The 72,089-nt window shown below is 37.5% G+C and overlaps 1 long non-coding RNA gene across 1 annotated transcript; it reads left to right on the top strand.

Moving 5' to 3' along the window:
* The first annotated feature begins 24,463 nt into the window (after positions 1-24,463).
* On the top strand, positions 24,464-64,726 carry LOC119042640 (uncharacterized). Its single transcript, XR_005081264.2, has 3 exons — positions 24,464-24,549; positions 58,773-58,895; positions 64,642-64,726. It is a non-coding gene; the product is annotated as an uncharacterized LOC119042640 (long non-coding RNA).
* Positions 64,727-72,089: the final 7,363 nt, after the last annotated feature.

Here is a 72,089-nt window from a genome sequence, read left to right as displayed (position 1 = left end):
TGAAATGGCTAAAAGATTGACGATGCCAAAAAAATTGGCAAGAATGTGGAGTGACTTAAATGCACATTGTTGGTAGTGGAAAATACTGCAACTATTTTGAAGAATAATTTATTGATTTCTTAAAAGTTAAATATTTTATTAGTTACCAGGATTCTCACTGCTTGATATTTATTCAAGTGATGTGAAAAATCACTGTACAAAAAGACTGTGTAAGAATAATGAAAGAAAATCTAGAAACAACTTAAGTATCTATATTCAGGAAAATGAGTAAGCAAATTGCAATATATCCATAAAAAAAATATTACTGAGCAATGAGGAGGAAAGAGCCAGTAATACATACAACAACATGAACTAATCTCAAAAATATAGTACTGAGCAAAAGAAGCCAGATATAAAAGAAAACATATAGCACATTACTTCCAGGACAAGCAACAATAATCTGTGGCAGTGGAAGTCACTATAATGGGATTGAACTGGCAATGGCTATGAAGAAAATTTCGGGTGTGATTAACATGTGTTGTATATTGTTTTATTTATACCTTGTTAGGTATTCACAAGTAAGCTTAAAATGTATGTGTTTCATTTTAATTTTAAAAGTACATAATTTTAAATATAAAAGAAGCAGCAATGATTTTAGGCATCAAAACTCCTTAAGAACTGTCCCTTTAGAACCCCTGTTTTCCATCTAATAAGTGTGTTTCAAAGCAGTACTATGATGGCAAGTGTAGGGTTTTCTGGGAATCCGCGGCGGAAGGAAAGGTTAGGTCGGCCCCATCCGTTTTTGGCACTCTCCTGACTAGACGCCAGATTGCCTACTGGCTTATTCCAGCTTTTCTAGACGCAGCGAGAGTGGCTGTAATATCAGGGAGCCTTATGCTTACAGGATGGACACCATATGTTTTCATTCCCATTTCATAGCTGCTCTCATCTGTTTCTTCTACCCTTCTAGCATCTGAGGTCTGGTGACTCTGAGGAATTTTATATAAGACGATATCATGAATGAAATGTTAGTATTTTTTAATCAGACACAAAAAGATTTATATGTGACTGTTTATTCTCCTCGGCTGTCCAATAGCTATTATTTATCTAATTATCACAGAAACTTTCAAACTGCGTCTTAAAATGAATATCTGTGCTTTATATGGATAGTCGTGAAAATGTATTAAAAGCTTCTGCACATATTATTTAAAGATATCATTTACACATGATGGGAATTCTAAATAAAGTATATTAAAAGTCAAAGAAATAGCAGCATGTGGCAAAAAATTTACAGAAAAGAAAAAATTAGTAGTTAAAGAAGACATCAAAATAAGAAAATTAGGTTTTTAGGGTGGGATTACAATGGGTTATTGGGCTGGCTCTTTGAATCTTTAAAATAAATGAATTAAGACTTAATCACAAAATAACTTATGCATTACCTGAGATTTCAAAGACTGTGGCTGCTAAATGTAAAATATTCATTTCTGCCTTCTTGGGTTCCATGTTGTGATTTCAAAAAAAAATTTATTAGCAAAGCTTTGTGCTTCTGGCTAATCTGTTTACAATTTCCTAACCTGGAGGTAGTTCAGCGCCTGGGAAGGAATGGCACTTCCAGAAAAGGCTCCTGAGTGACCGGTGACGTCATCGGTAGTCGGAGGGACCGCGCAGCGTCTGCAGACTGGTTCTGCAGGATTGACTGGGCGTGGCTTAGAGTTTAATTCTCAATGCGAGCCCAGAGCAACAGGACCCTGTTGGGTACATTATTATTATTATTATTATTATTATCGAAACTGCCCCTTATTTATTGAGATAATTTCTTCTTGGCCACTAAAAATAATCACTTGCCTCTCGAGCCACTCATAGGAACAAAATAATGTAATTTGCTTAGTAGGAAAAGAACCTGTTTGAAGCTTCAACCCTGTGTTTAAGGCACACAGTGTCAGAATGTTTGAAGGGGTGAAGAGCAGACTATGTGGGTCTTTCAATCTACTTCTTTCTATCTTAGTGTGGGCAATCCGCCTCCCCCAAAGCCTTAGGAAATAGCTTCTCTCTCCTCCTTGCTACATAGAAATTGTTTCTTTTCTTCAGTCTTTTATCATTTTGTCCAATCTCCTTCTCTCTTTTTCTCTCCCCCTCTCTCTACAACTCCTACTTTCTTTCCAGCCCACTCTTACTTTCAGCCTTTTGATGTGTGTGATTATAATTACTTATCATGTTCAGCTTTGAATCAATGTGTTCTTAGGTGGTGACACAATGTGCTGCCATAATTAGCGAGCATTGAGAATAATTTCTAAAATGAGTAATGCTACACGAAAATGCGGGTTACTTGGAAAAGAAGTTTGAGGCCATTGGGAAGAGGTTTCCACGCCTCACCGGCAAAGATGTGCTCGTGATTCAGCAGTATGGGGTGAACAACTTAAGTAACTGGGCCTGTGGAAATCGAAACCTCTTAGCTTGTGCTGTGCTTCTCCAGGGCAGTGTGATCAACTAGCCAGCTTGGCAGGCAGCTGGAGTGTGAAAGTCAACGTGAATCTCATAGCTTGTGTTCACACGCCCTGCATTCCCATGTTCTTAACCTTCACTAAAGCAGCGTTCTCCTCTGGCCATTTTCTCAGGAGCTTGGAGTTGGTTGGGGGGTCACGAATGTAGATGATTCTGGAGATACTCAGCCGGTTTGCCCCTTCCCGGGCACTGCAAACTTTCACATAGTTCACTGTGGCCTTTATTTTATGGGGAAAGTTGTGCTCAACAAAATGTGAAGAGTAGAATAACTGGTTTTATACTTGCAAAGCCAGAGTTAGTATGTCCTGTACTTTGTCACTCAGTACGATTAACATCTTTATTATTCAGGTATTTCGTGATCGTCAAGTGTGTGTGAGAGAGAGTTTTGAAAACTCACTGATGCTTTCTGCTTGCTTGCTTGCTTATCTTGTTGCTAAGGAAATTGGAAGGTGAGTCTGGGATGCTTCATTTGCTTTCTATGAGTTTGTTTGCTCTTCAAGATTTGCTTTGCTCCTGGGTTAGTTTTATGTTCCATAAAGCCTGATACTTCTTGGAGTGAAATTTGAAGTTCATCTTTTTTGTTTCTGACTAAGAATAGGGCTGAGACTTCTGTTCACAAAACATTCAGATTCAGGCTTGTTCTCAGAGTGTTTGAACTCATACTGCATGCTTACTTGGTTAAGTCAGACGGTTTCTCGAAAATGCTTTCTGACTGCGCATACTTTAGTCACCTCGAAGGAACGCCTCTCAAATCTAATGAGCTCCACTGGAGTTGGCTTGGCCCAGTGGTATTTCAGGTGTTACTTCACCACTGGTAGTTCTGACCCACTCACTCGACAGGAATTTTGTTGCTGTAAAATGTTGCAAATATCTTAGGATGTGCTAATCAGGGTCATATTAAATTTTGTATTGTCTATAACCAGTATTTTTTCTTCTTACTTATGAACATTTTAGCTGTAAGAACATAGGTGCACAGTTTAAAAATAATATAAGATTATAGGAAATAGTTGATAAGAATTTATACTACATGAATTAGGATATATTGCCTTGACCCTAAACTACTTGTAGTAAAACAAAACTAACATGAATAATAAATGGCATGATATAAATGCTCTTCTGTAACTTGCTGTCAGAACATTATTCTAAATATCTAAATGGTTACTCTTAAACAATGGTTCTCAGTTCAGGAGAAGGAAGAGCAGTGGGAGGGAGGATTCTGTCCAGGGTGGCGGGTGGGATTCAATAGGAATCATTGGTGTTGGTCTCAACCGTGGGGTAGGAATGTTAATGGCGTCTAGTGGGCAAGGGCCAAGGACATTGCTAAACATCTTACAATGCCCAGCACAGCCTATACTCCACCCCACAAAAGAGTCAATAATGCTGAAGTAAAGTAATCCTGCTCTAGAGACTACAGCTCAGAGAAGTGATATTATTTTATGCCCTTTGGCAACATTACTACATTAAATAAAATTATGAAAGAAAGAAAACTTAGGCCCTAAGTCTACCACCTTACTGCAGCCACATCTGTTTCTATGCTAGTCTTTGACCCCTTTACTGCATTGCATATTTTCACTGTTCTCCTGCCCCTTTTGACTTTGGTATGGTTTGGCTTTCAAAACATATACTAGTATCTATATTTTAGAAAACAAATGAAATCATTAAGAGAGACATGAGACACAAGCTTCAGCATGGTAAAGTTGAAAGACAGTAGAGTGTTGCTCCGAGGGCTGCTCTAGGCTTCAGAGATTTGTAACCCACATTCTACAACCTAATGTTATATTGAATAATAATTCTAGAAGCTACAAAACACCCAAGTCAGCAGTCTTTGCCCATGAGCACAGTGGTGGAGAGAAGCATTTTGCATAAATAAGTTTGGGTGAGTTTATATAATAGAAATGCTAGTAGAATAATTTTGCATCAAATTTCAGTTCTAAAATTTAAAATTATTTTATTGCATTTGCTATCAAATATTTTCCACACAGATCACAGAAAAAATGTACAGATATTAATAGCTACAACTAAGCAGTATAGGAGAGATTATAAAAATATTTTTAAAAGGAGAAAAAGCCTTCACAAAGTAATATGATACCATAAACATTATGAAAATTTTTGTTAAAGCATCTTGCAGAGTGGACCTTTACATAGAAGATGAAAAAATTAGTTAAAAAAATTTTATATTTTGATGTATCTTTTTAAAGTATGTTTTTAAGTTGCAAATATTTTGCTCAGTGATCAATGGTAGATTAAGCAATACTTGGATCAACGTGTTTTTCCTAATAATTATAAATGATTGAATTCTGTAGCTTCTTTGCTTTTATTATGGAATGAAACACAAATACACATACTTAACCTATTCTCTTTGTCAGGAGCAGAATTTAATGTTACTAATTTTGAAAATAAAGGCAATGAAATAGTCTCTAAAAAGACTTGAAACTATGAGTATAACAAAGTTAATAGTTTGCAAAATGTAAATACACTCATAAGCATATGTCCAGACAAAGCTTTTCTAGTTCACCTTATAACTTTATGATATCACTCAATTTAATTGCCCTTCTTTTTCCTAGGATTTACTTCTCACTTTTGGTTACTTCTAAATCAAATTTACACTCAAAAGATACAGTACCATATGACATTAAAAAAATGTGGCACCAGATATGAAAGCCATCTTCAAAAAGTAACTAAAAAAATGTTTGGAGCAATGGCAACCTTATTAGCATAAGTGTGCAGCTTCACAAAGGATATTTTAAAAGCTAAAACATACAGTTGGATGTGTAAATTCTGATTTTTTAAAAGTCCTGCTAGTTCATGCCTTATAATTTTGCTAGTAGTACGTTTCCTTCTTGGGCATGTTTACAGACCAAAGGCTGCCTATTAACCCACCAGCAAGCATACTTGTGCGCACACACACACAGAGTTTAGAAAGGAACTTTCTTTTTGTAACTAGGCCAACATAATATTGTGATGCCTGGGAAACATCCTCATGTATTGACTCAGAGAAAGGGGAAGCACTGATTCAGACTCTGTGAAAGCGGTACAGCCTGATGATCCAGTTCGTGTTTGGGAGTCAACCATATCTCAATTCAAATGAGTAGAACTTTGCATCTGAAAATGGGTCTTACATCTCTGTTATGATGAAAAGCAGAATGAAATCAGAGGATTCTGCATTTAGAGATTGGTCTCTGTTTTTGAAAGTAATACTCTAACTTTAAATACCTTGTTTTAGAACAACTTTCCTCTTTGCTGTAATAATTGAGGGTTTATAGAGCATAAATACTAAGTTCTTAACCAAGTTTTTATTTCTGGCAAGGGAGTCTTCATTGTTTTTCAACACGTATTCTTCCTTTTAAATTTTTTTCTTTTAGGCTTTTGTGATCCTCCTTCATTCAAACATCTGTTTCCCTTTCTTCTCTGTTTTAGCTCCCATTTTGCAAATGTCCAATTGGGTCATTCCTTGTCCTGGGTCACTCTTGAGTCATCTCACTACTGGCGGCACACTTATAATCAGTGGACCAATTCAATTAATTTGTTGAAAACTAATTTTTTCTACTTTTGAGTTATTTGTACTCCATATACCATGAATAATACCAGGGGACATAAAATTACACTGGTAAAATAGATATATCTCATTACTGTTATAAACCACTTCAGCCTGTCTCTTGAACCTATATTACCTGTTAATTCTCTTGGTGAAGATCACAACTGATGTTTACCAGTTTTCTGTCTTCTCTCTATTCATGCCTATTTTATTTATTTGACAAGATGGAAAGATCTTTCTGTTTGCCATCACTTCCTGTGAACAGTATCTCGTCATTTCACCTAGCCAGCACAGTCTGTCCCTAGTTCAGCGTATTTTCATTAAGATTTTTTGGCAACCTAGGGAGAACCATGATGTTCATCTTAGTGCAAACACAAAAGTCTATGGGTATGGGTGACTCTGACTCTCATTTTTATTAACTATCGTCGTCTGGTGTTCAAAGGGAGCAAATGTAGATGTAGATTGTGGTCTTTTCTTGGCTTCTTCCGAGCTGAGAGCAGCTTTTTGGATTCAGTAATCCTCCCGGGTGTATATTTGCATGCCTAATTTGCATTTGGAGAAGGGAGGAGAGAGGAAAGAGGAGGAATCTTTGTGTTTGAAAACCTGGAAGGGGTTTGAGAGATGAGAACAAAGGAAATATGGAAGGGAACTTGGCATCTCATTCCAGGATATGGTGGAGGCAATGGATATTGCCGAGCCCCTTGAATCCAGGAATTAGAACTATTTTCCCCATTTCCACCTAGAAGTGAGGACTAAAGGAAAGACAGTGTTGGACAGCATTGGGGATCCAGGAACTGGGCCAGATAAATTCATATTCCCTTTCAGGATCAGTGACCTAAGACAGGCAGACACCCGGATGCCCCATGGACCACAGCAGAAAGCCAGGAAGGGCTGAATCAGCACAACCAGCTGGCTTCTCAACACTATTAAGTGACAGAGTTTCTTGGGTGGTAGAAGAAACTCTTCAGGGCATTAAGAGTCTTATAAGCAGGTGGCAGAGAAAAGCCTGTAAATGTGTGAGCAGATATTAGTGTTCCTTTATTCTGGCTGCTGACTGAGGCCCGAGAGGACATTGGGGTTTTATGAAAAAAAAGAAGAAGAGAATGTTGGCCCCACTACATGGTGGGAGAGAGAACAAACTGGAAATCTGTCAATATACAAACATTTAAGGTAGGAGAACATGCTTTTTTCAAACTCTCGTTTCTTTGTTTCCATCGATATGTGATCTGAAGCCCAGAATACGTGGTACATCCACTAGTCTCAGTTTAGAATGAGACTTGAATTTCCAGGTCCAATATTTTTAATAGTTTTGAAATGTTTCATTGTTTCTTTTGTAACTTTTATAAATTGACTTCTTTTTTTCTGGGCCAAATCTTATGTGCTCTATGGAAAACATTAGATATGATTTGGGCTGTGTTGAGGTGTAGATATCTTTCTGGCTGGAGCATAAACACTCCAACCGACCTTACCTTTGGTGGGGGGTCAGTGCTTGCAGTCTGATGGCTTGAGTGCCATCAAACTTGAGAACCTACTTGTCAAGCTGTTTTGTTAAAGCTTAATATACCAAGTATTCCAAGAACAAGACTTCCAGCCTTCTGACTCCCATACATAGAGGGTCCTGTCACCATAAGATCACTTATAGTCCCACATGCTCTTAGCACTTTCCTCTCTTAAACATGACGGGTCATAGGTCACACACACTCTCAGAGGTCCTTGGTTTTTACCCAGACACTCTGGGTATGAGTGAAGACTGTAGGGTCTATTTCCTCATGGAACACACACCCTGGCACATTTCCTTAATTAGGCCTTCTAGGAGCAAAGTAAATTAACAATCTACAGCAGAATTAGGGTGGCTTCTTGCACAAGTGCCTCATTCTGCTTGGGGTAGTTCCAAGTTCTTTGGGGATGAAGGTTGGGTGTTCTAGAGCAAACAGTTTCAGGTCATCTAGATCGCCCAGATGTCTGAGATGTGCATATTAAACACTGTACCTAGGGTGAAGCAAAAGAAACACCCAAAAGCCAAACTCATACCAGGGTCCACTTTCAAGCGATGAAGCCCTTAAGCTCTTTTAACGAAGTACTTTAAAAAAATCACTGAGAAGTTTGATCAGCTATGTGGAGAAAAATTCTGTTCAGCCTTGTCCTTGTATTGTGGACATGAGCAGCTGGATAACCTATTCTTTTTAGAACTTTTTCAATAGTGCTCGAGCCTTATATACATGTTAAGTAGGTTAAATTCATACTCTGTAAATACTGATGAAATACATTTCATTTCAATAAATGTTTCCAGTGCTAGCCCAAAACATTCTCTCCGAAGGTATAGATAGTACTTATATGCTTAACAATTTAAAATTTTTTAATTTTACAACTTGAATGAAGTAGAAACACACACAAACCATAAATTAGTCTTTTCTCTTGGAACTGCTGTGAAATCTTATGAAAGTACAATATGTGAACTCTCTTAGCATAACCAAATAGTTAATTTAATATGGCTTTAAAAAGTAAATTCTAAGCTGATGTTTGTATTATCTAAAGCTAGAAAAACACAATATTAACAAATTTTAATAGAAAAAATGACTCACAGGTAAGTGTTTGAGCTGAGCTCTTTCAGTGATAAGGAATAGAAAATGGCCTGACGTAGTTTCAATGAGGAATAGAGGTCTCCAGATAAAACTGAAGGCTGAAACTACAGGACTAAATCAGCCCTTCTCTCAGAACAGATCACTCCTCTGAAGCCGGCTCTCTTCCAAGGACCATGTCTTTCTGGATTCTGTTTCTTAATCTGCTTTTATTCTAGTAATCCCTGAATAATAAAGATGATAATTGTACTAAGTGACCCAACTGTCTTCTGCCTATTTTTCACAGCACCTCCAATGGCTATCCCGGGCCATGAACTTGCACAGATCCAGGCTCTAATGCAAACTGTCCCTTGTTCACAACCCTCTGAGTATCTTAGAATTAATTCCCAAGAGGGATAATTTGATTGGCCAGGCCTCATGAGTCATTGACATTTTAGCCTCTAAGACCACCAATAGCATTAAGAGGAAAATTGGGTTTTCTATTTTCCCCTCTTTTCTATATAATGTTAATGCAGTTTCTATCATGGGCATTAAGATGGAGAGACAGAAAAAAGTGAAATGTCATTTACGGAAGATACCAACCTAGTGCTGGGCATGACCCTCCAGGATTCTAAACGGGATTCACTTCTTCTAAAGGACTTTTTCATTCATTCATAAAGCTCTCAGTTACCTATCAATTGTTTACTGTACATCTAATATGTGTGAGATCCTGGGCTGGGTGCTGTGTCCCTCTAGGGCTTTGTCTCTGGGCCTCTTAGATTTTGTAATATACACATTGAGACTTAAGAGAATACAATGCTATACATAATTTTGTTTCCTGATGTCTTGTACCTATAATCAAATTTTTTGTTTCTCATGGACATGGGCTATCATAATTTGTATTCTAGCATAAGCTGGATGTACAGCTAATAACTAGGAAACCTGGTACTGCTTCTTGACCCATATTCTTCTCTGCCGTCCTGTACTATATGCTCCTTTAAGAAATGCAGTATGATCCAACAAATAGTCATACCCAGTTTTGTTGTTAGAATTGTTTTCAAGTCTCTTTGCGTTGTTTTTTTACTTCTACTCACATATTAGGCTAAAATTTGGGAGATGGGGTAGGGGAGTAGGGGGAAGGATACTAAGTTTCTTTAAAATGACATGCCTTCTTCCTTTTATATATACATATTTTTTGATCTTGGGTTTCAGCTTATTTTCATTCTCAAATGAATGGAGTGTTGCTACACAATGTTTTTCATTATCTGGACTTTTAAAACTTAACCTTTTGACACTGAGTTTTCTGTTTGACACACTTTATCTAGTGACCTTCCGTGGGGTCCGTTCTTCCAAAGCTTCGGGGATCCGGTCACACAGCAAACTGCGCTCCGTGTCCGTCCGTCCATCACTACTGTCTTTGACTTGACTTGTGTTCTCATGTCAATGTGTCCCAGATTAATGAGGCATTTGTCCTTAATCAAGAAATTGTTTAAGAACACATTTTAATTTTAATGACTTGTTTATGATTAATTGTTTGTATATGCCCTTTTTATACTTAAGGACACTTCAACTGTTGTTTTTTCCCTGAAGCACTCCCAGAACTCCAAATACAGGTGGTTGTTATGACTCAGTGGTCTCAAGGGACGGAACAAATAAGGTTATTGATTTCCTTGAGAAAAACATTTATGCGGTCCCCTTGAACTAAAAATCACTCCAAATAATAATAATGTGAATATGTGGCTGTGAAGCAAACTGCATAGTTACACATTATATATTTTTAATGTTCTCTTTAAACATATATATCTAATGAGAAGCCCTACTGTTTTATGAGGAACAATGTTAGAAATAATTTGTGAAGTAAAATAATTTTCCCAACTGATCTATCCTATGCCATTACCTAATTTAATTAAAATGGGCTCTGTTAATTTATGTTTTCTTATTTTATTTAAATAACCAATAGGTTTGCAAGTGCTTCATTTGCAGCTACAAAACTAAGTGGTACATTACCTCTTAATAAGAAGAGGTAACATCTATTGAGTGCTTAATATCTGCCAGATTTTTCAAAGTGTGTTAAATCTATTAACTCATTTGCTACTTTCAGCTACCATTTGGGAGGGACCTTTTTAAATTTCTCTTTTAAAGCATAAAAAACTGAAATGTGGAGATGATAAGTGCTTTGCTCAAGGTTGCATAGGAGAGAAACCTGGCAGACCGGCTTTAGAACTCCATTTCTTAAACATGAGCCTACACCAGCCCACACATGAAGGAGCTCCTGCTATCGGAACCCCCTTCCTTGTCTTTTTAGAGTGGAGTCGTGTAATTTTATATTTTGGATATTAAACCCTCATTTGAGGTATCATTGGCAAATACGTTTTCCTATACAGTTGGTTCTCTTTTTATTTTAATACTGTTTTCTTTAGCCATGCAGAAGGTTTTTATTTTGATGAGATCCCATTTGTTTATTTTTTCCTTTATGTCCCTTGTTCTAGGGGACATATCGGTAAAAAAGTTTCTGCGTGAAATATCTGAGATTTTCCTGCCTACGTTCTTCTCTAGGACTTTAATAGTGTTATGGCTTATAATTAAGTCTTTTAGCCAACTTGAATTTATTTTTGTGTTTGGTGTAAGTTGATGCTCAAGTTTCACTTTTTTGCATGTAGCTGTTCAGTTCTCCCAACACCATTTGTTGAAGAGGCTATTATTAGTCCCTTTTATGTTACTGCCCCCTTTGTCGAATATTAATTGACCATAGAGGCTTGGGTTTATTTCTGGGCTCTCTGTTCTGTTCCACTGGTCCATGTGTCTATTTTTATGCCAGTACCAGGCTGTTTTGATTACAGTGGCCTTATAATACAGTTTGATATCAGGTATTGTGATCCCACCTACTTTGCTCTTCTTTCTCAAAATTGTAGCAGCTATTCAGGGTTGTTTATGGTTCCATATAAATTTTTGAAGTGTGTTTTCTGTCTGTTAAGTATGTCATTGGTACTTTAATAGGTATCACATTGAATCTGTAAATTGCTTTGGGTAGTATGCACATTTTGATGATGTTAATTCTTCCAATCCATTCTTCCAAATGGTATGTGCTTCCATTTGTTTGTGTCTTCCTTGATTTCCTTCTTCACAGTTGTGTAGTTTTCTGCATACAGGTCTTTTACCTCCTTGGTTAGGTTTATTCCTAGGTGTCTTATTTTTCTTTTTGTTATATCAAATGAGATTTTTTTCTTGATTTTGGCTTCCGAGCAACTGAATTAAAAAATGGGAAAAGGACTTGAACAGATACTTCTCCACGGAGGACATACAGAAGATCCAGAAACACATGAAAAGATGCTCAATATTGCTAGCTATCAGAGAGATGCATTTAAAACCACAATGAGATACCACTTCACACTGGTCAGAATGGCCAGCATAAACAAAGCAACAAACCACAAGTGTTGGAGAGGGTGTGGGGAAAGGGGAACCCTAGTGCACTGTTGGTGGGAATGCAGACTAGTACAACCACTATGGAAAACAATATGGAATTTTCTAAGAAAACTAAAAAAGGATTTGCCTTTTGATCTGGCAATTCCACTGCTAGGATTATACCCTAAGAACCCTGAAACACCAATTCAAAAGAACCTATGCACCTCAATGTTCACAGCAGCACAATTTACAATAGCCAAGATGTTGAAGCAACCTAGGTGCCCATTAGTAAATGAATGAATGGATCAAAAAACTATGGTACATTTATACAATGGAATTTTATGCAGCAGAAATAAAGAAGGAGCTTCTACCCTTTGTGACAGCATAGCTAAAACTGAAAAACATCATGCTAAGTGAAATAAGCTGGGTGGTGAAAGACAAATACCACATGATCTCACCTTTAACAGGAACCTAAATAACAAAACAAGCAAACAAGCAAACAAGCAAAATATAACCAAAGACATGGAAATAGAGAACAGGGGGACAGCGACTGGAGGGGAGAGGGGAGGGAATTTCAGGGGAAAAGGGGAAGGATTTACAGGAACAAGTATAAAGGACACATGGACAAAAACAAGGGGGGTGGAAATGGGAGGGCGGTGGGGGGCACAGGGGGTGGGTTGGGATGGGAATAAAAGACAGAAAACTGTACTTGAACAACAATTAAAACAAAAAAAGTAAAAAAAAAGAAATTAAAAAAGAAAGAAACTCCGTCCTGGGAATCTAGTTTATATGTGTTGGTAACTCTTACTGATCTATGGCTTTTGTGCTAGGTAATTTGTCCTTTGGTCTTTTCTTAGTAAGTGCTAAAAATAAGATATGATTTGGACCTTTTCTGAATTCATATATTTGCTTATTTACCAGATTAATGGTCCCTTAAAAAGAGTAGATACTGAAATTTTATAGATTGTCGAAAATTTGTATAGAAATGGAAAGTAGGATAGAAATCCTCTGTTACTACGAAGGCTGTGAACATCTGAAACAATATTAGTCATTTTGTGATAATGCAAACCATGTTGTGTTTGCTTAAATGACTGAGTTTTTATAAAAATTCATATTGTATTTACTTTATTTCAAAAGGTTTTAGTTAACATATGGCTCACTTAGCTTCTCTAATGAGGATTCGATAAAGCTGTGTTCTTGGTCCACTCAGGACTCCATGCTTTTAGAATCATTTAAGGTTTGTTGCTGTTCCTAATATGATGCCTAATGGCAATGATGGGTTTAAACTGTTCTGCCCTTGAAGACACCATCATAGAAGTAGAAAATTATTCTGTCATATTCATTGGCAGAAAATGAATAAGCATGGTTGTTCTTTCATAAGTTACATCCTACAAGTTTATTGGTCTCTTCGATGCTTAGCCTTCCAGGCGATAAGTTTAGCTGGTAGAAATTTTATTCATTAGGAGTTAATTGGCTTATGTGTAACAGAATCCAACTAAAACTAACTGAAACAAAGGGGGGGATTTAGAAGATCCATGATTAGAAGTGTGCCTACACTTGAGGCAGAACTGGAAATAGAGATCTGAGTAGCGTCAGGACTCTGGGTGACTCTCACCTCTTTGATTTTATTGGGTGTAGCTTTAATTTTCTTTTTCTCTCTCTCTTACCCCCCCATTCTTTGCCCTACAAGACTGAAGATGTGGTTACTGATAGCTGGCCTTCTGGTCTTCCACTTCCTAGTTCGGGTACCCAGAGAATGATCGTCAGTCTTGATGAAAGGTTCTCAAGGAAAGATTCGAATTTTCCATCTGTATTAGGTGCCAGGCTGGGACGTATAAGGTTTTGCTAGACAGAGGAGGTCTAGGGTTTGGATTATGATGAAATTTTGAGTCCAGTGTCCACTACTGGGTCAATCAGCTGTTACCGTAGAACAGCAATATGATAACCTCATAAGTGGGGTAAAGAAAGCAGGCAATTCCCAGACAAGGGGACTGGACAGATAACCCCACATTACGCCAGCTATAGTTATCCCCTTGTTTACGCGTAATAGTAGGCCTTTTCTCTCCTTGAGAATAATAAATGAGACATAAAAATTCTACTCTTTTGTATGTTAAGAAGATGAACACTTACAAGGGAAAGAAAATTATTCAATTAAACACATCTTTTAGAATACATACTTCATGTGGTCTGAATTGTGGTAGGTACAATTATGTGTATAAAATATTCAGCCCCAGGGTTGGAGTTGGTGGAATCAAATAAAAGAGGGAAAAAAATTAGCCCTGGGCCTATAGCACATACACAGATTCTTTTATAAAACATCATTGGCTATACTTTTCCTTTAAATGGATGTGTTTTTATTAATTGATTAAATTTAGTTTTGGAGTCCAGGGAGGTTTGATAAGAGTGATAAAAATTGTAGGGATAGCAGTTAAAATCTGGGTTATTACATATATAACTAGATAATAAGTAAGATTTGGGACCATGGAAAATAATAGATAAGAAAAAAACATAGGGACTAATTGGATATGGCAGATTACCAGGTAAGAAGTGAAATTGGAGTCTTGTATGAAATCTGGAAACCAACATGAACTTGTACGTTGAGTCACAGAAGAACCAAGCTATGACGGATATTTTTTGTTTGGTCCCCTTCCCACCCAAACAACTCACTCTTCAGTCTCCGCTGGCTCTGGACCCTAAGGAGGCTGATTTCTGCTAACATCATCTCCGGGCTCCCTTCCTGGCTGGCTTCAACCTGCTGGACACTGGCTTGCCTGACAGGAGATTAAGGAGCAGGAGGAGAGAGAGAGGTCAAAGGCTCTCTTCCCTGCTCCCTCCCAGCTTTAGTGCTGCGTCTTCCCAACTACAGGTCCCTGAGGAGGCCGCACTCAGGGCCCCAGCTTTCACCCGGCTATGACAATGCCCCTCCTCTCCTTGCTCCTTCAGCCCTGGGGTTGTGTTGGGTGGGAGGAGAGGTGACTGCTACTTTGTTGCTAGTCTCTGGTGCCTAAGCCTCCCTATGTTTCTTTAACCCTGCCTACACTTCTGTTTCATGGTTCCTTTTACTCATTTGAAATATTAGGGGTAAGTTATTTTTTTTTTGCTTTAGGAACTCTGATAATTTATAAGTGAGAGAACTTTACATATAATGTATAATACAATGCCTATATAGAAATTTTCTATATATGTAAAATACAGATGAAGAAGGATTGAGCCAAAAAGGGAAAAGGACCCATGGTGATTGCTTGGGGGAGGGAGTATAAGGGGCAAAATGGTAATGGCAAAAACACAGTAAAGATTAAAAAATACTAAATAAAATATATATGAAGAGTTTTATTTTGGTACTTGGTTTTTGTGATTTTTGAGAGCTGGCAAAGTTGAAATCTGTAGGGCAGAGCAGGAGGGCAGACTGGCAGCTCTCAGGCAGGAGATGATGTCAGAGTCTTGAGGCAGGTCTGCTACCTCAGGTAAACCTTAGTTTTGCCCTGAAGACTTTCAACTGATTGAATGAGGCCCACGCACATTGTTGAGAATAATCTCTTTACTTAAAGTCAACTGATCATAGACCTTAACCTCCTCTATAAAATATCTCCCCATCAATACTTAGATTAGTATTTGATTGATTAACTAGGTACTAAAGTCTGAAAGAGTTGACATATAATACTAACCATCACCCCAGGCATAGCTGTTGCTCAGAGAAAAGTAAGGGAGGAAAGTGAGCTCTTTGAGGAGCCAGAGATAGACAGACTGGGAAGGAACCAGACTTGCGAGTAAAAAAGGTAGACCCTGTATAGAAAATTCATCCATAAAGGCAAAATGCAGAGAGATTCTTTTCCAAATAGCTCTCTGCCCAGAGTAAAGTAGATATGACAAAGCTTTATACCTGCCTCAGTGTGGCTTTGTGTTACTGAAGGCTATTGTCAGTGCTTTACCGAAGGGGGGAGCTACCATACAAGTTCAATTTCTGCACGTTCCCTGGTGGCATGAGGACCGAAGGGGCAGGTGGGCACCCTGCACTTGATGCTTCATTGTACCTTGCTTTCGATAGGCTTATAATTAGGAAAAGGAGACCAATCGTAGCTCATGATCAGTGGGCATGACTGTGGTCTGCGCACTATTATTTCTGTTCAGAGCAGTTTTCTCTCCCCAGAGTTTTTCATGGGTGCAGCATCGCCTGGCACGTATCCAACGCTGTTTTAATTTTTTACTCTTTCTTGTCATAGAGGTCATATGTTGTAATTTGGACTTTGGTGTGCAGTTCATGTTACAGCACACACTGTACAGTCAGTCAACAAGTCTCTTTTGAACAGAAAGTACTTTGAGCATCGTGTGAAGATCCCTAAACTACTTTAATTGGGAAAGGTCACTGACTAATAGAATAGCTCTGATCTTTATGGGCTTCAGGCCATGCTGTCTGCCAGCGATGGGCTGGGTGGCAGGAGGTTGTGAACCACCGAGGCCTTCGAGAATTTCAGACAATGCTTGATAGGAGGCCTTAGACTCACACGGGTCTAAAATCCCAGGTGGGCGACAGAGATAAAGGCCATTGAAAAAGAGACCGAGGAATCTGGAAACAAGTACAAAACAGTTATAATTAGGTAGGGACAGAAGTTAAGTAAGAGTGTGGGTGTAAGGGCCAGGAAATTAAAGCAAATTAAAAAAAAGAAAAGAAAAGTAAGAACTCTCCAGTGTCAAGGCTGGTAATTTTGCATGGAGTCTGGAGTCAACGTCAGCCCATCTCTCTGAGGTCTAAAAGATAAGTGTTCCTGGTTTCCCAGGGATTGAGGGGCACAGGACAAATTCCATTTGGCTTCCTTTGTAACCCTCTTGGCCTCATTCAGTTCTAAACGGAGACATGTTTTACTCAGAGTATTTTAGATAAGTTTTGTTTGGAACTTATGGCCGTGGCTGATATCTTGTCATATTTCTTTATTTTTGTTTCTGAAATATAAGGTGTTTCTGAAGTAGGTTATGGCACCACTCACAGACCGAGAGTAACTAAGATAGTGGAAGTCAACCACTGAGCAGTGTGCCTGCCATGCAGTAAACAGTCGGTAAATGTTAGCAATGGTGACCACACAGTCTTGTGATTACATGTCTTCTTTGTTCCATACATGCTGCGAAACCTGATGTCAGTCATATGAGACTCAGTTACTTACAGTACACACACACCTCCACATTTCAAAGATGCCCGTGTAATCCCATTTTCATTCCAACCCCAGCTTTCAGACTCTCTGTAGCTGATCTCTTTTCTTTGACCTCAGCATCCACTATAAGTGATTCTGACTTCTTTGGCTAGTTTTGATCCAAGCAAGCATCTGTTTCTTCATTCTCAAACCTTTTGAAAAGGCAAGGACTCTAACTAGTCATTGTCAATTTTAAGGTGGGAGAAGTACTCAGTACTTTAGAGTTGATGGGAGACCATTAAATTTTAATTCCCAGATTTTGTTGGGCACTGTCCTCAGATTTTTATTTGTTTGTTTGTTTCCCATCCAGTATCCTAGCACCAGGACAAAGTTCACTTGTCTGAATTCCTGGGATCTCTCCTGCTTTTCATTTCTTTCTTTCTTTCTTTCTTTCTTTCTTTCTTTCTTTCTTTCTTTCTTTCTTTCTTTCTTTCTTTTTAAAAGACACTGTTAGAAACTGGACAATCAAGAATAGCTTCTACTTTTACAAATATTGTATATGTCCTCATCAGTCTCTGCTGTTTCACGCCTTATTTTCTTCCAAACACCCAGATAAATGCCATCTGGGTTGAGTGCCTTATTGCACTTTGCTTCCTTCAATTGCAGCATGTCTTCTTCGTTGGAAGCTGTACTCTCTCTTGTGAAAAGCGTTCTCAGAAATTGGAATTTCCTCATCATTTCCTAGAGTCAAGTACTGCCAAAGACCGAACAAAAATCCTCTTTGGGCTTGTGTTCCTCTAGCCTCCCCCTTCCCTCTTGACCGTCTATAAAACACTGACCGGCACTTTATACGCTAGTGAGTCTGTTGTCTGGCCAACCTGGAGTGCAACTTTAGAAGTCTGCCTTTTATTCACAAGTGTATTAACCTTCTTTTTTTTAGAGTGGTTCTGTTCAGGCTCCTGTTTGCCCTTTGGGCTATTTTCTTTGAGGTATCTAGGTCTTCTTTCTCCTGATTGTCTGCTTTAGATGAACAACTAGTTAATTTCTGGGACTGATTATTTGGGCAAGGAGAGCTAAAGGATGTTTAAGTTCCGTTGATCCTGTTTCTATGACTCTGTGACTTTTTAATTCATGCACTTTTATTCCTTGTTTCCAAATACTCTTGATTAAATGGGAATAGCACCACCAGGTTTTGTATCACCATGTTAGGCCATCTGGTTTTGGATTTTGACCCTGCTCCTTCTTAGGGGTATACTGCTGGCTGAATTGTTTAACTTCGGTTTTCTTATTTATAGAGTGGGAATGATACATTTATCTATTCCTCAAGGTTGTTATGATAATTAATACACATTGTACATTATGAGTTAATAAACAATATGCCTAGAAGGTACTTGACACATTATAAGTGTCTAACAACTGTTGGTACTGTGTTATTATTACCCTTGAGTCAGTGGATGTTAGATTAGTCACAATGTCAAATACCTCCTGTCACAAAGCTGATGTCTTAAATGAAGGATAGAAAAATGTCATGGGGCAAAAAGTCACTGTATACAAATGTGAATAATAAATCAGATACATCTCACGACATTATTAAACACAGGCCATGTTTGGTAAAGATGTTTGTTTCTCCAACTACTTTGTGGGCATATAATCAGTATTAATTGTTTCATTCAGCTTTGTATTCTGTGCTTGCTTTGATGTTTGAGCATTGTGGCATAGACTTTATTTTTGTGATATTTAGAAACTACTACTTGGTGTCAGGCTATAAGGAAAGCAGAGATAAATATGGTGGCTCAAACAGCCCAAATATATCACACTTACTGGGTGGACAAATACAAAGTTATTCAGGGCCTCACATTCCCTCCAGCTTCTTACTCTGCTCGATTCCAGGGTATTATTTTCATCTGTACGTTGGAAGGTAGGAAATACTCTCTTCAGGCAAACGTGTCTAGCTAGAACTCCATCACTGTAGAGGGGAAGAGTTGCTTTGGGGGAAATCTAGTACCAAAATATGTATTTTTATTTTCTGTAGTGAAAACTGGCAATTAATCACAACTATTATTTTGGAAGTATAGGTTCACTTTGCCAGAACACAACTGAGATGTTCTAGCTGATGCTCTAATGGGATTAAAATTTAATTACGTGAGGAACTTTCTGTACTGATTAATAACCAAACTGTCTTGGGTGGGAAAAAGGAGGAACATGAGTTTTGTGTACAACTGCCTGGAAAGGAGGTGAGAGGGGAAGGAAAAGGTTGGGGAGACATTGCTCCCCCTTGACTGGCCTGAGGGACTACCATTACGCCTCAGTTGAAAGAGGGGTTAGAATTAGAAGCCAAAGGAGCTATTTCCATGAATAACTAAAGCAACAATGATAAGAATGATAAATATAAATACAATATCTGTACCATTTGTTGAGTGTTTACCAACTTCTGCCACTAAGCTAAACACCTGATATATTAAAACAGTATTTCATTTAACCCTCACAATAATCTTATAAAGAAGCAATGATCATTTCCATGATCATCTTTGATAGGCAACATATTAAAGAAAGAAAAACATAGAAACTCAGGTTCAGAAAAATTTTGTATTTTGATGAAGGCCAAAGAGCTACTAAGTAGCAGAGACAAATCTGGGATCCAGATGTGATTTTAGAGCCAAATTCTAGAGCACCAGGTTAAGTGTTCTGGTCCACCAATAATGAAGCGTGGCTCCAAATCTGGGGCAGAGTTTGTCTTATGCTTTTCAACACCCTTACTTCTCCCACTTCCATCCTTGTCTGTCATTTCTTCAAGCACTTCTACACCAAGGAAAAAAAAGACTTATGTGCCTGGGAGCTCGTTCACAGAATATGGTCATACACAGGGAAGAGGGGCCCAGAGCAGGGACCTGGTGTGCAAGGGACCTTGGGGGAGGGGCCAGGGGCAAAGAAGACCAACTGCCTTGTTTCTGAGCACACATGAGCTATCTCCCCAAAATTCCTGGAAATAGAGCCGATTTTAAGAGAGGGGACCCAAGTCACTAGAGGATTTGGGTGTCAAGGTTAACGTGACCTCAGTGGTCCTCCTTCGCTGATAAGGTTCGGGACATACAGTTAACTGGTAACTGCCACAGACTGTGTGTTTCTCAAACTTTACCTAAGGGCTTCTAGGTCTGCAAAATGGAGGGATTAGGTGAGATGATCCCTACAACCTTTTTTAGCTCTTACACACAACGAACTCATAATTTATTTTCAGCTGGAACCTGCACTGGGAAAGGAGGAGCAGATGCTTTTATATTGACTATGAGTCTGTAAAAATGAAGCCAAGGCCAGTATGAAGTAAGGGAAGAACAAATGAAAAGTGCTGTGACTAAGAGCTAAACAGCTATCTAGAAAGTTCACATTAAAAAAAAACAACATGACTAGAAAACCTTGACATAATCAAGGAAATCATGATTATAATTCTTTTTCCTGGAACCACCTGCTGTGGCTTCAAGTCTCTAGTGACTATAATAGGTTCAGGTTCTTGGGTCTCTAACCTCTGAAAGATGAATGTGAAATAAATCCATCAGGAAGTTATTATCTTTTCTCAGTGATGAATATCATGAGAGTCCCCCTAAATGTTAAATAGATCAATGAGTTAATTTATGTAATCATCTTTCTATTTGTACCTCTATCTATCCTTCCACCCACTTATTTTTTATTTTATTTTATTTTATTTTTTAGACTGAGGGGAAGGGAGTGAGAAAGAGAGGGAGAGAAACATCAATGTGTGGTTGCCTGTTATATGCCCCCGACTGAGGACCTGGCCTGCAACCCAGGCATGTGCCCTGACTGGGAATGGAACTGGTGACCCTTTGGCTTGCAGGCTGGCACTCAATTCATTGAGCCACACCAGCCAGGGCTTCATCCATTTACTTAATAACCATTTACTTAGCACCTACCATATGCCAAACACTGTGCTGGATACTGAGAAAAGTGAAAAGAAAAATGACACACTTTCTACCCCAGGGAATTTTAAATAACTCGATATAAGTGGCAGATAGAGAGCTAGCTTTAGCCAATGTGTTAACTGCTACGATTGAGCAGTTAACTGGCCACAGAACAGGAGCACTTTATAACATCACTGGCACTCGGAAAGGCATTTAGAAAAGGACAAGCCTGAGTTGGGTCTGGCAGTATGAATATGAATGACTTGGAGGAATAAGAAAAAAGACATTCCTAGAAGCAGACACATACGAAGATATGGGAAGGGTTTTCATGGCACACTCAGGCAAGCAGTTTTGTTTGACTCAAGCACAGAAGATAAAGAAAAAAAATGGGACCATTCTTTAAAGAGGTTGGTGTTAATATGTTGGCTGGTCGAGATATTGATTTTATCATGGATGGCAGAAAGTTGCTATATCAGTTTAGAAGGAGAGTAACTTATTCAAGAAAATAATAAAAAATAAGGTGTCCTTATGTTGACAGTCCATTTACATCTCCCAATCTCCATACTGACTTCTAGAAGCCATTCCCACCTAGCAGCATCTTCCTGTGCAGTGCACCTTATCCTTAAATTCTCATCATCAATAGGTACTGCCTGTGAGCATTTTTAAACCCTAATGATCCTGATCTACCTCAGTCCAATTAATTAACATTTTCTAGGGCTGAGACCCAGACATCAAGGATATTTTAGAGCTCTTAGGTAACATCAAAGCACAGCCAAAGTTGAGAACTGCTACACTGGTGGTATTCTGAAATGCTGGCAGGACTGTGTGGGTTCCCTCCATTATACTCCCTGTTGAGTCTTGGTTTACTCTCACCATTTGTTAAGGTGTACATTGAATCTCACTTTTGCCAGCTTTCATTCTGTATGTTTAAAGAAGGGCCTCCCACAGAATTTCATGAGAGTTCTCTCAATTTGATCATAACTTGTTGTTGGAGGCAGAAAAATGATCTAAACATTATGCTATGACGAAATTGTTACTGTGGTTTACTTTTTGCCCACATGTCTGTGGAAAGGATACTTACAGGTTAGAGAGGGAAAGAGAGCTGAGGTGTGAAGCAAGAATAGTACTGAGGTAGAGTACTGGGTTCCAGGGGTCAAGGACAAGAGAGTTATCCCAGAAGAGGGATCATGGAAAAACATGGCAAAAACCTAGGGTTCTTATGGCACTTTGTTCGTACCGCTTGCATTACATTCCTCAGATTGTTGGGCATGGTTGATTTTATATGGATCTAATCCTATTTCTATCCTATGAGGACGTTGAGGGTAGTTAATTCCAACAGACAACACGGTCTTACTGAATAATAGCTTCATAAACTGAAGTGGTTTGCAGGGAGAAAAGTGTTTTTGATTGAGAGTTTAGTCAGACAGAAGGTTAAAAACAACTAGCACACATACTTAAAAATAAAAATGAAACACAAATATTCATGGGAATATATTCACAAGATGAACTGAAACCATAAAGATATTCTCGTGAATGTAATATGAGCCTAAATGTATGTCTAAATCCATTTCGCCTCCTAATAATCTGAGTTAATATCTGATTTTCTCTGAATACTCTCCTAAATGCAGTCACTTCCTTTTGGTCAATACCCTAATTGATATGATCAATGTCTTTCAAATTTCAACCTGTACTTTAAAGTCACACATTGACTCATTAGGAATTTCCACACTTCCTTCCAGCTGTTGAGGGGACAGCCCTAGCAAGAGGAAGTAGCCCTGTGTGACCTCCTCATTTCCTTCCTGGCTGTGTCCTTCCTGGGTCTGGGTCATCCAGCTGCATCCAGGAGCCCCAGAGGATGTCATGAAGAATTACTGCAAGTATACATGGGTCTAGGTCAGAAGTTCTTCAGAACTACGTCTTCCAGCTTTCATTTCCTATAAAATTAATCAGAAAGTCCAAAGATTTAACTGGCTTTGTCAAAACTGATATCGGTGATGAGTATTAATTATGAATGTTTATCAGACATTTTTATTTTAAGGTTCTCACTGTTTTCTGTACAAAAATTATTAATAAGGAAAGCAGGTGGCATTGTCCTCATTTGGATAGGTAAATTGTGGAAAGGTGATTTCTTTAAACATTTTTGAAAAAAAGATGTTGATTCAGAGTTAGGATTTCTTTCTTAGCAATAGAAGCATTCTCATCGGTATGCATTGAAAAAAATGGACATCTATGTCACTTAGCTTATCAGGAAAGGACATCTAGGAGCAACATGTAATAACAGCTTCTTATGAAGGTGGTCCAGTGAGTTTTTCTAAGCAAGTTGATTGGATTAAGTTAATGTTCAGTTGACGGCTGTGCCCTACTTCTTAAATTTGGCACTGTCACTTTAAGAGAGCTGTCTTTCCTTATTAAACACAGATTTAGAGCTCTATAGCTGTCCTCCTGGCTTCATATTTGAGTTTTAACATTTGAAGATCCCAAATCCAGTCTATTCCTTACTCCCATGAGATTCATCGGGTCCATTCCTCCATTTTTCCCTCCCCACCCCCCCTTTCAGCATACACCTCTAACTCCACGGTCCTTTAAATCTCTCCAATTTAAACCATGTTTTGTGATTCTTCAGCTCCTATTTGAGCAAATAAAAAAATAGATGTATATAATTAATTATAGAAATTGCTCTACAATAAGACTATAAACACAACTATTTAAAAGCTTCTTAAGTTTATCTTTTCCAGATATGTCAATCTCAGGGCAAAGGGAGGTGAGGAACGAGTTTTTGTAACTGCTCTTTCTCTGAAATTCAAAAATTAAGAGAATAAATTCTGATGTTCAATTCCAAGGCAAGTGATAAAGATCAAAGGCTCATTTTATTGCAGTATTTTCACTTTTATTGAACATATTCACTTTGGATCTTGGCTTGCTTTGGGAATGTTTACCTTTTAATAAGTGATCTGTTTAAATGTGGATCAGAGAACAAGGGTTCCTGTTTTACAGTTCAACTTTTGACCTTGGGGGATGAATGGGTAGAGGCTAAGAGGAAAAGTCCACTGTGTTTCTACTGAACTTTTTACCCTTAAAAAAAATGAGCAAGTTTAAAGTTCACACAGTGCACAAGAGGTCTCCACTGGGGATTTCTGGTATTATTAACTTCCTGACCTCAGATAATTAAAAAGAAAGAGCAGAGCCACCTCAGACTATGACTCAACTTTGAACTTTTAACCTTTCAAGCAAAGTATTTAAATTGTAAATGGTAGATCCTGGAAGCTTTCTTATTGCTATTAACTTTTTTCATCCCTGGTCACAAAATTATAATTTAGGCCAATAGCAGAGCCCAATCTTTTCATTTTATTTACTTAACCTTTTTCAGTGTAAAGGACTGAGAACACTATTTACCTATGAATGACAGGTATTCTGGGAAAAGAAGTTAGGCTTAAAGGGCCATTGAATTTTGGATCTGGAAGTAACCCCAGGTGATCTGTCCAGGCTCTGAAGTTGTGAAAGAGAAGACTGAAAACCCGGAGCTGAGTGACTTCCTTAAGGTCAGGCAATTAGAACAAAAGAGCTTCCCTGATGCAGTACCTGTATTTGTTTTAGCAGGAGAGCGATTCAAACATGATTGGGGCTAAGAAATATTTTCCTGTTTAGCCTAGGGATCTAGAGAATCTGTGGGTTTTTTTTTTACATTAAAATTCATAAAGCACAAAAAAATCACTGGCTAGGGAGTCAAGAGTTTGCCTCCCTTTCACACTGTTGGTTGTATAACCTTAGGAACTCATTAAACTTTTCCAAGTCTTGGTTTGCTTGGCTGTAAAATGGAAAGTAGTTATGAGGAGGTAATAAGCACTTATAACTCCTTTCAGTTACAGCATTTTTTGGTACAGTGTTATTCTTGCCTGAAGGAGTCTTATGATTCACATTTAAACACTGTATAGATATCTAATTTTCGGCAATAGCTGTGTTTTCTTAACATGGACGGTAGAGCTAGATGGCTGTGATTTTAGGATAGCGGGCTTGACACTTATAGGAGGATGTCCTATAACAGTAAGGGGAAGATCACAGAAGGAATTACAGGACCAGGACAGACAAGAACAAAAGAATCAGGACAAAGAAAGAGAGGGTGACAGGGAGAAAAGGCGATGGAAAGGAGCATGACAAAGAAATAAGAGCCCCTAAGTTGCACGGGGAACCAGCCAATACCTGTGATATTGAGAAAGCCAACAAGTACGCTGTTTATCTGCCAGAGCCACATGCTGTTAATGCTGAAGCTTGGATAGGCACCTCTCACTGGCTCTTGTACAGCACGCAGCAAGCAAGTAGGAGAGCTAGTAATCAGCAGGGCCCACTCTTCCCCCCTGCTATTTGCTAACACCTTTATTGCCTCCAGTTAGATACTCACACCACTCTCATTCCCATCTGTCAAGGAGAGTTTCCTTCCAACATTCTGTCCTTTTCTTATACAAAAGAGACCCTACTAGTGTGACTGCAAAGCATGGCACTGCTGCTGAGCTCTGATATAAGGCAAGTCCGGATCAGAGTGAAGAATGATTTTCTTTTTGTGGTCCTGAGAGGTGAGGGATATGGGACTATAGGATCCTGCCTGGGGTTCTCGTGAAGCGACAGCTGGAGGGGAGGGAGAAGGCGAGGGCTAGCTGGCTGGCTGGAGGCCTGTCTGCTTGGCTTGGAAGCAGAGGGTCCAGGGTCACTGCCTGATCAAAGTGCCAAGAACTATATTCAACTCTCATCCCACCCAGATGTTTCCCCACCCATTTCCTCAACAACTCTCAACTGCTTTAAACTAATTTACTTCGACTTTACAATCTCCTCTGTTCCTTGTCTCTTTTCTGAGGGTCAGACAAAGCAGGTGATTGCAGTTTGAGCAAAGGACTGCACTAATGTAAATATGCTTGTTGAGGCTATTAAAGGCCAGTGGGCTACAAGTAACTGTTAAGTGGGAGTTTTGGTGGGCGAAATTTCCCAATTATTTTTTCTGCTCTATAAGCCCTATGCATTCAATAAATTCCTTCCACATGTTCTAGTCTCGAGTGTGTTCCTTCCATTGTAGATATCTGGTATATAGTCATGTTAACTTTAAAATCACCTAAGGAGGGAGGTCACAGGTCACTAGCAGAGTACAACTGTCATCATGAAACTAATCATTGTCTTACTGACATTTACCTTCATCAACACCTAGAAAGGAAATTAAGAAAGGACTAAATTTTGTCTGGAAAGCTTCACAATGCAAATAAGAACTGTTACACTTGAGAAATTTTTTAAAAAGTTGATGCCACTATTCTTAGTGATGGGCTAAAGCAAATTTCATGGGGCCCAATTCAGGACAATGATGATAATTCTATTATTTTAACTTATTTTTTTTAAGTATGTGTACTTTAAGGCGATGGAAGGACAGAGTTAAGCACATCCCAGAGAGCCAGTGCCAACTAATTCAGTATGTGATTAGAACTCTCCTTAAGCTGGACCCAATAAACCCCCTGGAGGTGAGAGAATCTGAGTGCTGCCAGGGGCAGCCTCACCTCTTCATTTCTGAGCTGCCCCAGCCCCACCCAAGGTAAGCAGTGTGCTGACTCTGATTACACCCCCACAGCCTGAACTCACCTGAGAAGCCAGTTCCACGCCTCCAGAAGAGCCAAAGGCTGATGGATTCCCTGAAGCTGTCTATTCTCCCTGGCAATATTACCTCCTTTAAAATTAATATTTAGATTGACAATAAAATTGAAAAACAATCCTGGAAAATCATGCCAGTAAAAAGCCCCTCTTCTCTATTTCTTTCCTTGATATACTTAAATAAAATAGATCCCCATATATTTATCTGATATTACTCCTTTGGTTTGATGCACTCAGCTGGCAAGAAAAAGTCATCTTTGGTGATTAGATTTAGTAGACTATCCAGGCAAGTGCCAGGAGCTCTAGAGCCCTTACTGGAACTCTGGCAGGCAAGATAGCAGTAATTGCAGAGCAGGTACAGTGGGGGCAGGAGGCTGTGGTGCAAGGAGCTGTAGTCTTCTCTCTTTTTTTCCCCTGCAGCTCTGAAAGTGAACTAGTGTCTGAATTGGGTGTTATTTTAGATGACAACTTGTTGAACCTGACAGAAGTGGCACCAGCAAGCAGCCAGATGGCAGGTGGAAATTTGTTGCTAACTAGAATGGACGATTATTGGCTTATTTATTTATTCAGTTGGTGATTTAAATCATATGCATCATGCCCATCAAAAAGATGTGTCAATCACTGGACCCAGTAATCTCTTGGTGATCCCTGAGATATAAAAGAACCAGTGAGGAATCATTACTGCTAAATGCCTGTTTATCCAGGGCTGCTAGACAGAGGGCCTGCGCCCAGAGAAGTTGTGACATTTTTGTGGAGTATTGGAAACCAGATTTGCTCCTCCTTGTGGAGGCCCAGAGAGATGGGTCCACTTTCCTGAGAGGAAAATAAAAAGCAAACCCACAAATTTATAGTTGCTGTATGGATAGGCCTCCCTTTTACCTCCTACCTCCTCAAGTTGAGGGAGATACAGTTGAGACAGAATCTTACTAATTTATGTATAGAATGTCTACCAAATGCAATATATCACATGAGATAAAAGATAAATTAAACATAGGCCATCTTTGACCTAAATGGAGAAAAAAATCTTTTATAGCTCTTTGTAATTTAAGGGTAATTCTGGTAAGGGCTATATGACAAAATGAACAATCAATGATAAGTTATTTATAAAAATTCCACAGATAAAAGTTATTTCTTCAACATAAAAATAGATATAAGCATACATTGAGAACAATAATGATGATAGTATAGATCTTTTTGAAACTCAGGCACTGCCTTATAAACATCGGAAACCAATTGTGATAAGAATGTTAAAAAATTGAGCAAACAAAATGGATTAAGCTAATGTAGTAAATAATAATTCCATATACTATTGAAAATAGTAGTGTATGAAGTTTTTTATTATTATTAAAGATTCCAGGAAGCCAGAGATTTCTGGGTAATGTTTTAATCTTTGGGAATTGATCTGATATTTACAGGGCAAAATGGTGACTCTCTAATGTGGTAACAAGGTCAGTGGGTCAGAGGACCTCCGTTCCCTAACCTTCGCTGGCCTCTTTACATGACATATCAGAGTATTGATCAGAGCTGTTAGGCAGGATTGGGTATAGAGTTGTACACGCTGATTAAAAACCTGGGTCTAGCCAATGTATTATATTCTGCTATGATCTGCATCTTTGTGTGATCCTTCTGAAAGGGTCTTGCTTTGTCTCTTGCTTATCCCCCTACTTCGCTTTGTCTGTATTCCCTAGACAAAGTGAAATCTTCTTTTGAACACTCTTATCCAGGGATCCTTCACTGAGGGTCTTAACATTCTCTAGGCTTTCACACTATACTATGCATTGCAACTTCATTGATCCTTCAAACCTCAGTGATGCTGGTAGTTGTGATATTCATTGAACTGTAACACTAAATGATAGAACAAAATGTGCTGTCTCTATTGGTAAATCTATCTTGTTTTTGTGACCCATTTTCAACCAAGGAGTCTTAGCTTAACCACAACATGTATCCTATCCTCATTCATGTGTGTGCTCTGTGTGGGCTCTGTTTGAGGGTTAACTGCAGTTTCACTCTGCTTGTTAGTCATTACATTTTTATTTAATTATGAAAATGCTGAGCATTGTCTTAATTAGCTCAAACTAATTATTTCTTAGTTTTGAACAATGAAAGAATAATTTCATTTAACTTCTAAAACTGTAGAGCTATGCAATACTTTTAACTTTTCCAAGTGACTTTCATATATTGTATATTCTATCCTCAATACTTCATGAAATAGGAGCATATAATAATTTCATACGAATGCCTTAATATTTCATCAAGCAAATGCATTCATGTTGCAGATGGCTTATGTAAGCTATAGAGATAGTTTATTCTGCAAAGCACCCAGGACAATTGATTCTCTGACCTATATCTTACCACCGTATTCTTTTGAAACCGTGAAAGGGCTTTGAGGGTCTGGTGGAGATTGCAAGTTGTCTTCAAAAACCTGTGCCCCACTGCTTCCACATTACATACAGTCATAATTGGGACATAGCTGCCCAGTTCAGGACTATTTTTTTCTTTTCCTTCTGCAACTAGTTATGGCCACAGGACTAAGCTCTTTCCAACCAAGTGTGAACAAAAGTGATGGATGCCATTCAAGCCTTATCTTGAAACTTTGCATGCTCACTCCTGCAGCTCTTCCTTGTTTTCCATGGGCTGGAATAGTGATGGCAAAGCAGACCTTGGAAGGCACATGTTAAAAAAAGAAGCATTACCCTCATTCTGTGTTGGGTTCCTGGGTGACTGACATTCCCCATTCCTACCACCCAAAGACCTGACCCTCCAGCCTTGACTGTTACTGGAGAGATAAAGCCAATTCTAGTTTATTTCAATCATTACCTTTTCAGATATATTTACTTCAGTAGTTTAGCCTACCTGATTAGTATGGACAGCAACCTGATTTTACTAGAAAAAACTTCTCTTGCATTCAAGCCAGGGTTGATGATGACACTGAAAATGATGATGCCCCATCTCTATTAATTCCTTCTCTCCATCAAATATTTGATGGCGAGGGGAAAGATTTGGAGAAAAAAATAAAAGAGGAATATGTTAAGGGTGAAGGAGGCAGTGTGGAATGGAGGCAAGACTTGTGTTGCCGAGATACTTCTACTTACTCAGAAATGAGAGTGGAATAAAAACATTGAAAATAGAACCCTAGTTTTTATTGCATAAAACCTTTATTGAATGTTCTGAAATCATTGGATATCACCAGCTAATGAATTCTAAATTCTTTATGTTTGATTGACTACTCATTACAGAGAATCAAACAAAGAATTTAGCAAGAATTTCAAAATAAGCACTGGAGAATAGTGACCCTGGACACACAGTGCAGAAAGTAAACGCTACATTTCTTCTTAAGTCTTCTTCATTCACATTGTGTCTTTTCTCTTTTACAGCAGTCACTTAGATCTCTGTCTTACTTGGTCATCTCAAAAGTCTTGAATGCTGGAATCCAGAGAAATAGAGAGATAAGCACCACCAACATTTATTGATGGTACAACTATTAAATATTCTCCAGGGGTGCTCACATATGCACATCCACATAGAAACAGCATCAGATAGAAACTTTCAAGCGATCTCACAGAAGAAACCATGGGGATAGTGTGTGCAGTTACCTAGAGTCACCGCTGCTCTAATAGCATCTGGTCTGAAGTTAGCAGAGCTTTAGGTGAAAACAAGAATGAGAAAAAAGGAGAACATTGCTTTCTTCTAATGTGGTAAATAGGGCATGAAGTCTTTATAATTTGCTAGTAGGACCAGTCTTTCAAGTTCTCTACTTACCCATAGGTCTTAGCCTTAAGGGAGATAAAAAATTTATTCACAAAATATTGTAAAATTTATCATAGAATGTTTGATTTTGGTATACAGAATGAAAAACTGGATTAAATTTGAAACTGGAACTATTAGCATTTTATATGTTTTTCATGCCTGCATACTTCCCACTTCTGTTTTTTGGCATGAGGAAGTGAAATGAGAAATCTTTTTACTTTTGCACCCCCTTTGTGTCCACTTATTAATGAGTTTTGGTAGATTCCTTATACTCATTTTGTTTTCCCGGGTCGTGTTTATTTTATGTGTCAGGAAATGATCATTCATTTAAGGATCCAGGTCTTTGACACTTCTCTTTTGGAGAGAAAATAGGTTTAAGTAAGAAATCCCCACAAGGTATCATATGTAAACCCTTCTGGGTGAGAATGTGTGAGAGAGAGTCAGGCTCATACCTAGTGACAGAGACTGTGACTGTGGAGAGAGGAGACACAGAAACTATGTAGCCTTGCGCAGCGTCAATCTCATTTTCACCAGGGGCCACATCAGCCTCATGGCTGCCTTCAAAGGGCCGAATGTAATTTTAGGATTGTGTGAATGTAACTACTCCCTAAGAGTTAAGGCAGAGCTTGGTGCTGCCCCCTGTTAGAAAGAAGGTGGAGGACCGGATTCGGCCCAAGGTCCTTGTGTGTGCCACTGTGCCTTAGGGCGATACAATGATTTGCAAAGTTATTGAACTATAATATATACTTACACATTTTAAAATTCATTTTCTGTCAAGTTTTAGTATCTGTCAACAGTATTGAGGTGCTTTTGGTGTAGAGGGTGGGGGAGGGATCAGAGCAAGAGATAGATGGGAGGAAAAGGAATGCATGTGTATGTATGTGAAGTTTGTCTCCATTCCACTCTCCTGGTTCAGTTTGTGGGAAGTATTCTCATACTGCTTCTTTCCTTTAATGATTTGTCTGTTGAGAGACAAATCAACTTCAGCTTTCTGTAGCCTAAAGGGAAATATTCTGTATCGAGTGGTGAAAGTGATTGATTTTATGAAAGTGACTATGAAATGTCTGCTTCCCCAGGAAGAAGGTGCAGAGATTACCTTCTTCTAGTTTGTGTATTTTTTATTATTTTTATAAACTCACACATATATTTTACATATTCTTAGTTGAGAATACTAGTAAAATGATAAAAACCTAATAACTGAGTTGTTTTATTCACTCACAAATTAAATCTTTCATTACATTAAAACAACATTTTCTGAACCAGGAGCAAAAGTGCTTTTCTTCCTTCATTTGAGGAACTAAAATAAATTTTTATTCTTAACTTTTATCTTGAAATTTTATCTATGCAGCTGCAGTTGGCTTAACAAACTATCCTCACATCCTCTGCCACCAGGAGTTTGATGATATCAGAAGTCAATACTGTGCAGCAGTTTTGAAGTTCTTAAACAGTCACAAAGTTTTCTTGTCTCTAATGATTCTCCAGGACTGTGAGAACTCAAGTGTGTCAGAAAGGAGCAGGAAGTACCAGGATTGCCTTTGTTCCATTCAAATTATGGTACCTGCATTACAGCTTTCCTTTCTCCCCCCCCCAGTAAAAGTTCTTTCTCTATTTGCCAAACTTCAGCACTCTGGATCTCCAAACGTATGTGGCAATCCTATCAACTAGCAGCCCATATTTTTTGTGACGTAAATGGAGGAAAGTAGAATTGATTTCTTATTACTGAAAAGAGGTTCTTGTCAAAATAAGTGATTGTCTAAGCAAGAAGAGGAAATTTAGCCTGTTGCCACAATCACTCAAGACAAGCCTTCACTGGGCATAGAACAAAAAGGGAGACCATGTGAAAATGAAGATTCTTTACATACTCTTTTGTACTTAACTTTTCTTTCAGCCTCTCCTAGGAAGGAGGACGTGTTTTTCCTTCCAAGCAAGAAGCAGCAGGGGTTATCTTTTCTGGTACAAGCTACAGTCTATCACCTTGTCAAAAGAGACAGATGAGGTCAGAGAGGATGCAGTTGCTGTGATTCTGGTTCATGACAAGAACGGCGGGTTCTTGTTCAGGGAGCAATTGGGATGCCATCTTGGTTACTGGACTACAAAGTACAGCACTATTTAAAAATTTGCAGTGGCCAGTGTGGCTCAGTTGGATGGAGCATCACCCACAGTCTGAAAGGCTGTGAGTTCCGTTCTCAGTCAGGGCGCATGCCTGGGTTGTGGGTTTGGTCCTCGGTCAGGGCACATACAAGAGGCAACTGACTGATGTTTCTTTCTCATGGCAGTGTTTCTCTCTCCCTCTCTCTTTCCCTTCCCCCCTCTCTACAATAATGGGCATGTTCTCTGGTAAGGATTGAAAAATAAATAAAATGAAATAAAATAATATAAAATTATACACTTAAATAAGAAAGGGGTTCTTGGAGTGGTTCAGCAGGATCCGTTCCTGGTGGCCTGAAGGGCAGATACTTGCTGCTTTATGGGAGTTTCCTTATCTTGGTCTCATCTGTAGCTTTTCCATAGGTTACACTGTCAGCCTGGTTTCCTGCCCTTTGCCTGGGGCCACAGAGAGATGGACAAAGGCTTGTTTCCACACTGAGGCACTTTTGGAAACAGTCCTGGGGGTTAGGAGATGTCATACTTCTCTGCCAGGCACTGAGAACAACAAGAGAAGGGAAAAGGAAAACAGGCCAAATTAGTCAGAGTTTTCAAGACTTTTCTAACTTTCTTGTTCTTAAGGATGTTATAAAGCCAGAGGAGTGACAGGCTAATTGCATAACTCCCAGGGGGGCGTGAGCCGTAGGGACATGGCTGAGGGAACCATGAACTTTGAAAGGATGAGCGAGGCTTTAGAATATCATTGAGTTCAGTGTGCTGCAGGGAGAGATAGCCAGGAGGTTGGCTCCTGGAGCTTCAGAGAAGTTCAAACTGTAGACAAGAACCTGAGAGGCCCTATAATATCAATGATAGTTGATACTATAGAATTGTTGAGTCCTCTCCTCAGACATCGGAAACAATTAAAATGAATATAAGAATATGAGGGGTCCTGTGAAATATGCAGCAGTTCTTCTCCCATACTACAGTGTGAGCAAGTCTGTGGCTGAGAATCTTTTCAGAAAATGTGGTAAGGAATAGCTAAAGATTGGGGCAATAGTAGTTTCCTAGAGCTGCTATAACGAAGCACCGCATACTGGCTGGCTTAAAACAACAGAAACTTACTGCCTCACAGTTTCGGAGGCAAGAAGCCCGAAACCAGGGTGTTGGCAAGACCATGCTCCCTCACATCCTCTAAGAAAACCCTCTTTGCCTCTTCCCGGGTCCTGGTGCTTTCCTGACAAGCTTTGGTGTACCTTGGCTCGCAACTGTATGATTCCTATCTCTGCCTTTTTGTCACATGGTGGGCCCCTTATTTATGTGCATACTGTGTTTTTTTGAATCTTAAGACACACCTGTGTTTTGGAGGAAGATAGGACAAAATTTGAGGCAAAAATGTGGTAAAATATTTAATAACATAAATAATATTTCACCAATGTAAATGTACAGCTACATTCGGACTATAAAATGCACCCCCAGTTTCTTCCAAATTGGGGGGAAAGTGTATCTTATAGTCCGAAAAATACGGTATGTATATACACACAGTTACTAAAATCTTACTAAATCAGAATGTATTCACTATTAATGTAAATTCCTAGGCTACTCCTATTATTATTAAAATACTGGTGCTATATATCATTTTATCTATGGGATGAGCAAAAGTAGGTTCATAATAAATAATACAATAATTAGTAAATAAGTAATAATACAATAATAAACTGTATTTCATGTTCTCACAACTGTAAACCTACATTTACTACCCCTGTATATATGCATGTATGTAAATACAAGTTTCCCTATGCTTTGTGCTAGTCCAAGATTATGAATATTACATAGGCAATGTTTTCATAAAAATGAGAGCTGAAATGAGAAAGACATTTACAGTTTATAATGCAATATGTCTCTTTCTCCTTCTGAATTTAGAAACTCATTTTATTTGCTTTTTCTATGATTAAGTAAAAAGATATTTCATGAAAATTTTATGTCCCCCTCCAAACTTTTCATGTAATGAAGACCTCTGAAAAGTTTGTTTTTCTCTGCCAAACATACTGCCTATATTAAAATATTTATGAGTATATACTGTATATGTACACTTTAAAACACAAAATGTTTTATTATTTATTAATGAATATTTTGATTAATTAAGCAGATAGAATTGTGCATCCCTTTAGGGTTGCTTGATTCAGAATAGTATTTGGTTTCAGCTGATAACTTGCAGCATGAAACCTACTTAAAAATGCAGTCTTATTTCCTTCTCATAATCTCTCTTCAGGAAAGTAAACAGGAATTATTAAAGACGTACCTAGCTTTTCTCAGGGACTACTTCAGTGACTCAGTCCAACTCTCAAGTGTGCTGGCGTTTTCCTTTTAAGGACAATGAAGTTCTATCTGTGAAGGCCATCTTGCCTGGCACTGGGAAGTCACAGCCAGAGAGGAAATCCATGCCCTGACCAGGTTTAAGAGTGCCCCACTTAGGAGCATTTCTGCAATGGAAGGTTCTAGTTACCACCCAGCAATTTCAAGGATGCAGTCAGGCTGGACAGAGAACTTCTATTTTTTTTTTCAAATGAAATAACAAAACAATAGTCACAATAGAGAAATCATTGTTCTCTCCCTAACAGGAGGCCCAAACAAACCCTCCCAGATTTAATGTGCAGATTCTGGCGTGACGCCCACATTCTTCCTTGATGTCATTCCCACATGGCCATGAGGCACTTTCTGTGATGCTGTGTGCCAGCTGCAGGGACTTTTCCAACCGTCTTATGACTCCTGGGCAACCTTGTCTTTCCATTTGGCTTTTAGCTGGGCAGGCTGTGGTCTTCTAGGTTTAGCTTTGGGAAGTTGCCCTTACTGTGCTCTTGTTAGTACAACTGGACTTAGGAAGGGGAGCTACTGCAGTTGCCCTGAATGGACCTTGGACTTTGGAACCTCCTGGATAACACAGTTGTTTACTCTCTTATTATCAATCTGAAAACCTTGTCAAGTGATACATTTCTAATCCTCTGACTGTCTCATGATTAACTTGTAGGTATTAGGCAAAGCTTAGTCCAAAAGCACTGTCATAAAGTTGTTGACTAGACTCCGTCTTGGGAAAGTTAGCCTTTCCAGACAGCCTTTATGCTCACTGACTCTGGGAGGTCAAGGGTATTATGTAGAATAGTAATGTTATTAAAATTGACTCATGAACCTGACTCTGAGTAGCTGACTCATCCGAGGTCTAACAGGCACGATGTCAAATGGTCCAAACATGCATTTCCTCAAAGCCAATGACAGCAGGGATAAGGAAGGGGTCATTCATATAAGAGAAAGTCCAGACAAAGGTCAAGTTAATACCAAAGAAGCTGTCAGTATCTCTGCACTTTTCATACATACCCAAATGTTCCACTCAGAAGACACTGGAGCAAAGTAAAGATAAATGTTATATGAAGTTGGTTCTGATATAACTGTCACTATCGCAGGGCACAAGCTCTCCATGGGAACACTTCTGTTTCATTAATCACACTGTCTTTTGAAAATGTAATTAAATGTAGGTGATGTCATTTCTACTGCTGCTTTTACTTTATAAATAGGCTTTGAGTATTTAATCACCTTTTATGTATGTTAATGTCTCTGTGTTGGACATGAAGAATGTTATTGTAGTATGAGATGTAGTAAAATATTTGCTTTATGTAAAGAAAGAAATACTGGATTATTTTTATTTACATTTCTGGGCAACTTGGGTCAGGCTGCCCTAAGGAATTCTATATTTTAAAGACTAAGTCTGTGGAATAACTTCATCGGAGATTCAAGATACAGCAGGAAATGAATGCAGCCTCAGGGTTTTAGCTATGCATAGTACTGTTGATTTTCTGGAAGAAGACAAAAAATGGTATAAATAATTTTGATTTAAATTCTAATTTATTACTTTATTTTTAAAGACCTCCATAATTTTGAGATAACACAAACATTTTTGTTCTATGGTATAAACAGCAAAAAGAAATCTACTAGTGATATAATTTTTTTTAAAGATTTTATTTATTTATCTTTAGAGGGGAAGGGAAGGAGAGAGGGAGAGAAACATCAATGTATGGTTGCCTTTCATGCATCCCCTGCTGGGAACTGGCCTGCAGGGAACCGGCCTGCAACCCGGGTATGTGCCCTGACTGGGAATCGAACCGTGATTGTCTGGTTCGCAGGCCCGCTCTCAATCCACTGAGCTACACCAGCCAGTGCTACTAGTGATATAATTTTAAATGCAACTTTAAAATAAAATATCGGCAGCCCTCTCTACAGAGCATGCCTGGGCCTTTCTCTCCCCCTTTCCCCAGGGTGTGCCCTGTCTCTCCCGCCCCAACATCTCTTCCCTCTTTTTCTCTCTGGTCTCCTCTCTCTCTCTGTCTCTCTCTGTCTCTCTCTCAGACTCCCTGTCTCTCCCCTGAGCTCCAAGAGCCTTTCTTTTGCTGTAACTTATTTCCTGAGCTCATTTCTTCTATGGCTCACTTTTTCTACCTTTGTGACCTTCTAAATAAACTTCCTCTTATAAAAACAAACAAATAATAAAAACAAAAATATATATTTTTACAATACTAATTCTTATGATGATGTAAAGACAAGTTACCAAATTGTCTTTAGAAATTGATACCGGCATATGTGCAATTATTTCAAATGAAGAGAAATATAATGCATTAAAAACAATGGCAGAAGGTAAAATTATGTCCTAAATAGAGGTAAAGAAAGATTTTTCTTTGCTTTTTAATTTTTTTTCAAGAGCAGATAATATAGAAATTGGAGTGGCCAGCAGGGGGCTCCTTCTAGGTTTCTTCCCTTCTCCCTCAAATGAAGAGGAAGGCTGAAAATATATTTTACTGTTTAGTTGCATAAAAAAAAAGTTTCAAAACATAAACATGTTTTGTTGTTAAGTCTCAACAAAACATGTTTTTCTTCTTTCTAGTTTAGTCCTCTCTCCTATTTTCCTTCCCACTGTTATTCTTGCTCAAGACCTGTAACATGTGACCTTCGCTGGCCGGGCTGGGCACTGCTGCCTCTGCTCCCATTGCCAATTCAAATCTTAGAAAACTGCCTTCTTATTTGAGAAGGACTTTCTGAAATGATGAGCTTCAATAGTAGTATGACAGGTAATAAGTGACCATGTAATATGACATTTTAAAAGGGCATTGTTTTTATCCCAGGAATTGAGATCACGTGAAAGGCCTCCAGCTCTACCTGTTGGGACGTTCAAGGCCGGACAGGTTCCCTCAGGATTCAGGCAGATGGAAGAAAATTCAGGGAGCTGTGGGAATGCCGGACATGACTTTATTCAAGGGCGGGGTGATCCACGCATGCCGCAATCCACCTGTGATGCTGCATGTCCCCACGTGTCTCCCAGCAGGAAGTCCCAACTCCCTTATATACTACCGGCACACAGATCTGGCAGGGTGCCAAGAAGTTATCCAACAGTTTCATTCGACACCCGTGGGCCCACTCAAGGCTGTGGGAACGGATTACGGACTCAGCCTCAAGGCTATGCGAACACTGCTTATCAGGCCCATTCTCAAGATCAAGGGCAACTACGTCCCTTAGTTGCCCAGACATCTGGGTGTGGGAGCCAAACTGCCTCCCTTTCCCCTACACTCTAGTAGGCAGATTCTGACCCACTTTGGAATATAGTTTCAAATTTCCACTAATGCTCTCTGACTTCCATAAAGTTTCACCTCTTCTACCTCCTTTTGGGGACCCAATTTACAAACATAGGCACCATAGTTTTAATAATAGGCAGAACAATTCAACAGATAGTAAACCAGAAGGTAAAATTGTCATGTTTTGTGTTATCCACGTGAAATCTGCAGATAAATAAAATCAATCTCATGTAATGTTTCAATTAAGAATTGAATCCTGACAGAGCAAGCAAGCGAGATCTCTGTCATGACGAAAGTCAGTAATTTCAGGTTCAATAACTAGCACAGAGAATTCTGTTGGGGTTTTATTTTAACTTGAAGAAAATGAAACTTTAGTTATCAGGACAATACAGACAATACAGAACAAACCGATCTAGAGTTGTATTTCCCATGTGGGGAGCACAGCAGTGGGACATGGGTTAGCACTGGAACCCCAGGTTGGGCCTGCAGCTTCGTCCTATGGTGCCAATTTGCATGGGTCTTTGTAATAAAAGAAGAAAAGCAATTTAGTGGGCAAAACATTTCAAATAGAGGGCTTGGCAAAAGTAGGTTTATAGTTGTGAGTATATGAAAGTTTATTCTTGTTCTATTACTCATTAATTACTGTAGTATTTTTCATACAAATGACGTCAACATACTTTTGCCCTACCTTGTACTTTCATGCTAACTTAACAAAGCCATGTTATAAAGTAGATTATAAAATTAAAATGATTCATTTAAAACAAAACATGAATCTTCAAGAAATTTCGAAAATGCAACGGCCTGCTATAGATTGAACCCCACCCCCCTCCCCAGCTATGTTAGTTATGTTTCAAAAACCAAACTATCAGAGTTTTTTGTCTTGTCATAGTGGTTGACTGATGTCAGTTAACTTCTCATGCATTGGTAAAATCTGCAGCTTTTAACCTAATTGAGGAATTCTTAGAAAATCAGGATTATGGAGCTGAATATTAATTGCCTTAACCCATTTGAATGGGTAAAGGAATAAACACCACTGTGAGTGTGTTTGTTCCAAGTCTTGGGATCTACCTAAGAGGAAGAGAGAGAGAAAGGTTAGAAGCAGAGATATCACAACCATTACTAAAATATAACTGTGATTTATACGTACTTGCAGAGCTTTGTCCTCTACCTTACCTCAGTTCTCAGGGTTATCCTTCAAAACAGGGAGGAAATGCATTTTTATTACTGGATGATTTAACCAGTGGCCAAGATTATGACTTATAACCTTGGATGTTAAGACTGTCTATGGGCAGAATTTGAGCCTGAAATTTAATAGATTTCCTCTCTGGTCCTAAAAAAGGGGGTCAATAAAAGAAGAATTCTTTTATCGGTTTGTGGTTTATAAAACAGTTCCTGGAAATGACATCACAGCGCAACTTACTTGATCCAAATTACTCCTTAATATCTATGAGTACAACTACCCTAAGGAAAAGGTGCTGTTTGATGTTATGTTTCTGATGAGCATTAAATGAAATGTGCAAAAATAAAACTACCACTATTATAAAAAATACTATATCACTCTCCCAGTCATTTCTTTTTCTGCTTTTTTTTTGTCTGTGAATGAGAATAAGAAGTGAAAGTGAATGTACGTAATTATGCATTCATTGAGTATGGTTATCCTTTGAATTTTTCTTACCTACTTACTATGTTGATTTGAAAAAACCTGACAAAAATACTAAAAGGAAAGTGAATGAAAGGTAAATTCATTGATTGTGTGACACTAACTTTTAATTAAATGTGTGTAATTTTTTCTCAGGTACAAGCTGTCCCTATCCAGCTACACAGAGCCGTGGTGTTAAAGTAGAGGTAGCAGGTTTTCTTTCCTCTTTACACTCAGTGTATTTTTCCTGTAGTTTGTGCTGGAGGTCTTTTAAAAACAGACAAACAAACAACCCTATGCTCAATCAATTACATGCTGAAAACAGAGCTAAAAGATTATCATAAATTGATTGTATTAAAGTCTATAGTAGTGACCTCCCACCTTGATCTTAACTTGGCTGTGTGATTTGTTTTGGCTCATTGGCAAAGTTGACTTAATGCAAGCAGAAGCTTGAAACTCACTTTTTCCTGGCTGCTTCCTTGTGTGGACCCCTGGGACTGCCGTGAGACCATGCTCTGACTAGCCTGCAGGACAGAAAAGAGGAGTCCGGTGCAGGAGAACTGGGTTTCCCAGTAATGCTACCAAGACCAGCTAACCACAGCTGGCCAGCCAGCTGACAGCAGATGCAGGAGTGAGCCTAGATGAGATCAGCCAACCCAGCGGTGGAAGACAGGAATAATAGGTTGCTTTCTTCAGCCATTAAGTTTGGAGTGTTTTGTTATGCAGCTATCACAGATTGGTATGAAGGCATTTGGTCTAGACTTCCCATTTTAGAGATGAGAAAACTGAGGCCAAGGAAGATTTATGTTTTCCTAGTTTTATATTACTAAACCTCCCAGATTTTAGAGTTGAGAACTCTAGTCCTAAATTATATAAAAGCCCAAACACCTGATTATTGACAAACTACTCAGTGGTTGTCAGATAACATAATAAACAATGTTGCCTGGAATTGTTTCTGCATTGCAGGAGTTGTCATTCATGTGGGATTATTCTCCTGTGCAATGGCGATGCTTCATTTAGTGTGCTGAATTTTTTGTTGCATTGGATGCTGGACTGGTTAGCTTTGTGAAGCACATTACCACTACCCTCTAGAGACTAGACTGGCGTCCAATTGGTTTCAAATTGCAATTCAAACTGATGTCTTTCACATGTAACAACTACATTGTTTTAGTTCTTGATCTCTCAAAAATACTGGAAATAACCCTGGCTGGTGTAGCTCAGTGGGTTGAGCATAGGTCCGCAAACCAAAAGATCCCGCTTCAATTCCCCATCAGGACACATGCCTGGGTTGCAAGCCAGTTCCCTGAAGGCCAGTACCCAGCAGGGGATGCACTAGAGGCAACCATACATTGATGTTTCTCTCCCCCTCTCCTTCCCCTCTAAAGATAAATAAATAAATATTTTTTTAAAAAAAAGGTTTCCTTCTAAAAAAAACTACTGAAAATAAAGTCCTAAACTTTGGAACTAGAGGTTCCAAAGGTAACATTTCATGTTACTCCGAAATATTTGGAAGGGTAACATCATATGGCTTAGAAAAGTTCTACTATAACTCAAGCTTTTCGATCTAAGATATGGGTATTTTACTGAATTATATCTTTCTTATGAAATGTATTTGAATTGAGGAGTGTAGATTTAGAATGATTTTTCTTCTAATAGTTTGTTGTTTAATATAATTTCCTTTTATTATGTACTTATAAAAATATCTTGATTTAGTAAATTAAATCATTATATAAAATATTTTTCTTTTTCATCTTGGAGATGGGAGGTGATTAATATTACTTAATTTTTCTTTCTCTTGATTCTGACTAGCCTTTAAGGACCTCATTTCCAAAACAGGGGCAAAGGTGCTGCAATGATTCACTCAGATTTTCACTTATTTATTGAGTGTGGGCTCTTGTGCCAATATTTCAGTGTTCATTAGTTAACCATAATAAATCTATATTTATGCTCTCAAATAAAGTGATTTCTCTGATCAATCTGCCTATGAGTTTGGGTGTCTTGTGAGTGTGTGAAACAAGCTAAGAAAGATTTGAAGGGAAAATATACAAAAAAGTGAGACAGAAATGTCTAAAAGTTTAAAGACCTACCCTTTTAGGTCACCAAGATTCAGAAGAGCCTGTATGAATATCATTGTAATTATTACATTGTTTCTAGTTATGTTTCTGATAACTTCCAACATAAAAGATGAAATGATCAAAAACAGTATATTAATTATCTACTGCTATGCAATAAATTACCCAAAACTTAATGGCTTAGCACACATTTAGTATCTCACAATTTCTGTGGGTCAAGAATCTAAGAGTAACAACTTTTTTTTTCTAGTTAGTATCAGAGAGGCAAGGTCAGGGAAGAGGAGGAATCAAGGAGAACAAAGGAATGAATTTCAGAGCATCATAATTGTTGAAGACAAGAACTAAAGGAGAATGGTGGAGACTAAGGGGAAGAGATGTATTCAAGACACATTTATGATGTGGAACAGACAAATCTTAGGAGTTGTCTGGTACCAGACAAATTTAAATTCTTGGTGGGGGAGACTATTTGGATAAATGTTGCATAGTAAACATGTCGACTTTGAAGTTTCTATGAAGTTCCTGTTAATAAATATTAACATTAAGATTATTAACATTAACATTAATATTAACATTAATGTTAATATACTATATTGTTAACTATACTATACTATACTATATTGTTAATATACTATACTATACTATAACTATACTATACTATACTATACTATATTGTTAATATACTATATTGTTAATATACTATATTGTTAACTATAATGTTAATATTAACATTAATAAAGATTAACGTTAATCTTAATATTAACATTAATATTAAGTTGTAAATATTTTATAGGAAGTTAGGAGAACAGCTAGTGTTGGAGAGAGACATTTGGGAACATAGGTGAAATCCCAACTGTACTGATGGTTGAGAGCAGGAAGAACATATGCAGACCAGGAAGAAAAAGTAGTCCAGCAAAGAGCCATGATGAGCACATCACCATTAGGGTTGAAAAAATAAAACAGAGCTGCAAGAGCAGGGCGGGAAAGGAAGATCAGAAAGAGGAAAACTGAGAGGATTTCCTATTAATTAAAGCTAAGCGAGTTTCAGGAAGGTGAGTCATTAAAGAAACATAAAATAAAATAATATGGGTTTTGAACAGTACCTTCTAAAATTAGCAACTAAGAAGCTGTGGTGATTTTTGTTGTCAAATTTTTTTGTAGTTGTAAGGGAGAACCCAGATGAAAATGTGTTCATAGAGAATTGCTCAGAAAAGGAGGTTTCTGTGCATAGACTTGTGTTTAAAGGATACTTGGACCTGAAGGATGAAGATGGGCTAGTTATTAAGGATCAGGCTGGGCCCGATGTGCATCATTTATGCATGTGAGAGACTTGACCATAGGTATAACCTGAGAGAAAAAGCCAGTGAAGCACAAGTGATTAAAAATACAAGATAAATATAGGGATATCGATGGAGCAAGTATTATGAGACAATGAGGCAGGATAAGTGGAGAGAGTGGTGCAAACTCTGAACTTCTCCACATGCCTAAAAAACTAGGGAAGAAAACTGTACAGTCAAATTTGGTTATGCATTAGTCATGAAATGCAACTCTGATTGCTCAGGGCATTTAGCTGGAGGCATGGCTCATTTTTTCGGTAAACATTTACTGAAGCTGTGCTGTGTGACTAGCACAGGGATAGATGTTTTTCACACGTACACCATTGTTTAATCTGAAGATAGATTTTTGATCCCAAGGACAGATTTAACAGTGAGGTAGCTGGAAAGTCAATGTAGCGATAACCTTTTGGAGGAAAAGACTTTAGAATTTCTTCATATTACACCATCTAGATCTGCGCCCTGGCCTCTGGGCAGATTGGTCTGTCCTCCCACCTTAGGAAATGCTACACCCTAGGAAGTATGGATAGGAAGCTGTGTGAGTTGTGTATGTGTAGATGTGCTGCTGGTGGAGGGTTGCATGGAACACTCATGTTTTATGGTTTCTAGGTCATAATAACTGCCTTTGATTTAGGAACTTAGACTTACCAGCTTTGGAAGCCCAAGGTGTCAGCTTTTGTTGGCTGGTCCAAGAAAGTCATTCACACTGGCCAGGTGCATTAGAAAACACAGGCATTTGTAATGAGTGAGATACATGTACCATGAAGATGAGGACCAAGACTTTTTATGCTAGGATTGATATTCTGCCCAAGGGGCATTTAATAGTTATCTTCATGTGAGATTTATTTTGAGCATAAAATCAGACATTTCCAGTTTGTATGTGGAATTTTATTCTGATACTATTAGAACAATAAAGGGCATTTATTAATTTCCTAATTCTATTCTTTTGAAAACATTAAATAAAGCCATTCGATGAGAATCCTATCTCCAAAACAAGGAAATAGGCTAACAAGTCCTTCTCATTGCAATGTCTGCTTTAAATGGTCTATATAAGATAAAGAATTTATTTTAATTTACTGAGCCTTACCCTGTCACATTTATTTATGTAATGGTTGTTCTGCAGGCTCGTTTTAATATCAAAGAGCGTTCTTTTTGACCTTTCGCCTTTTTTACATTTCACCTCTGTTTGTCTCTTTGTCCTCAGCAGGCACCCTCATTTATTTACTGTATTTAATTCTCCTGGCTCCATTTCTCTTGCAGAACTAAATGTTTAACTCTGGGATGGGGGAAGAAGTCTTCTATTAATTTAGGTAAATGGCTAAAGTTAGAGACTTATATATGTGTCTTAAAAGGGAAAAGGGTGTGGGGAGAAAACTTCTTTCTTTAGGAAAGATAACTGGGTTTTTAAGGAAATAATAGGAGATAAGAAAGTTTGTGTTAATATTTGTTTATGTAGGTTCAAGTATCTTTTTCTATCTTCTTCATAGCCATAAAACTCCTCCAGAGAAGGGTTTATGAAGGTGGAATTCTTTGGGGGAAACTCAACCTTTACACAGATAAAGGGGGTTCAGAAAAAAGTTTCTTCATGATGGTATATTCTGGATCCTTTCATTTCTTCTGTCTTAAACTTCCCTGTAAGCTTCACAAATAGGAAGCTGAGTTGTTTGATTCCCCCAAATCCCATCGAAGCAGTCCCACAGTCCTGGGAAGGGTCAGTCCAGTTAAACAATTGTTCTCAGTGCTGGAGGCAGTGGTGGAGTTAGGCGCTGGCGCCCACTGAAGTCAGTCGTTTACATGGTGCAAGCAATCAGACATTTAAGGAGGGACATCTCTATGAAAATGAAAAAAATTAAGATGAATGGTTGGAATAAACTATAAATGCAGTTTTTAAAAAAGATTTTATTTATTTATCTTTAGAGGGGAAGAGAAGGAGAGAGGGAGAGAATATCAGTGTATGATTGCCTCTCATGGGTCCCCTGCTGGGAACTGGCCTGCAACCCAGGCATGTGCCCTGACTGGGAATCAAACCAGCAATCCTCTGGTTCACAGGCCTGTGCTCAATCCACTGAGCTGCACCAGCCAGGGCTAAAGGTAGTTTTTTTTAAAGTTCATTTGAAGTGTCTTTAGATGGTGGAGTGAGAATGGTAGTGGCAATGTTATAGTCATACTTATTTCTGCTTAGAACAGAACATGGAAAATGCTGGTATTTTAGTAAACTTTCTGAGCAGCCCACACTGTAATGGTGATAAGTGCTTTGTCATTATACTAAGTTGTTCGGCTTCAGCTTAGAGAGCTTTGGAAAAATCGCAGTTTGAGTCCTCAGTGATGCCAAATCTGGAGGGTGGGGAGAATAATTAGAAATGCTAATTACTGGGAAAATGTGCATGATGGCAGGATCTAGTTCACAAAGAGGTGAAAATAGCCCAAAGATAATGAACAGAACTAGAATCTGATAAATCCACAAGGGCCAATTATAGATTTCCATTGAAAACTCTTGTTACAAAATAACTCTAGTTTCATTAAATTTGGCGCAATCATTGACATAGGTGCAGGAAGAATGGTAATTGACCACATAGGCCTTTTGAAGTTTGCTTTGCTGAAACTTTTGTAAGGAATCTCAGACTAGAGTTTAAAAGGCCTTTTGCGGATAGGAAGCCAAGCCAAGAGCTTGCCATCAGACATCACTTGTAGTATCTATAGATTTGGGTGAATTTTTTCTTCTTGAGGTCCCCAATACATGCCAAGTTTCTTCACATGTGAGGAAATGACCCTCCATACTCACGTGTAAGCCTTGGAATCCTATAAGCCTGGTACAGGGCCATTTATTCGAAGAAGGCATTGTGAGCCAATGGCTCCGTAAAGTAACTCTTACTTCCTTAAGACTGTCTGGCCATATCTGATTCTATGCACATCCTTCCCACACATGGCAGTCTAGTCAAAGCTCTGGTAATATAACCAGTGTTTCCAATTATTGTTAGAGGAAGAATAGATTCTTAATGAACTTATGCAAATAATTAAATTGCCATGAAAATACGAATTCTCAATAACATCTTCTGAATTCTGGAGGGATCAGGTAACAAGAAAAAGATAAATGTTTCATTTTTATTTACAAACATAAAATGAGTTGGTTTGTACAATATAAATAGCTTAAGAGAAAAGTGAATGAGGTTTGTTATATCAAGGAAATAGAACATTAAAGATCTAACAATATTCTGAAAAAGGTCATAAAAATGTTATTACTTTTAATTAGTTCATTTAGTCCCACATAATTAATTTTTGTTCTGCTTGATCTTGGGTTAGTGATTTTATGAACCCATCAGCTTCTCCATTAGTTATAGAAATCCTTACTCAGTCCAGTATATTATTTCAGCAATGCCGTCAGAAGCTTGTGCCTGTCATAGTCCTTTTCAGGAGTCTCTGAGATAATCCTTTTTCTTGAAGACCAAGTAAGAGCCTTTAGAAAAGCATCGGAGTAAAAAAACTAACTGTGAATGACAAAAAGCTTAAAATGCCACAGTTATAGATTTGATGAAAGTTCATTATAAGGTAGTTGAAAAAGGAATGTGTTCATTTTTGTCACATAGAACATTTTAAGTCAATAAATGAAATTATGATTGATAATATTATACCAACTTATATCATGGGCAGCAAGGGCACTGTCTGAGAACATGACATAATTTCTAAAATTCTTATATTAAAAGATATGTACATAAAATATAATATACGAACATTAAGTATCTCTAGTTATTTGACAAAACTTCACATGCAATTTAGCTTACTAAATAAACATGATTAGTTTAACAACTATGTTTTACAAAGTGAAAGAACAAATTTTTTGAAGACAAATTCTTCTAGGACCCTCTTCAAATCTCAAAGTTAGTTTAATGTCAAGTCAAGAAGACTTTGTTTAAAATTTGATTTTGGAACACAGTAAAAAATGTTAAAAGGTTTGAACGCTCGATTTAGTAGGATCACAGATCTCTATGAAACTATACTTAGTTATCTATTCATCCAAAGTGATAAAATAAACACAGGGTGTAGCACAATTTTTAGAAAACAAACATGGCAGGGGAAGGTGCAGATTTGCCAGTCTGTCCTGAAAAAGGGCAGGATTGGCTGGGAAGATGGATGCTTCCAAAGCACATGAAATTATGGGCCAGAAATCTCAAACAAAGGAAGGGAAAATACTCTTGGCTCATTTTCTTTCCCTTGGGAACCCACTTAAATAAACATGCAGTGTCCATGTGTGGCTTCCCGAAGGACAGTGTTTTTAAATGAAAAAAGACTCTAGGTGTGCCCTTGACCTGGTCTGGCAAAGGGTCAAAGGGCTTTTCTTTTCGGCATTCTAAAAGGGATGGACTCCATGGGGATGGATCCCAGGAGGATGGAATCCAGGGCAAAAGTCTGCCTTTCTTTAAAAATTGTGTAGCTTTTGAATAAAAGACTCTTTTCCTTTTCTCCCAAACCTCTGCCTCCAAAATTTGCCTATGGTTGTCAGGCAGTGGGACCCATTTCTGTTCAGTAACAATATTCTTAGGTGAGGATTAATAAAACACACACACAAAAAAAAAGAAAAAAGGGAAAAAAGGAGCCAGTAATTCAAGAAAACTTGCCCTTTTAACAGGCAAAAAACCCAAAATTAGTTTGATTGTTACACTATTGATATTGAAACTTATTTTAAAACCTTATAATGAAACCATTTCATCTTAGCCAGTTTGACCACATAGGATAACATTCTCTCTCATTTTTTCTCTAGGTACTCCTTTTCTGCCAAACCATTATAACTTTCTATCTCCGTTCAGGTATTTTTCTTCATCTTTCTCATCTGGAATGACCTTTAAACTACCTCTATACAATTACTTTAGCACAATTTGCTCTCCTTTTTTTTCTCAGTAAAAACTTCCTTTATTTTTTGAGTACTTTGCTTAGAGTATTTTTCCTTTACTCTTATTATATCTAGTAGTTTCTTTTACATATATTAAATAAAAATCTTAATCCTTAGTAATCTTAGTTTCCAGAGAAAAAGAAGAAATGCACAATGTGGACTGTTTGTTATAAATCAGTATTCTGTACCAGATAAGCAAGGTTATGAATATACCATTTTATAGTTTCTAGAAACTTGTTTCTTTATAGTACAACTTCTTAATGTGGCAAAAAGAACATACTTAGTAACAAACCCAAGTATCTTTATAACATTCTTATAAAAATAAGAAGCCAAAAGTAGAAAACTTATGTTTAACAATTAATGTTTCAGTATTTTATCTTACTTAGAAATATTGTAGATATTCAATGAGTACCTACCATTTAATTGAGTATAACTTTAAGGTTTCAGAAACAATCTCTGGGCAGATATATTATAAAACACAATTATTGTTGAAATAAAGTCAGTCACAACAATGACTCAAATTGAAATCAAATATCTAAGTTTTATAATCTTAACTATCTAATAAGATTACTTATATCATAAGACTACTTGGCTAGTAAACCCAGATAGAATAAAAATTTTATGTCTATATTTATATTTAGTGCTGACAACTCTGAAGACAAAATATTTTTATAAACTAATACTACCAATCTAGTCTTAGTTACCAAAGATTTTTCCAAACTACATGGATTCTAAAAAACGTTTGGCTTAGTTTCTATATTCTTGAGAGTTTTAAAAATAGTTAATTTATTAGCGGTGATTTTTTTCACAGACATAGAAGAAGGAAGAAAAATCATTTGTGCTGGGAGTTGGTGGTTTTTTTAGGCCCAGGTTGAGACTGAGTTGAGAAGAAGCTCAGAGCAGCCTGACTGAGGAGGTCTAGAGCCTAAGGAAATTGCCATTTTCCTTTCTGTTAAGAGCAAGACCGTCCTTTCCCCAAGGTCCTGGGTTTTTACAGTATCTGCAAGTGTCTTGATGTGAATGGCAAAGGCTTTGTGGCTGGTGAGAAAAATGGGTGGGTTTTGTTACTTCTAGAGTTATACCTCCATTTCTGCAAAGTCTCAGTTTGTGAGGTGAGCATTATTAATTTTAATTGCTACTTTTTATTGCTTTCTTGCAAGCTATTTTCAAAGAATTGGTGTCAGCTTCAATGACACTGACCCATTCAGCCACATTATTTTGAATTTGTTTATCTTTTTAAGATCAGGAAGATTTCCAACTAAGACAGGGATCAAAAGACCTCTGTGTTCTGAGGCTCTTGGATTTAGAGCTGTGTGCCTTTGGAATGTTTGCATAAATTGTTTAACAAAGCCTTTAAGATATGTTTTCTCCCTCTGAGTACATAGTTACCTTAGCCCAATTAACCTTTTTGGAGGAAGACCTATAAAACAGCTATTATCAGGCCCTGAATATTGGCCTTCCACTGGGCCAACTTCTGATCATTTACATGGGGGTGGGGGAGAGGGTCTGACCATTCGTTACCTTGGTGAAGAGCAAATCTTTCAGGGGTCATCTGGCTTGTTGCATAACTACAGCACAATTGTGGTTGAGTGGGTTTACGCTGGACTTTGGATTTTAATTTTTGTTCTAAGTCTAATTTCTGCTCTTTATTTTTGTCAAGTGAGTATTTTAAGCTACCCACAACAGAGTTGTCCTTCTTGCAACTTGATCCTATAGGTATCTATAAGAAATTTGTTTAGGATGACAGGTTTCTAAAATTCCTTTTACATATAAATGGCATTTCCAAATCAAAGGCTATATCAACAGGATATTGATGATTTAGGATTGCCAAAGGTATAACTGTTTCATAGATGTAACTCAACATCAAGAAGCCTTTTATGATGTAACCATGGACACAAAAGGTATCCTCTTCAAAGAATGTAAAAGATGTAGTTCCCATGGTCCAAACTCCTCAAGATAGCCAAAGAGCACTAAAGAGACTTACATGAACTCCTTGAGAGCTGACAATCATCTTTGTAGGACACCAACTACAAACAGAATGCTCAGGTTACTTACATTTCTATCCACTCAGCTATAAATTCTTAGGTTCTTTCCCCTCAACCTGATGGTTGGCTACCTCTTATCACAGACCCAGCAGGCAAAAAAAAAAAAAACAACCAGAAAGAATTCTCTCACTGGGTCCAAGCCAAGCTCTTAGGACATAAAACAAGACAAACAGGACACAATGGTGATCCCTGAGAGGGAAAGGATCTATAATAAGCATAGTCAAACCGTGAATCACAGTACTCAAAGAACTAGTTCCTTCAAGGGTTTCCTCCTGCTAATTTCAACCTTGGGGGAAAAAGACTGGAGAGACTCTTATTGTGCTTGTTCTACCAGACCCTTGCATAGAGATCCAGGAGTCAGATAGGAAAGGAAATTCACCTTTGTTTGGTTGGTCAGAGGTCTTGTGATCTCAGCAGCAGCTTCCAGAGCGATCCAGGAGTCTCAGAAATTCCATCCTCAACACCAAAGTGTCAGTGAGGAAAAAATTTTTCTCTACCCACTTATGTTAAATGATTGGAGGCTGTAAATGAATTAAACTGACAAAGGACAGATTAACAAGAGAAAGTAACCCCACCAAATTTATTCATATGGATATTGAACCAGCAAAAGAAGAGTGTCTTACTAACTGTCTAAAGTGTGGGGTTAATATAGCTCACTTAAAAGAGGAAAGGAAAGGTAAAGAAAAGGCTTCTGGGAAGAAAAAAAATTTTCTTCAGGAAAAATAAAGGGGTTCTTAGAGGAATAAACAAGAGCTAAGAAAGTGTAGGACAGTTTATGCAGGTGAAAGTGGTCTTTTTCCATCTTCTTCATGGTCATAAAACTCTCCAAATAAGATATTTATGGTAGTTGAATTATTTGGGGAGGCTCTGCTTTTAGGTAGATAAGAGAGTTCCAGAAAATATTCTTCACAGTGATATGTCCTGGATGTCTACCACAATCTCATTGCAGCTGCAATCCACCTTGATTTCATGATCTCCCTGTTCCATAATGCAAGACATCATTCCTGAAAGCCTCATGCTTAATGACAGTGATGCCTGGTATATTAAATGTGGCATAGCTTGTGCATATTTTAAACCACTGGATATTTGAAATAATTAGGTTTTAAAAATATATGTATTATTTTAAAACTGTGGATAAAAAGGGGGAACTGCAATCTAACAGAAAGTAACCTCACAAGGAGATCTGATAATAAATTCCTAACTGGGCATGTGGGTTAGCTGCCCCAGGCATCCAACTTTTTTAGTAAAAGGTTTTTCTTTGCTTTAATAAGCCCTGTTCATTGTTTTTGTGTGCCTGGATTAACAAACCTTTGAAAGGTCTATTTCAGGTATCTCAGAAGCTTAAGCACCCTCAAGAGAGGACACAGTTTTGTAAACTATTGTTTAATCCAACCCGTGCTTTGCTTTCTCCCACCTTCATGTCTTCCTTATGTTCCCTTCTATTTCAAAGAAACTGCAAAACTGTCATTCTCTAGAGCATTGGAGATCTTACTTCCTGGCAATTGTAGTCAGTTTGGCTCAGATAAACTCTTGTAAAAATTCTCTGCAGCTTTGGACGTTTATTACATAAACAAATTGTTAACGGGAAATGGCACCAGATGTTAGACTTCGGTTCAGCAACCTCAGTTCTTGAGTTAAGATGGGAAAAAAATTCAGGGCCGAGGAAATGAAATACAAGCAAAAGTGTATTTAGAAAGTCCTAGAGGTAGAAGAAACAAGTACAAAGGCAAAAGAAGGGTCCTTGGACCTTAGGAGTAAGAAAGACAAAGAAAATGCACTGGTGGGGAAAGAGAGCGAGAGACAGGACCTATGGAGAAGTCCTTGGTCTTGAAGGTTGTTATCTGGAGGTCTCTGGGGAGTATTTGAATCTTAGAATAGTCATCAGTTTTCCAGGTGTGTCCTTTCAGGGTTCTGATCTCCACTGATTGGTCGGATCCAGGGCAGGGGGTCATTAGTCATCGCAGCTGGTCCTGATGTCAGCCATAGCGTCACCTCCCCTGGCTTTTCTGTTGTCCTGGTCCTGGAGCTGAAACACAACTGAGGCCTAGATGTTACCTCTAGAGCACAGGTGGCAAATGCAAAAACCATGGGCCATATCTGACCTTGTTTTATTTGGCTTGGCACCTTGTTCCTACCCAAAGCTGAGCTCCTTTCCCCTAGTTAAGGAGTAGTTACATTTATATAGTCCTAAAATTATGTTCAGCCCTTTGATGGCAACCATGAGGCTGATGTGGCCCCTGGTGAAAATGAGTTTGTTGCCCCTGCTCTAGAGACTAATGCTTAAGGGAGTGGGCCTGCATGGGCTTGTATGTGAGCCATATGAGACTATTCTCTGGCCTCCTTATTACTCCTCTAGGGGTGTCTACCACATGACTACCAACAGGCCAGAGGAAGAAAGGTCAGAGGAAAATCTGAAATGTATGACCAGCAGTATGAAAAGTCAGGGGGCCTACCCCACATGACCAGTGATATGTTAAGGGAGGAAAGGTCACCCTGGGGACAAGGCTTCACCCCAGTTTTGCCTGTTCCTAGGCACCTGGGGCTTTCCACCACGGTGACCTTCAGTATCTGGCCTGTTGTTCCTACTCTGCTCATGTCTAATTACCTACTATATCAAAACCATGATGTGTTGTAGAAAATACATGAAGACATCAGAAACCCTGGTTTATATTGAGTTTTCTACAAAGTTGTATAATCTAAAGTCTCTTCTTGGAAACTTCTTTTTCACTTATGCAAAGTGAGGATAATAATACCATTAGGGGATTGATGAGATGTAATGAGATAAAGAAAAAGGACTGAACTTGGCCTAACGCTTAGTACATAGCAGGTATTGAGGAAATTGCAGTTCAATCTAAATGTGGTTGAACCCAACCACTCATAATGACAGTCAACTAACCCATTATATTGTCTCTTTGTTTCCATTCCTTCCTTGTCTTACTTGCAACACAGTTTTATTGTTTTTTAATATTTTTACTTATTTATTTATTTATTTTAGAGAGAAGGGAAGGGAAGGAGAAAGAGTGAGAGAGAAACATCAGTGTGTGGTTGCCTTTCATGTGTCCCCTACTGGGGACCTGGCCTGCAACCCAGGCATGTGCCCTAACTGGGAATTGAACTGGTGACCCTTTGCTTCACAGGCCCTTGCTCAATCTGCTGAGCTACACCAGCCAGGGCTGCAACTCAGTTTTAATGAAAGCAGAGATGCCATAGTGTGTTCTATTTTTTTACTTAACGTTATCTGATAAATCTTTATTCTACATTAGTACCATGTTATCCTTTTTAAAGTCACTATGCCATGTTGTCACTAAAAATCAGTCAAGTGGAATCACACAGTCATTTGCAAGTGTTAGTTATTTGTTTGGCAAGGTGGAAGCTTATACTTTTAGATCATAAATTAATGGCTAAGTTAATCTTCCTTTTTTAATTAAGAAAAGTCAACTAAGCATAAATGTTGATTAAATGGATGATGGTGCTGAAAGCAGCATATAGATAATATATGTCACACAGACTACTCAGCCTGTGTCCCTGAATGAAAAGTAAGGAAGGGATTGAGGTGATCTTCTGAAATATATATGCCTAAAGCCTGACAAAACAATGTTTACTCTAAATAAATACATCTATGAATTTCTGCATAAATTATTTGCTTACTTGCTTCTATAATCCACTTAGCTCTTTAAAATTTTCTCTGAACCCTCTTGGTTTCAGTCATTAAAAATGATTATTTTTCTCTCTATTATTTTATACATCTCTCTATTATCTTCTCTATGTATGTACTGAGAAGATAAATGACAAAGAGTGACTACTAAGCTTTTTACAGAAGGTACTGAGAATAAAACACACACAAATTTCAAACTGCTCACATCATTTTGGATGGTAATTTTCCTATTGCTCTTGGTCCATGTTTCTCAGTCTTCAGACAAACCTTAGGGAATCAGCAGCTTAAGTCATTTCTATAGTATGTACATTCATCTGCTGTTCCTCCAGATATGTTATTTATTTTTAGAGAAAAATCAATGTTGAAGTTAAGACTTTATCAGGTTAAAGGCAGCTTAAATCCAGTGATGAAAATGTCATCTCTCATTTGCGCTCTATCAGTTTGAACCCCTAGAAATCTTTGCTTTTTCCCTCATCTTCTGCTGGTTTTACAGTCAAAGAAGAAAGGGGTATAATGTTTATTGTCTAAATGCCAAATGTTAATTGAATCATTTAACGGGTACCAACACCAAAGAAAAGAAATAAAAAAGAGGCATTTCATTCTTCTCAAAGAGTAAAATAACTTGCAGTCTATTCATTTGGTCTTCTGCTGCATTTGGTAAGTACTCTTTTCCTCTTGCTTATGTTTAAACATCCAAATGCATTTATCAGACTGCCTTTGGGGGCTGCTGTGAGAATAGGGATTTGCATTCACATCTTGTTATAGAAAACATTCAGACTAATACAACAGCAGCAGTCTATATTAAAGATATACAAGTGTCACTTAAAATCTAAGCTCTTAACTAAGAAAGAGGACATCTGGTCATACTCCTTGTGTTCCCTCTACTCCCACAGTCCAAAATCTTGCAGAACATTTTCTTAGCAAGTAACAAAACCACAATATAGTACAATAAAATCTCACTGACCCTCCATTGATTAAAAAGTAGGAAACAACCTTAAAGAGCCAAAGTTTAATTTAGAGTGATTGATTTTGTAATATAAACTTGTAAGAGTTGAGAAAGTATGAGTAAGAGTTAAGTGAACAATATATTCAGGGGACTTTTGCAAAAATTTCTAAGAAAATAAAACAGTATGCAATATTTTAAAAGACTTGTCACTCTGACCTGCTCATTACTTGGATGTAGACAATTCTTCTATGTCAGTCCTGATCTGTTTATATTACAAAAGATTTTTTATTTTATATTTCATCTTCTGACAAGGATGCTATTTCCCAGATATGCATGTGACTTTCTTCTTTATTTTCCTTTAAATCTCCACTCAAATATCACCTAGATAAAATAGAATCCCAGCTGTCCCCAGGACACATTCTAGCTCTCATGTGTCTTACTATTTTTTTTTAGTTCTTACCACTCATTTGACATACAGCATATTTATTTGTTTATTGCTTCTCACCTTGCACTAAAATGTAAACTTTATACAAGCAGAGACTTTATGGTTTTGTTGATTCTTTGTTCCCACTTCCTATAGTAGCTACTGGCATGTAGAAGGTATGCAATACATATCTGTGGAGTGAAGGAACAAATGAAATTTACTTGACTCTGATACAAAAATGTACTGAGAAAAGGACACAAATTGATAAATATCTGGTACAATATTAATACAATCATAGAAAGGAACCTTTCTGTTTGTGCCTGATGTTCTCAAGTCTCTTTGTTGTTTTCTTTTTGCTGGGTTTGAATTGCAGACATTTAGCAGGGAGGCTGCCTGCTGACTAATGAGATAGAGTTAGAGATCTAGCCCAGCAATATTCACACATTCTATATGCATTCATTTTTCTCTAGTGACATTTTAATATATTTTGGTGAAGATATTCACAAGATAATGAAGGTATGTCTAGTGAGCATTGAAAGTGATGAGTCTTTTTTTCCATTATCAAAGACAAATACAGGTGTGTAATATATGCAGAACATTGAAAGTAGAAAAAGAAAATGAGAGAATCCCAAGTAATGAAAAGAAATTAAAGCCCTCCAGTAATGAAAAGGAAGGCCAAACTGAAGACATAAATCTCTGCACTCAGCAAGGATTTATACTTATGTGGAGTGAGTGGACCCATGGCTTTCATGATGTGATTCATTTTAGAAAAACGCCATTTCTTCTGCCAAATATAGAGTTCATGGTTTAGTGAAAATTTTATCTTCAGTCTGATCCCATGAGCCAAATTCTGATCCCATATATTCTCACACCAGGAATAAACTAATTCCTAAGCTTCTTTGTAAGATTCTAAGGATACCGTCAAGGAAGGGGCAGTCTCTACTGAGGTGAAACCTTCGTATATTTGCATTAGGTCTTATGCTATACACTCTGTGTGACATGCCATTAATAATGTAAAGATCATTTAATTTTACACTGCTTGAAACTTGTCCAAATGACCAAGAAAGATATCAACTCACTTATAATGCAGTCCTGATGGTGATACTAGAGAGTATGTGATCATGAATTCTTTTCAGTAGATTCAGAATAGTTAGGCAGGGCAGAATCTAGACAGGTCATTGTCTACTAGGATCAAATCCGCAGAGATATCACCAGGTTTGGGGGTTGAGCTTTAAAGAACAACTATCATTGGTGATTATTTTTGAAATAGATCATGCTGCAATTAATCAGAGTATCTTCTCTATCACTGACTGTATAGTAGCAAAATTCAGATAAGTAGTTCACCCAGTTTGTGGTGGAAGGTATTGGTTATTAAAATGAATGCAGATATTTTATTGGGAGGATAGGGAATCTCTGTGAATAAGTTAGGCAGTAGTAGCTAACACAAACAATACTCATGTAGTCAGGCCATCCTACTTTGGCCAGCTATATATTAGGTTCCATATATTGTACAGTAAAATTTGACTTCAATCTTTTTCCAAAATTAGGGGTTGAGCTATTTAATTCAGTCACTAATAAACTGATTTCCAATTCTGCTGGTTGGAGTAAGTGAGTATTCATAGAAGTGGAGGACAAAAACTGGCAGTCAAAGAGTAGATGTAAAAAGACAGATGCCCAGGGCTGTGTAACAGTGATAGTTGCTGAGCTGAGATTTAGATCAGGGAGGGAACTGCTTAGTACTGTTCCAGATGACAACGGACATTAGGTAGTAGGCTGAGAAATGATCTACTCTATCATCTGAGGGAAGGGACTAAAAACCACAAAGCTGACTCAGCAGGCTTTGCAAAACTCAGTGTATAAATTGGTCATACTCAAGAGGAAAATATTTTAAATTTAACTAGATTGTTATAAATGATGATGCCACCCCTTGAGAGATCTTTTATCTGCTCATCTCCATGAATGTTTCTCAAATATTTTTGTAAATTTTCCCAGGTTTTGTTTGGTTGCAAAAAATAACACAAATTGACATAGGAAGATGCCACTTGTTTCAAGCTGCAGACAGTATTTCCATTTGCTCTAATCAGAATTCTCCCAAAGTGGTCATCTTCTAAAATAAACATAGCGTGAAGTAATAAATCATGTCTAAAATACAATCTACACTTGAAAAGCTTATTCTTTGATCTTATCAATGAGCAGCATTTTTCTAAAATAAAATAGAATATATTTTTCAAGATAATATTTCACTAGAAAAAATATTCTTTCTCTTTCTAAGAGAAAATTAATTTAGATATATTGTTATTGAAATAAAATATGCAGAATGCAGGATAGAGAACAATACATAATTAGGTCTCAATGAACTTCTAACATGACTGTCTTTAACAGTTGCTTATGAAAAGAAAAAAAAGGCAGTACCAAAGCTTGTTTTCCTGAAGCACCATCTGTTATTTTTGTTTGAATTAATCTTAGCGCTCTGAAAGTTATGGGTACTGTGCAGTAAAGAGCAGCATTATGGGAAATGTTGTATGTCTATGTGCTCGGCTTCCCCAATTTTACAAGTATAGAATTTCAAAGTGATCTCTTTTATCAGAGGTGTGACTGAATTTCCTGCTTGTGCACTGTGCTATTAGCAAAGTAATATTGCATTGTCAGTTTGCTTGCACTGAAATACAAATAAAATAGGATCTTGGCTTGCATATTTTCTGTCTAATTGTTGTTTTCTTTATGTCACATATATAGAGACTTTGAAGAAAGTGATTATCAAATTGTTATCAAATACCTATAAATTCTATTGATTTCTCTACCTTAGGGAAATTAGTTTTTATAGTTAATTTAAAAAATTAGATTCTCTTCCTCAAAGGAAGATCTATAGATTTCAAATACTTTTATATACTGTATAAACATCGATGCATGTTTTACACATCATTTCTCTCCCCTTTGGGAGTAGTGGACCAGAAATATGTAACAGCATGACACATGGTTATAGATATTTTCCATGGAGGTTTTATCTGTCCTTTTACTTAAAACTAAAATGACAGCCCTGCCTTGGTGGCTCAGTTGGCTGGAACATCGTCCCATACATTAAAAATGTTGAGGGTTTGATTCCCAGCCAGGGCACATACCTAGGTTGCAGGTTTGATTCCCAGTCAAGGTGCATATAGAAGGAAAATGATCAGTGTTTCTTGTTTCTCTCTCTCTCTTTCTCTCTCTTGCTCTCTCTCCCCCTCTCCCTTCCTCTCTCTCTAAAACCAGTGACTATATCCTCAGGTGAGGATAAAAAAACCCTAAAATGACAAATTTAAGATATATGTTTTTCAAGTATTGCCCTTAAATGTCAGAAGAATAAACTTGAAACAAACCAAAAAAGAAGAGTAAGTGATGGTTGTCCATAGGCCACATCTACTCAAATTGAGGTTTTTACCTTGACTATAAATTCCAAGAAGACGGAGAGTATTTGAAAATTCACCAGACTCTGGAGGGTCCAACTGTGATCTCTGGTCAGGATTTTCGACAGAGGCAGTGCTAAGTCACTGGTTGCTCTGGTTAGTGTCAGGGATTGTCACCTGGTTAAGTCATTAAATGGTACTGATGATAACGAACTGAAGTGTACACTTGCTATGTACCGAAAACTTTAAATTAACTCATTCAATTATGACAACAAACTCCCTGTGGTTAAGTATAATTATTATCTCCATTTTACAGGTGAGGAAAGAGAAGTAATATACTCTGTGTTCCTGGGGAACTAAGAGGTGGAACTGAACCCAGGCAACCTGATCTTACAATAAATCTGTGCTCCTAACACTACTCAAAGAAGGCAACCAGCAGGTAAGGTTTGGCTTACGACCATTTTAAAGGGCAAAATTCATGCAAGATAGGCCAGTGTATAAGAGAGGGTTCAGTCTCTACAATAATAATAGCAAGTCCTTAGTTGGTACCTGCTCTACACCAAGCACTTTATATATATATCAATTAATTTAATCTTTATAACATCTCTAAGAGTAAGGTACTCTTTCAATTTCCAGCTTGTTATTGTAGAAACTGAGGCGTCAAGAGATGAAATGAAATAGCTTGCCTACAATGGCATCCTAGTGGCAGAGAGAGGCTTTGAACTCAGATAGTCTGACTCTAGTTCTTGTTCTTTTCCATTATAAAATATTGTATCTTGTTTTGAAAATTTAAGACCTTAAGTAATTTATGGGCAACATCCAGTTTACAGGAGCCAGGTTTAAGAGAAGAAGAAGGAAACATATAAAGTGCCTTTTAAAAATTAAAATTCAATAAAAGAGAAAAATATATCAAAACATATCAATAACAATGACCCATGGGCACTCCACAATATAATCTACATTTACCCTCTCATTCTGGTGCTTGTTAGGTTGAATTGTGTTCCCCCACCCTCCATACGTTGAAGTTCTAAACCTGTGCACCTCAGACTATAACCTTATTCTGAGATAGGTTTATACAGAGAGAATCAGGTTAAAATGAACTTGGGTTCATTTGGGTAGACCCTAACCCAATAAAACTGTTGTACTTGTAAGAAGAGAAAATTTGGGCAGAGACCACATCAAGGGAAGATGATAAGAGAGAAGACAGCCACTGACAAGCCCAAGAGAGAGGCGTGGAACACAGCTTTCCCTCAAAAGAAACCAACCGTGCTGATGATGTAGTTTCAGACTTCTGATCTCCAGAACTGTGAGACAATACATTTCTGTTGCTTAAGCCAACCGGTTTGTGGTACTTTCTTAGAACAGCACTAGCAAACTACTATAGTACGCTTAAATTAAAGTGAGCAGAAAATTATTTCACACACTGTAGCCAATTCATGGAACATAAGGAAGGACACTGAGACATCTCAGGGAATTCAGAACAGTCTGTACAATCGAACTTGAACAGGGACTGAGGAGTGTCAAAAACTCAGGCAGCATCTCCAAGTCTCTTCATTTTCACAGGCTGTATCATCTCTCCCTTTTTAAAAAACTTTTGTTGACAGTATTTCTTCACATTTTTACACACATGACTGCACCAAAGCCTCCAAGGGTACAGCCCCCCCCCACAAAGTAACAAATACTTACTGAGAAGTTTAAAATCTCAAGTCTAAACTCATAAGAGGCAATCTGATAGGCCTGACATAGGCCAAGTTTCTTTCCATGTTTCAGTCAGGCAGGGCCAGGAAAACAGGGCTTCACAGGGTAAAGATGGCTGTGGGGCTCAGACCCCCTCCCTGAGTTCCTCTGAAGGCTCCGAAGAGGAAGCACCCTCTTCACACCATAAACAAGGAAAACAGAAAAGAAGTAAAAACAGAGAGAAGACTGCTGTGCAAATTAAAGACGAGGGGGACAGACAGGAGCAGCCATCGTTCCTGCCAGCCAGAGGCCAGATGAAAACGGAGAACATTTCAGGCTCCAATAAACTGGCCAAGATGAAGTGAGTCTACAGCAGGTGCAAGCCCTAACCCAGCTGCCCCGAGGCCAGCACAGGTACTGCAAGGGGACAGCTTCCCGCAGGATGTGGAGGGGTCTGGAGGGCAGATGGAGGAAGGTCAATCCAGGATGTGAGCACAGCCGTTCGCCAAAGGCTAGAGGGGCAAAGAGGAGGAGAACAGGGATAGGAGCAGAGGTTGAAGCTGAGCCTTATTTTAGCAGATGTTCTCCAGTTCCAATGACCACAGGCCAGACCATGGCTGCATCCTGCACACATCCTCATATTTTGGAATAAAATGTGACATTCAAATGCCATGGGCTGGAACTTGTTATTAATTTGATAATTTATGTAAATAAAGTATCTGGAGCAGAATTTCCTTAAAATTTGAACATTTTTCCCTATAATTACTCAAAATTTTATAACAGGTAAAATTACATGATAGGATTCATAGGACTCCTTTTATAAGCACCTGGAGAACTGGATGCCTAAGATTTTATGAGTAGTGCCCTGTGGAGGTACACCATCTAGTAACTCCCTTCCACAGTGTTCTGCTTGAATATTTACCATTTTCTGTGTGACATGATGTGTGAAAGGTTAGAAGCACTCAACGAGATGGTCTCTATAGTCTTTGATCGTTCTAAGCTTCTCAGACTACTATGGAAAATGTTTAAACCAGCATTGGGGGAATTTTTTAGTTTTTCTTATAAGCAGTAAAATATAGAGTCTGGCAGAAGTAACACCTACTTGAGTGTGGTTGGTAGGGTAATAATATGGGTGTAATCATTTATAGTTTTAATTTGAACAATTCACCTAAAATGTTGTATGGTGTGCTTGAGTGTGATATTGTTATGTTACGGAATTATATGCTTATGATGTAATTAAAAAGGATCGTTATTTGTGTTGGGCCCTATATATTTAAAATATGTACGTTCCTGCCTTCTATGATTTTATGTACCAATAGCACTGTAATTTTCTTGTCACTGTAACTTTAGCTAATGATAAAGGTCAAAAGACCTTCTTACAGAAAGTAGCATCAGTTGAGATACATGATTAATCATGATGGATTAAAAAACCCGAAGAATCCTGAAACACCAATTCAAAAGAACCTATATACCCCTATGTTCATAGTAGTGTTATTTACAATAGCCAAGTGCTGGGAACAGCCTAAGTGACCATCAGTAAATGGGTGTATCGCAAAACTGTGGTACATGTACGCACTGGAATACTATGCAGCAGAAGAAAAAAGAAACTCCTATACTTCACAACAGGCTGGATGGATCTGGAGAGCACTATGCTAAGTGAAATAAGCCAGGTGGCAAAAGACAAATGCCACATGATTCACCTATAACAGGAACCTAATGAACAAAAAATGAGCAGAATAGAACCAGAGGCATGGAACAAGGAACAAACTGACAGGGACCAGAGGGGAGGCAGGAGGGGGAGAAGGGAGGAAAGAAAGGGAAGGGCCTAGTTCACAAAAACATGTATAACCCATGGACATGGGCAACACAGTGGGGATGGACTGTTGGGGGGCAGAGGAGAGCAATGGGGCAAAACTGGGACAACTGTAATAGGACAGCAATATAAATAAGTAAATAAAATGTGCAGCACTTAAAAAAAATAAAAACACTAAACTTTTATTGAAATATTTAGTGTTCTATCCCAGTTTGATGTTCATCATGTAATTTAGTTTTCTTTTTTAAAAAATAAACATTTATAAATAGTTTATTTAGCAAAATCTATTAACCTTTTATGCCTAGACATTCCATTTTCCACTCAAAGATTAAATATTAATTACAATATAAAAAAATAAGAGTACCTCTGTACATAGAACAGACTGACAGCTGTCAGAGAAGAAGGGTTGGGGATTAAGTGAAAAATGTGGAGGGTTTAAGCAAAAGAAAACAGCTTCATAGATACAGACAGCAGTATGGCGATATAGTAGCACATTCTTGCTATTTTCTATTTATATGTAAAAGACATGTAAAAAAACCTAAGCAAGAATGATTTTATTCTTTCTCACAAGAAATTGCTTTGTCTGTTAGGGAACTTGGCATATGTAAAAAAGATACAGCATAATTGGAAATGTAAAGTGTTTACTGGATTCTTTTAGCATTTCATGTTTGATTGATGAGCATTTCATTCCCATTTGCAACTTCATATTCTGCATATGGACAGAACTAGCATGCAAACTTGCAAAGGTAGCTAGTCAGGATGGAGATTTTCAGCTAACATTTTAGAACTGACTTTACATTTTGAATTAAAAAAAAACACCCAAAATTCTCATAATTTGAATGATTTTTGAATATTGTGACTTTGGGCCAATCATCCTTTATAGAGGAAATATAATTGACCTAAAAATTTTCTCAACAAAATTCTATTAATTTTGCACCAGTACATACAGAATTCACCAGTCCCATAAGCGATGAGATCATGGTTAATCAGCATCTAGGGCAGAGGCGGCTTATTCCGTGTAAATGGGAGCACTGGGTATTGTGGGTTGCAGTGAGAAATGATGATGTTGAGAAAAGGAGAGATGCAAGAAAGTTCTTGCAAGCCACACTTGTATTTGAGATTGTCTTACTTTGAAGGAGTCAGTGATTTTAAAAAGAGTGGTGTGATGAGAAATAATTCCTGTAAAAGCACAGTTGGGAAGATGGAGGATGATTAGGCTAGAGGAGGGACTGAAAGCAGAGAGATGAGCAGGGAGGCAAATGTAGTAGTTTTTGGGATGGGAGAAATAGACAGAAAACTGTACTTGAAAAATAACTAAATAAAATTTTAAAAAATCCTTTACAAAAAAAATAAATAAAAGAGGGCCTGAACTAAGGCTACTTTGGTGCAGGAGACACATTGGAACCTGAGGTTTCAACAGTTATATAGGAGATAATTTTAGGAGAAATGGAAGACACCTCAAATTTCTGATAGAAAATGTGAGAAAAATAGTAAAATATATGTGCATTTATTTTGGAGGGAGTGGAGGAATGAAAGTTGATAACAGAAGGCTGAGTTCACTTTGCTTCTTGTTGAAGTCAACTAAAATAACAGCTTAACAGTGGCACAGAACTTAACAACTGGGAAATTACTGGTGACCTGAGTGCCAGCAGTTCACAAGCACAAGGTGGAAGAACACCAGGTAGTACTGAGAAGTGTGCAAACAAAAAGAATAACTTCACATAGTGTCTTTTAGTTATTACATATAACAACATACACCTTTCCATAATTAAAAACTACATGATATGCTATATAGCGAGTACAGAATAACTAAGCAAACATGTAGAAATATTTCCCCCCTAAAACAGCAGTGCACCGAGCATGTTGTGCCTTTACTTATTTCAATGCTGTTGTTTTTTGTTATTTCCATAGGATAAATTCTCGGGAACTAGGTCATTCAGTTGAAGAATATGAATGTTTTTGGCTTTCTGGTTTTTTCAAGCCATTTATTATCATCTATACGTGTGATATCATGGAATAAATTCAGTCATAAATAATTTGGTGAATACAATAAAAGGACAGAACTCTGAATAGAAATTTATAACCTTGGTAAATATGCTTAGATTGTTAGTCATTTGGCTTAAGACTAATAATATTTTCTCAAATATTATCCATTTGAAATAAAGGTTGGTCTAGATTTAGTGATCCTCCTTTCAAAATTCATTTCTTCACTTCGTAAGTCTCTTGCTTGGGCGATAAACATGTTTAAAAATTCTAAAAGAAGGGAGTAAAATATTTGTTTTATCAACCATTGAAAAAATGAAATTTTATTCTAAATTCTGTCAGGTGAGTGTAAAGTCACCTGACAATTGGTACAGGTGTACCAATTGATACTTCACCTATGGAGCACTTGGTGGCTCCCTAGGACACTTCAAAGTAGAGCAGCCTCTGATTGGAGGAAGAAGCAGGTCATAGTTTTGATGATTTATATTTATATGAGTCCATTTATTGTCTAAAGTGTGTGACGTTAAATAACCATAGATTCTAAATTGAAGATAAGCCATAAGTTAAATAACAATATGTGGTATGAAAGATGATCATTTTTAGGAACACATAGTTTTGGGTGAATCCATTACATAACATTAAATAACTTGTGTTGAAATAGTTTGGTTGCCTTGACAGGCCTAATGTTGATTTTACTGTCATTTTCCTCCAGGATTTGATTTTCATTTGTATGAGAGGAAGAAGACACATGATACGAGTTGGCTCATGTGCCTGAATATGGCCCCACAGGGAAGATTTGATGGAGCTGAAGGTATTGCTTTTAGAGACCTTTTTATTTTGAGCTGCTGCCTTCATAGCCTTCATCTAGTTACATTATATGGGAAAGATATATAACTGAGCAATGGTTTTTGGCTAAAACTTACAATTGGAAAAAACAGAAACAGAGATGGATGTTCCTTAAGTTACATTTTTCACAATACATAACAGATACATAATTTTCTTATCCTAGTTTTAAAGCATTCCTTTAACCTCCAGAGTTTTTTGTTTTGTTCATTTACATAGTCAAACTTTTTCTTTGCCCCAGACTATTGCATTTTGGTTTAATAGTTTGAGCCCTTATCCTGACGGCATCTCAAAGGGCTCATCTACACAAGTAGACTTCAGGGCTGAACATTCCAAAGGACAATTCAGCACTTCCTTTTCACTATGTGAAAATGAAAGACCTCTGATCCTCAGCTGTTAATGCACAGGTGGCAAACGCAAGGCCTGCAGGCTCAATCCAGCCCATCCCCTTGTTTTATCTGGCCCAGCACCTTGTTTCTACCTGGGAGCAGCTCCTGGCTCCTTGCCCCTACTTAAGGAGTAGTTACACTTATACAGTCCTCAAATTACATTTGGCCCTTTGAGGCAACTGTGAGGCTGATGTAGCCCCCTGTGCAAATGAGTTTGACACCCATACTGTTAATTTATTATAAAGGATAAATTATGCTTGTTTATCTAATTGTACTTAACCAGAGGACTAGGATGAAATCAACAACAGTTTTATTTGTGAGATATGACAATAGGGGCTTTAAGTCTGTAATACCTAAGTCAGCTGGGAAGATAGCTGATGGTAGCATCAACACCTTTCCGGCATCAATGGCGTCTTTGAGTTTAGAAATGCGTAAGTTCCCTGAAAATACCAGCAGCATACTAAAATGACACATAGCATTCCAAGCTACATTTACATGATTGCAGTGGATATGATTAATACCAATTACGTTAATGCTTATTTTACTTCTTATGGCTGATTGACTCAATTTGCTAGTTGCTTTGGTATGTTCAAGAAATACCATAATCCAAATGACCTTTTATTTAAGTTTTAAAAATTATCGGAGAAAATACACTTTGACTTCTTGAGAGGCAGAAGTTTTCTCTCAAGTGACAATCTTCTTGGCCTTCTAAAGCCAATCCTAAATAAAATTGCAGTCTAGTTTTTGATGCTTTGCCTCATTGGATCTTTTCTATCTTTACCTAAAAGCTAATCTTCAACCATAAATACATAGAAGAGAAAAATATATTGAGTTTAAGAGTTTGGTCTGCTCAGTGGATAAGAACTTCATATTTCTCCAAAGAACATAAATTTGAAAAGAACAGCATATAATCGATACAATAATGGAAAGCAATTGAGGATATCTGGAAAGTAACTCTGAATAGATACCAATAATGGTCTATAATATGACACAAAGGCTAAGCAAATATTTCAGGGATGCGAACTTTCTTAGGTGGTGTGGTCAGTCCGTGAACTGCAGTTAGGAGAGGGGAGGTGCAGAGAACCCTCCCTGGATGTTGCCCACTTGCCTTTGGGGTCTGCTTGGAGCCAGGTTAGCTAGTAGTTTGAAAAGCTTGAGTAACTGGGTAAGTATCTTAGCATCATTTTACATTTAAACCCTGAAAAGTTAGATGTGTTTAAATAAGCTTGAACTTGTACCTGGAGCACAGTTGGAGGAATAAAAGCACAAAACAGAAATGGATTTGGATGTAATATTTTTATATTTTAAGGAGTTACTTTTGGGGATTAGTTTTCCATTTTATTCTATTTACTATGAAACAAGTAATATTAAGAATAAATACTTAACATTTTTAAGTATTGAAAGTCTTATGAAGTAAGTAAAAGTTAATACTTTTAAAATCCTTAACTAAATATTTTCAGCGGAAAGGGCAATTTTAGTGACAATTAGCTGATGGCGTGGTAATTATTGGAATATTGTGAGTGCCAATAACAAAGCCTTCTGTTAAAATGCGAGGAAATTATCGTGTAAAATGTTCTCACATTTTTTCATTGTAGTTTTTTCCACACTGTATTTAGCATATTTCTGACATGTTACTTTAGCTTGTTGAATTTCTGAAACAGTATTTTTCAGTATTTGTGTTATCACTGATGTAGGAAAAAGCAGATCATTGTTAATATTAGGGTGCTCTTCAGATTTCAAAGGTGAAGGTCATTCCCTTTTCCTACTTCATAATGCAGTGTTTGTAATGTAGTATTTTCCAAAAAAAGTACTCTTTGGGAAATGAGTTTAGTAAATAGCCAAGTCATTTCTAATATAAAACAGACAAGGAAAGGTAGTGCCAGGTGGGTTAGGCCATTAAAAATGTCAGTACATCACTAATTACCTATTATGTTGGCCAACCAGAACTTACCCCTTTTCATTCATACTGGTCTAGTGAAACATTTCCAGAATAAGGAGAGGTTTCTTTCTTTTTCTATTTGTTATGCAGGGAAGTCATCAATTTTTTCTGACTTTCATTTTAATGGTTTGAAGTAGTCAGATGCATGGCTTTTCAATTTCTTTTACTACTTTATTTTATTACCTGGTTATTTTAAGGTCAAAAGATTTCCATTTCCAAAACACATAATAGAAATAATAAAGCAGTAGAACTTGGACTTAAATAACATGGACATTTTTCTTAAAAGTGTCAACATGGTTTATAAATTATTAAGAAGGTAATAAAATTTGAACGTATATAGCATAAACTTTACCTTAAACTGTCAAATACATGCTTTTGAAGATAATTTATTAATATATCATCAATAAGTATTTTTCTTATCATTAGAGAGAGTTAAGTAAAATCTAGTTACCCAAGAAACCATTAGATTGGAAACACTAGATGTTATTTGGTTTCATTTACCTGAAGTCTATATTTCTGCTGTGTTATCTAAGGTCAAGTCTATAAAATCAAACACCTGAAAGAAAGGTGAGAGTTTTCTAATTAAATCAAACTCCAAACATTGTTTTTATATACGTAATCTGGAGAATTGACTATGGGTGGTTTCTTTAAAATGTCTGTAGGAAACAATTTCTTTATTCTTCCATTCAGCTCCAGCGATGCTGGCCATAATATTGAGTTTCTCTTCAAAGCAGGATTTCAAAGTCCCTGCAAAATCTGAAGTGGTGATGCTCATAGAAGCAACTTAGCATCTTCACAGAAATCCTGTCATACTGAATTTGGAGAACAGCCTCTACATATCTAAAATATGTATATTTTATGGAAAATAAATACTTATTTTCCATTTCCTGTATATATCATGGAAAATAAGTATTATTTTCCATAAGAAGAGTGATCCTTAAGGAAAAATGATTGGCCTGTCCCTCAGAGAAAATGCAATGCCACAGTGCGTTATGGGAACAGATAGCATTTTCCTGTCTTTGTGATGTTTTTCAACACAAATTTTGGTCAGGGAAATCATTTTAAAGTAGAATAGCATCAGAAACAATCAGTGCAGAGTGAACGGGCACCAAACGAGCCACACACCTGTGTTTGCAAAACTGTGTCGATGCCCAGGAGGCTTGCAGCAATTGGTATTTCTAGAAAGCTACAACAGAAGTGGTGCTGGAGGGTGGTGTGATTTCTGCCAATTAATGTTCCCTGAGGGCAGTGACCCTCCAGAAAAAGAATAAAAAATTAATAATGATGATAGCATGTTCAATGCATCATCACTATATTCTCCACTGTTAAGTATATGTAAATACTAGACGATTGTGAAAATATCTACCTTGTTAAGGTCTTCGGAAGAAAAGCTTGTAAGATGAGAGATGACTAAGAATGGGTTTCTTAAAGTGATACAACTCTTTTGAAATATTCTTGGCCAGTTTGTCCCAGTGGGAGGGTACTTACATGGTAGGCATATTTGGGCAAAGTGCTTGAAACACTATTGGAGCATGACAAAAATGACTTTGAAATGTCTTCTTACACAAAATACATTTGTTGCCAGGGCACTTCTAGTTGACCATTTGACATCCCATGTTGGGCAATTTTTAAATTCATGTGTCAGTAGTAAATGAGGTAATTAGTGGAACTGATAACTTCTGGGAGCTCCCCTTTCCTCTATTGACAATTCCTTTGTAAAACAAATGCCAAGTCTGTAGGCTAATAATAAAGACTAGACTCCCTTGTTCATTATACATACAGCACTAACATGGGCAACATAGATCTAGAAGTATATTTGAATTATGTTCTCTTTGCACGATTTGTGTGCAAATATTATCATCCCTATTCACCCTAATCAGTCATGTAGAATAGAATAATTAGTCTTTTGTAGGTTCCTATGACTTTTAATTAGCACTCACTTTAGACAATAACCATAAGAGAAATTGCCACCCTCATCTTTTGTAATTATTTTAATTTTCAAAGTTGTTATCATGGTACTGTTGATATTTTTTAATTTACTTTTTAACTTCAGCTTTCACTTGACTAGCACTTTTTTCTTCCATCCCTGGAGGACTCATTTTATTGGGGACCGTTAAACAACTCCTCTAAAAAGAATGCTTCACTGGATAAGTTTCATTCCATTAAAGACATGGGAAAACAAGCAGCTATTTATCTCTTTTGGCCAAAAGAACCTGAGATGAAAGAAACAAATACACCTAATCTGGTGATGCCTTTAGAAAATGCACTAATGACATAAAAGCTTCTGAGGGGTCATCATCACCATCATCATCACATGAAGTAATTTCCACGTGGCCAGCAGGGTTCTAAGAGCTGTAAGTACATTAACGCAGACCCCTGTGAGGTAGATGCTATTTTTTTCTCATTTATCACTTGCGGGTAAGGAGACAGGCTGGTACTAATCACTCAGCCAGGAGGTGCTAGAGGTAGAATTTGACCCAAGCAGGCTGGCTTCAGAATCAACCTGCAGTCATTATGTTTATAGCACTGGCTTCATGCCATGTATTTTGTACAGCTTTTTATCTGATTGTTTTGTCTAACTTTGAATTTTTAGAGGGTGGGGAACAAACATTTATTTGAACCTTTATATTTTTAATCCCTCATTATGGGGTCTTTGAAAACATTTTATTTTGTGCGTGTGTAATTAAAAAGTTGCAGATGCTACAAAATTCACAGAGCTCCTACCTAACCTTTGAGTTTTTCCAGGCTTTCATTTGTCTCTGGTCTTTCTCTGAATCATCAATCAGTGAATCTGAATACAGCTGATCTTATAATATTGCCATGCTTGGCTCTCCAAAAATAACTGCTGTAGCCCATGATCTATCATTCTTGTGGATTCCATTGAACAATGAGCTCAGCTGCTTGCTCGTTCAAATCATTTTATTACCTTCCCCCTTAGTACTGTCTATCAGCAAATCAGGACACAGGATTTTCTTTTGTGATGTTGCTCAGAATACAAGCAGTTTACAATTGTAAAATGTGCTTTCATATTTTAAATCACTGCCTATTAAAAACAAAACCGATAAAAATGTTATGTTTTCTAAATCAGAATTACTTTTCAAACTAATAAATGCTATGTTATCTTTTTCAATGCCTTAAAATACTTTTTAAAAATCGAATTAAGGGAGCCTGGGTGAATATTGCTTAACAAATGACAAAATAAAAAAAAATGACCTTTTGATTGTCAGATCAAAGGTAGTTGAATTTTTGACCATGTAATGGCTTGGTCCACAATTAATGACTAAATTGATCTTTTTGTTATTGTTGTTAATTTGCTTTTTGGGGGGTGGGGATCAACTTTAAAGATCAATTTTTTCCTTATTGCTTAAGTTGTCATATGGTTTATTTCTTGCCATTGAAAGATTGACACATACCAATCAGGGATGTGTCTCAGGTAAACTAGACAATAAGGAAGTTAGGTCACTGAATTGAAGAACTCCCTGATGTCAAAGAACATAACTTTTTAGTATTTTGGTTAGCCAAGTTAGCTATTTACACTGACCACATTTTGTATATAACGATTTGTACCTTTCTTGCTAAATGTCTCTTAATATACGGTGATGATTTTTGCCCTGTCAAAAAGCTAGATAGCAGTTGGTTTATCTCTGGGAATGAAAACAACAATATTATTAAAATTTAAGTTTAAATAGTACATGTATTTATATGTGGAACAAAAAAGAGGTACCTGCATTTTGTGGATCAATCGTGACTTGAAAGTATTTAACAAAAGGGATTAGAGGAAGTCACTTTGTCTTCTTGCTATTCAGAGATAATTCATGTATGGGGTGCATTTTCAAGAGAAGTTGGAAAGAGAGGGAAGTGCCTGTTAGTAGGTTTTCTTTGGGATAATAAAGAAACTTTGGGAATAGGCTTTAACATGGGAAGATACAGGTGTGAAATGATAACACTGGAGGCAAAGTAAAATGGGGACCTGGCAACAGTCACATAATTAGAAGGTGGAGCCAAATATTGAAGACTTTCCTTAATTCTCTGAAAGAAAATGCTGTTTTAATGAAGCCGGATTGCTGGGAAGACCATGTTCACACCTGCAGAAAATATATAGAATGTGTTACATTTAAATTAGAGTTTAAATTAAAGCCTCATCCTGTAACAAGTTAGTAATTAAGTATATTCTAGAATACTTTCTTCATCTGTGTCTAAAGTACCTTCAAAATACCTATTAAAATTTATTTATGTTTGGTGATAGGCAGATTGTTCCCTAGATCATTGTCGAAACACTGCTGAGAAATGTAATTTGACTAGTAAATTAATGGCTTCTGGTGGTCCTCATGTTAACATAACACTTGGAGGCATTGCTCATCAGGGGCGCGATATTGTGTTTCGTAAGATGCATGAGACAAAGGCATTTAATGAGTTTTGGCTGCACTACACATATTGTGCACAACTCTGTTCCAACTGTTACAGGCTTCCTGCCAACATATGTGGGAAAAATTGCCTGAAAGATTAGTGAAAGAAATGCTCTCACCCCCTGCTGGGTACCCTTGTGATGGTGTGTCAACAGTTGGAGGAAATTTTGATATAGACAGTAAACAATTAGTTAGTGTCAGTTCATAGGAAGGTTAGACCCCTAAATAAGATTTATGAAAAAGGAAATAATGACTCTATTGTGTTTGTGATAAGTGGTGGTTATAATAATAGGTAATGACAACTCCTAATATTTATCATTCATGCACATTCACATATTTAACATTTTCTGTGATAATTTTCACTTGGTATGCTTGTAGAAAACGAATGCCTAGATAACACTGCAGGTTAAATATTCCTTTTTTATATACGCTGCAAAAAATTTTAATTATTCATAAATTCATTAAATTTTAAACATAAATAATAATTAAAGTTGTTGCTCATTAATAGTCTACAAATAAAAAGTGGCAAAAGCTGTTTGTCATCCTATGTCATCTACTGCTTTGAGAACATATGTACATAAAC

Source organism: Artibeus jamaicensis, unplaced genomic scaffold (assembly GCF_021234435.1).
Source record: "Artibeus jamaicensis isolate MK-2021 breed Jamaican fruit bat unplaced genomic scaffold, CSHL_Jam_final contig_466, whole genome shotgun sequence".
NCBI classification, from domain to species: Eukaryota; Metazoa; Chordata; class Mammalia; order Chiroptera; family Phyllostomidae; genus Artibeus; species Artibeus jamaicensis.
Note: the sequence above shows the minus strand (reverse complement) of the source record. Positions and strands in the feature narration are given on the sequence as shown.